The sequence below is a fragment of the Marmota flaviventris genome, chromosome 8 (assembly GCF_047511675.1).
Source record: "Marmota flaviventris isolate mMarFla1 chromosome 8, mMarFla1.hap1, whole genome shotgun sequence".
Lineage (NCBI taxonomy): Eukaryota > Metazoa > Chordata > Mammalia > Rodentia > Sciuridae > Marmota > Marmota flaviventris.
In genome coordinates, this window is record NC_092505.1 from 109,470,804 (window position 1) to 109,542,892 (window position 72,089).

Consider the following 72,089-nt stretch of genomic DNA (forward strand, 5'->3'; position numbering starts at 1 on the left):
GGAAAGTATGAATTGGGTCTTGGGGTGGGGGCCGTTGCGCCTGGGGCTCCAAGAGCACACAGCCCTGGAATCCGCAATCAGAGAGGATACAGAGGGGCACAGCCTGCACCACACCCCAGTGGCCGGTCATTAACTGGTGAGAGTCCTCTGTGATGTGGGTTGAGTCTACACTATGCACTGTGAACACTTTAAAGGACTCTGTTTTACATCTTCAAATGAATAGCCTGCATTTGGTTATTTTCCATGCACAATGTCTTTGTTGGTCTATGGTTGAAGCATGTCATTTTTGAGGCTATTTTTCTGGTTTCTGGCTTGAATTTCATATTGAGAAAGACCATTCCAAACCACAAATCATTACAGTAATGAGCTGTACTTCCTTCTACTGATTTGTTATCAAATACTTGACACTCCCAGATTTTGCTTTTGTGTGTGGTGACGGAGAGGGATCAATTGTTTCAAACTGATTTTACTTTTATTAATACTATTTATTAAATAATATCTTATCAAAAATTTAAATTCCTCCCTTATCCATTGGCTAAACTGACATGAACAGTTGAGTCTTTCAATGACCTCATTAACCGAATTACTTAATATCTTTGTCAGACATAATACTTTAATACATAGTAGGGAAAAATCTTGCTATCACATTGCTCTTTATTTTCAGAATTCTTTTCACTGGTTTTACGTATTATTCTTCCAGATAGGCTTCAAAATCATGTTTAAAAAAATTGTCCGACTGTATTGCCATTGTAAATAACAAAACAATGTAGAATCAAATGTGATATCTCCCTACTACTTCTCTTATTTTCACTCTTCCCCACAGTGGTAATGATGGCTAACATATTTGCATGTGTATTTTCAGAACATTTTCTATTCGTCCACTTAAGCGTGTTGTGAGGAAGATATTGGTGGTTGAAAGCCACCCGGGGAATAATTCACCCCTCTTTCTGGTTGACAGAAAACCAATTTGGACATCTTTAAAAGCAGCATGGTATGAATCGTTGTCTTGTGATAAAATGGCAGCTGGATTGCTTCAAGCCAACCATCGTGGGTTGGCAAGGGCAGAGAGTGCTCACAGGAGGTGAGCAGAATGTGAGGAGGGAAAGAGTGCACAGTCTTGGCTACAACATCAAACCAAAGAACCAGCTCTGGAAATCTCTGCTCCTGAACCAAAGTGAGCTCATACATTGTTATTGTTGAAGCTACTTTCAATTAGCTCTTCTAATATAGTCTACACAAACAGAGACAAGTTCTCAGATCACAGACGAATACATGTGGAAATAAATAAAGACAAGAGGTGGGAAAACCACTTGAAAACATTAAAAAAATTTAAAAACTCTCCCTTAATGAATCAGAGATTCAAAGGATAATTAAAATATCATGCAATGTGTTTAGTAAAGAACAATGGTGAAAGTATTTCCGTCGGCCTTTGAGATAAGACTAATAGTTAACACCAAAAAAAAAAAAAAAAAGAAAAGAAAAGAATAGAAATAATGAAAACAATGTAAGTATTCAAGAACTTTGAAAAATTCAAGAACACACACACAAAAAAAAAATCCTAAGGACAACAGGACAGAGTCAATGATGATGAACTGGCAAAAATGTCGATAAATAAATAATTACATTAAAATGTTAAAGTAGAGGAAATACTTTTTAGCCCGAACAAAAAGCCATGCAAAATGTCTATAACTATCTTTTCTCCTGTCCTTGATTATAGAACTTACTTTAAGCTTAATTCTACTTTTGTGAGTTTTCTCTCTAGACAAAGTACATCTTTAATTTTTACACAAAAGTGTGCATGGATAATCCCTGTGTGTGGGTCTGTGTTGGTTAATGTTGAGCATCAACTTGAGATGTTCAGATAGCTGGTAAAATGTTATTTCTGAACATATACGATAGCCTGTCTTCGGAAGAGATTAGCATTTAGATCAGTAGATCTGCCCTCACCAATGAAGAGGGCATCATCCAGTCTGCAGAAGGTTCTAGAAGAACAAAGTTGGGTGAATTTCTTCTCTTTCTCCTGGAGCTTTTCCTTCCTTTGAACAGCTGAGCTCCTGATTCTTAGGCCTTTGGACTCGGACTAGATTACTCCACTGACTTTCCTGGGTCTCCAGCTTGAAGTCAGATGGTGGTACTTCTTGGATTCAAAAATCACACACACACACACACACACACACACACACACACACCAAAAAAAAGAAAAGAAATAATGAAAACAATGTAAGTATTCAAGAACTTTGAAAAATTCAAGAACACACACACATACATGTATGTATATATACATACATACACACACACACACACACACACATATATATATATATATATATATATATATATATATATATATATATGAGAGAGAGAGAGGGAGAGAAGATATACATATGTGCACCCGTACAATTGCCTATTTCTAAACATACATAGGTACTGGTTCTGTTTCTCTGGAATCTCTATTAGGGAGTCCTTGCCAATTTGAAAATGTGTGAATATAATTTCTAGATGAAATCCCCCTTTACAACAAAGTTAAAAATGCATCATTGGGTGCTGGGGTTGTGGCTCGGTGGTAGAGTGCTTGCCTAGCATGTATGTGGCAATGGGTTCCATCCTAGGCACCCCATAAAAATAAACAAATAAAATAAAGACTTTGTGTCCATCTACAACTAAAAATAAAACAAATGCATCACTATCTTCAGTGACCTAATATTTTAGCTTAATTTTTTTCTTTTTTTTTGGCTAAAAGTTCTGGGTTTTTTCTGTCTGTCCAACAACCCTTCCTCAGGGTTGTTTCTCTGCCTAGGTGAATGGACATACAATACAATGAGAAGCCTTGGACTTCACTTTTCCTTCTTTCTTGTTTTGTGTTTGTTATTTTTTATTTATTTATTTGTTTGTTTATTTGTTGGGTATGTGTTTTGGTTATCCTTGTGATAGAATAAATTAGGAAGGATATAATTCCCTATTCACAGCGTTAAAGATCGTGTATTTCTTCTGGCACATGGGGGCCTGTTTAACCGGGAGGTTTGTGCTTCATGACTAAGTGGCACGGTTATCATGGCCTTCGACTTTACACCAGATTGTGTGGTATATTCGTCCAATTTCACTTCCTCTTTAGCTGAAAGTCACGGCTGCAGCATTTTCAACTCTAGCCATGTCTTAAAACCACTTGTCCAGATGCTGGAGCTTGGCAGAATTAAACTTCAGCGACTGGGAGTGGGTTTCAGGTGAGTGGGTGAGGCCTTTGAGCCAGAAGGCCAGAAAAGCTTTCTTTATTATCTGTTCACCTGCCTGGAGGTGGTGATCAGCCTGAAGGTGGCTGGGCTGCAGGGAGGCTGAGAATGTGGCACAGCACTTCTCTTTGCCCATGGAGACCCATGCCAAGGCCACTTCCCCTGATCAGTTACAGAGAACCCCCATGCTGTGTGGTCACCCATCTATCCCATGGAGAGTTAAGGTAGCACCAGGGCTTTCTGCTTTGCTGCACATGACATCATTGACTGAATTCCCATAATCCTTTGAGAAAAGCAGATGAAAATTACCAATTACCTCCTCAGCCTCTGCTCCTTATCTTTTAACTTTGAATTGATTTCTAGGTTTTCCTGGGAGGATACATCTTCTCTCCTAAGTTCTATCATTCATCAAAAATCTCCTTTCACTTGCCCACATAACTAGCTTGAGAGTTGGCCCTGCAGGCCCAGCTTTCTCCCTGCCCTTGCTTCTCTCCTCTGATCTTGTGGGAGCCAAGCTCAGGCCTCTCGTTCAGAGGTGTTGGGAGCAATGCCCTGCTCCTTCAGTCCTGCTAGAGGTCAGTGAGGAGCAAGAGCCCCAAGGAAGTAGCAAGAGTCCAGAGGGAAACCTAGAGAGCCCTGATGGCACCAGGCCCTTACTTCCTGCGTCTGAGCTTTTGAGTAAACATGAGCTGACACGTTCCCTTTATTAGTTACATTCTGAACTGGGTTTTGAGTGTCTCCAGTGAAATTGACATCCTAGAAGAAGAAATCGTGTGAGGCTGTGCTGCCTTGCCCGGGCGGCACTATTAGCCGCACATTGCTGTTTTAATTGATTAATTTAAATATTTTTATTTTTAATTTTTAAATGCATTTTAAATGATACACATAAAAGCATAAAAAATTATACACATTAATGGGATACCGCATGATGATTCAATGCATGTATATATCTTGAAAAGTTTATATCTTTTCAGACCTGTCTCTGCAAACATTTATATTTTCTTATGGTAAAAACTTTCAAAATCCCTCCTTCCAGCTCTTTGAAATGCATGGTACAATATTGCTAGTTATAGTCACCCTGCTGTGCAACTGCAGACCAGAACTTCTTGCTCCTAGCTAACTGTAACTCTACCTTTTCCCATCCCCCTTTTTCCCCCTACTCTCCTCATTATAGTGCTATTTAAATTAAAATTGATTAAAGGAACTAAAACTTCAGTTCCTCAGTTGCACCAGGCAGATGTCAAGTGCTCAATAACCATATGTAAATAGTGGCTAAATTTTGGACAACACAAATATAGAATATGTCCACCATCACACAAAGTTCTACTGGGGAGGGATCTTCAGTAATTTGTCCTTATTCCCACAGCTGTTAAGTGGCAAAACTAGTAGGTGGACTCATGTTTTAGCTGCCTAGAGTAATGTTCTTTATATCATACTCCCTTACATCCCCAGAGCCAGGGTACTGACAGTAGACAATGCAGTGAGGCCCCTTGTTGAGCATTTGCATAGATGAATCCTCAGTAAAACACAAGGCTTGTCTTGCCTTGTTCATACCAGGTAAAACCTTATCCACACTGGCTAGTACTTTATCACCAATTTTGTATTTTCCCCCCAAAACTTACATCAATGGGTAAACCTTTTCCTAATACATTCATATTTATCACTTTAGTTCATCTAAAAATTCTTCAGGGGTTTCCTTTCCCTTGCAAATCTGCTGAATGACTGACTGTCTTTGCCTTTTTATTTTCAGGAATTTCCACATCAGGAAGCAGTCTCCAAGGTATCTGAGCTCTCCTCTTGACAGAGATTGTGACATGAACAGAAAAATACTACACACTCCTCCTTGCATTTCTGAAAGTGAATTTGACAAAGCTTATTAATATCAGTAGCCCTCTGGCCATTTTAAAATCCAAGTATTCTGTTCATCAGCACTAACTTATTTTTTCTCAATTTGCTTTTTAATAAATAACCTATTGAACATTTGAAGGGTTTGCAAGTTACCAAATTTAGAATTAATTGCACTACATTTCTGCTGGCAGATTATTTAAGCTACGTATTTCAATAGAATTCTGCCCTAATGGTCATTTTTGTGGTACTATTGGAAATAATACCGAACATAAATGAAATAAAGATTTGGATTCAAGCATGACTAAGTTCAGAGTCATGATAACTGATGGATACTGTGAAATTTTCATCTTTAAGTCTGTAAAACATCATCATATTTTTATTATAAAGGGTATATTCTAGTTATTTTTAAATAAATGCAAAATGAGGACACATATGTTGTAGCAAAACTGCTTCCCTGAATCATTTTATTATGCAAATTTTATACACGATTCTACTAATTTTTGCTCTGGGTGTTTTTAAAACTTTGAGGGAAGATATAAAATTTTGAATTACAGCAAAGTGCATTAGGTGTTGGTGTTCAGTCACAGGGAGTAATGTTCATCCGAGGGTGTGCATGCTCCGTTATTTTGCTATAGTTGTTAAGTTGCTTCACTGGAAATGGTGCTTCCATAACGGAGAGCTCAATTAAGGTTAATTAGCAGAAAGAACTTGACACCCATGATTAATAACCCAGCTGCCAGACTCAGGCACCCAGGTTCTTGAACCATGCATCCAGCAGCAGGTGTGGTCTTGCCAGAGTAATTGAAGTAGCAAAGTGTTTCTTCTACATGCTTCATCATCAGGAATAATCCCTAAGAGAGCCTTAGTTATATTTAGGAGGACTTAGTCATTTATTTTTGAATAATAATGATCACCTCCCAGCACATTTACTGTGGTGAATGATCACAAAGATGTTTTTCTAGAATATTGTGTAAGAGCTTATGTATGCAAATATAAACATGCATATATATCTGTTTATAAACAAATACATTTATGTACATATGTGTGCATGTGTACAAACACATGTGTGTGTGTGTATGTGTGTAAGTCCCCTCCTACTAAACACCTGCATCTATGTGTCCATGCAAGTCCCTTCTTTTCTTACATTTTCAAGTTGCTTGAGTGCAGTCCTTAACTCATGAAGTCTACCTTTCTTTCTTGAAGACAGAACATAATAGGAGACTGGGTTAGAGCAAAACGCAGCTGAGAACACAGTTCTTTAGCCACACAACTGTGGAAACAAACGGGATCCATTCTGGGCGATGGGAATCACCCTGAGCATGCTTTCCTGGCATGGACGTCCAGGTGGCCTTCCTCTTATCTAAGCACATTTCAGAGGTTTCACTTCTCTCGAGGGGCATTTTTCATCTGCTCTGGATCAAAGCAGATGCCTGAGCTGCTATTACAAATATTCAAGCCAACACTCTGTGGACTGAGAGTCAGGATAGTAAGAAAGAACACAGATTAGAAATCCGATGATCTGGGTCCTAGATCTGAAAATCTGAAAACCGTGGGCAGATCTCCTTTGTATATGTGCAAGGCAACTTGTCATTTTCTACTGTGTGCCGTGACTTAGAACTGTGCCTGGCACATTGCAGGTGCTCAACAAGTAGCTACTAAATGAATGACATAGGGGTATCGGCTGTGCCATCTTCTGGGTCTAATTCTGGTTTACACAGCAGTCCTACTGTGTGCTATGACTGTGTTAATCATACTCTCCGGGGCAGTGAAGTAGCTTTTCTTTTTAATCTTTCTTTTCTTCACTATATAATAAAGAATAATTAAGCCTACACTCTGGATATTAAAAGGAAATACATGTGAAAATGCTTGTAAAGTTAAAACCATCCTTCTAGCATTCATTATTAATAAGCCATCCACTGGGATCCAGCTTGCTTCAGGATCCTCCATTTTGTAGCATTTGGGGACATGGGTGAAAGATGTTCTGCTAAAGAAAGATTGTAACCAGAGATAATAGTGTGGGGAAACAGATGCTCAGAGGGATAAAAATGCAAATACAATGGTGATAGATTTATTTCCTTGTGATCCAATGTAAGTATTTATTCACTAAGAAAAATCTGTGCAAAACCTTCTAGCTCCAACATTTAAATGTCTGCAGCAAAACCAAATGTTGGGCTGATACCAGAAAACATCCGGAGCACTTCAAAGAGTCTAAGAGGCACTTTTCTTACTCCTTTTCCCAGCACGTATCCTCCACCAACAAAGACTAAGGAACAAATAACAACAACCAGAGAAGCCAGCTCTGTGACTTGCCCACCACCATCTCCCAGGAGCTAACAACCTCTCTACTGGTAGCCCATTCTGTTCCAGTCCAGATTCCACATTTGAACCTGTGGACTTGAGCGTCACCTCTCCAGTGAAACCTTTCCTCCATCCCTCATATTAGAGGCCATTGCTGTTCCCCAGTGACTACAGCAGTGGGTGACTCACCCAGTGTTTTTAGAGGGAGCAAAGCTATGTGTGTTTAATACACACCATGGTTTCCTGTGCTGCTGTAGTGCTCACTTTTTATCCCATTGTCCTCTCTGCTTTATATCTAGCTACGTTGTATGCCTCACAGGTGAAGCCATTTCTGGTAGGCTTAGGTTGTCCTTCTCAGGCCATGAAAGGCTGTTACACTGTAGGCAATTGATAAATGAATGTTGATTGCTTTTGAGAATATTGGTGGTAAAAGGCATACAGCACTGATCACTGTGTTTCAACATTTTGAACTGAATGCCTTCAGGAAGGGCAGGCAGTCTCCATTTCTCCAGGGTCTCCGTCTCCATTTCTCTGGGGTCTAATGCTGCCACTTGGTCTGGGAGGCAGCTGCACAGTCATCCTTGATTGACAGCCTCAGGGTGTGTGTTTCCAGGGTCTCAGTGAGTTGCTGGAATGGTCTGAGCTACCTCAACAACACTACCAGCCTTGAGTCCATGAACAATTTTTATTTCATTTATTTTTCTGAGCTCTTTTCATCTCAGTATGTTGGCCTCTCAAGTGGCTTTTAACCCAGTGAATCTTTTTATACTCCAATCTGCTGCTTGCATCCATATTTAGTTGGAATAAAGTCAAAGTCAACTACTTTACGAGTACAAATAATATAAAGCTCTTTGAGAATACAGTCTACATGTATGTAATTTATGACCTAATATTGTTTAGATATAATATATTTAGATTTAATTATATTAAGATCTAATATAGTTTGTATGTTAACCTTCCAAAGACACTATCATGAAGATACAGAATGAATCTGAAACTGTGAAATGTTTAGGTGTCAGTAAAAATAGTCCTAGTAATAAGCTAATGACAATAACAGAAAACATTTGAATTAAGCCTTAAAAATTACAGCCACCAGGAGATCTTTAAGTCCACCCCGGAAAGCATTCCTGGGTCGTGCCTGGAAATAGAATGAAAAGCTCAATGACGTCTCATCACTTGGCCCTTTCATCTTTGTTGGATGCTTAATAATCCAAATAATTCATGCTCGCAGGGTGGAGACACTGTAGTCAAAAGCACTTAGCAAGAGAGCCTAGGGCAGAGAGCGATAGAGAGAAGGGGCACACAGTCTCCTTCATTAAAGAGTTGGGAAAACTGTCTATGGACTTCGGTGTCCATGCTGAACCTAGTAGAACCTTCGAAGAATCTGTTTTCTAGTTCAAGCATCAATCTTGTTTAAACAGACTGTTTGTATCCTTATCCAATTGTCTCTCAAAGACACAGTCACTCTCTCTACACAACCTCCTCATCACAGCTGGTGCAGGGTGCTTAGCAGGGATTTGTTGAGAGAATGCACATTTAGTGCTGGTATGATCTTCAATGTCTTGCTCCTATTTTTAATAATCCTGTGTAATGTTTGGTGATTGAATTGTAGACAGAATATTATAAAATATATACTTGAATATAGTATTTAGTTTTGAAGTGTAGAAGTGTGTACTCACATACTGTCTCCACCCGGAAGACATTGGTCTGAGTTGTGAGCTCACCTGAGTCCCTCCTGGATGGCTCACACAGGTGACCTGGAACTAGCCTGAGGGTTGTAGGAAGAAGCCCTTGCTAAGCTGAAGGTGAAATTGGGCATTTGACATATTTAGCATGATTGCATGCCAAGTGCACCTCCATCTTTGAGCTACAAGAATGCTCTTTTGACTCGTTTTCTTTAAACTATGAGGATCAGAATCATGAGTAATGGACACTTCACACAATCTACAAAGTCACTAGTGTAGCACTAAGTAATGCAGTGCTTAAAATGTGTGTGTGTGTGTGTGTGTGTGTGTGTGAGAGAGAGAGAGAGAGAGAGAGAGAGAGAGAGAGAGAGAGAGAGAGAGATTTGGATATAGAAGTATACATACATACTAGGGAATATGATTTCCTAAAACTGTCTTAAAAGAAGGTATCTTTTACAAGTTGCTATAGACTTTTTCCCTTGTTTTTGTTGTTCTTGCCATGGACATTTTAGCTTACAGGGAAAAAAAATTCTACAATGAACCAAAATCCAAACAAACAGAAGGTGACTGTGAGACACAGATGTTTCTCCACTCGGCACATCCTAACCTCTGCCATCTCTGCCACTTCCAGAGAGAAAGCGCAGTGCTCCACAGAGCCAGCTTAAAACTCAGGAACAAACGATAGGCTTATTTGATGGGTATTTCAGTACCATCTTCACCCATTTAGAGTTCAGTCTTTGCTGTAGTCGTGTATGCTTGTACATCAAAGCCTTTACAAGCCTTTACAAACTCTAGCTTGGATTGAACTGGAATCTTCTCTTGAGCCCCGTTTCTGCATACTGCTAGAGAAAAATTAAAGAAGTCACCCCCCACATTTTCTGTCTCACTCTCCTCATGGTTTGGACATGAGGTCTTTCCCAGAGCTCCTGTAAATGTGCAGTAGTCAGAGGTGACATGATTGGATTAGTTCTTCTAGTCTGAATGGACAGACTGGTTGGTCCCCGTAGGCAAGTGGAATATACCTGGAGGAGATGGGTGTGCCTGGGGCTGCCCTGGTAGGGTGCCTCTTCCTTGTACCCCCACCCTGCTTTCTGGCGGCCATGAAGGGGGCAGGGCTTCTCCACCACACCCCCTCCCCAAGGTGGGCTGCCTCACCTGAGGCTTGGAGCAGTGACTCAGCCAACTGTGGACTGAACCTTTGGAACTGTGAGCCAACAAGACACTTCACCTCCTCTTACTTGTTCTTGTCAGTACTTTGGTGAGGCAAAGCTGAGTAACCTCGTTTGTTTCCACCTAAACATCCTCATTTCTTTCAGGCGTTCACAGGGTGAAGGGCTTCAGCGTCCATCCTGCCATTCACATTTGCATGTGCTGGGCTGAGATTTCTTCCCCCTGGGTTGGGGTAGGCAGTGAGCAGAGTGCATGGGAGGGGAAGTTCTGTGACATTAGGGTGTAGCAAGACCCACTCCTCCCTCGTACTTCCCTCAGTACAAACCAGAGCTCCACTGGCTCCTGTGGAACTGCTCAGCCACCTCCTGTGTGCCTGTGCACATCATGCTTAAATGACATCTGCTTTCTGTTCTTTTGGGAGTGAAGTTTGGTTTCAAATAGAAATCTTTGTATTATCCTCTACATTTCAAGGTATTAAATCTTGCCTATTGTTTTATACCATTGAAAATCATTGGTTTCCGATTCTGTCAATGAATGGATGAGAAACCCACTTCCATTTTCTGTGATTTGCTAGTCAGCCTACGCCAGAGCCCAGTGGACTATTTCTAGAGACTTCCTTCAGAATTCACGTTGACTAATTAGGCAAAATCTTAAATGTGAGGTTCTTTAATCAGTTATGAATGCACCTAAGTCTGCTACTGTCAATCCTCTGTCATGTTCAGATGGATAAATGACAAATGTTTTCAAGTTGAAATCAAGGCACCCTTCTGCTCTCAGTTTCTCTTACTCTGATGATAATATTAGCAACAAAAACAAAAGCAAAAGATGACACTCAGCTATGTTAGCTCCCTGCTGCCTTCTACTGAGCTCATTTTCCTTGTATAATGAGCAAAAAAAAAAAAAATGAAATATTTTTTGAAAAAATTGTAGAAATTTGCTCAGGATTAATGTTGACTACACTTTGCTATTTTTCACATAATTCTTTAATATATTATTTTTGTCACTTAATACCTGCAAAGCTTGGAATTAATTCTAATGTCTTTTTTTTGCCCTGAAGAACTCAAAACTCAAATGTACTATTTCACCTGTTCTCATTTTCCTTTAGGGTGATATTTTATATTCATGAAATACAAGCTACTAGTTATCACAAATTTCATTATACTCTAGAGTTATAAAAGTTCACTAAATTATCTTAAGTACCCAGGAAAAATGTAAAGAATGGTGTTCAGTACAATATCAGAAACAATGATTAATATCAGCAATGTCAGAAGTGTCAACAGCAATATCAAAAGAGTGCTTTCGACCAAAATATATGTTTTTTAATCTCAAGACAGGTAAGATTTAGTTTTAAAAGCCCTGTGCTAATCCTTCCCATAGAATTTGCATGTGGCACTTATTGACACATAAATTTGTCCAGAAAAGCTCAATTGTCCAAGAAAATTATTTCATTCTACAGTCCACAAGCTGATCCCTGATTATCTTTTCACAGTAGAAACATTATTGCCTGCTTCAGGAGACCTCACTTGAACTTGGGGACAGGTATGTCCAGGCTTTCTCTCCTTGTGGCTCTTGTGTTTTCTTGAGGGACCATTTGTTGATTTTTGATAACATCCTGACTTCTGGGGTCAACTCTCTCTGATAACCATTTTAATAGAAGCATTAACACAGTTTTTTTTTTCTCCTTAATGTAATTGAACTTGGATTTGTATATTTATTTTCTAAAACCTAACTGCTGGCTATGAGCTCTTAAGCAGTTTTGATTACATTGTTGTCAAGGAAGAGAGCTTTCAATTAGATCGGAAGGCTTGATGCCACAAAGAGAATGGAGTAAAGGGCTTGAGACAATAGCCACCTCCTTAAATAGATGTGCATTAGATCAGACATACCAAATCCCTTAGGAGGGAATGACTCTCCAAATCCCAGGTGCTTATTGAGAATGTAGATTGGAATACTTTAGGGCCTAAATGAGGGCTAGGCACTCTGATTCACACACCATCACATGAAACACATTTTTAAATGAATCATCTGGAAAATATATTTGAGGAACAATTATTTACACACCCACCCACAATTTATTATTTTAAAGTGTGGACTATGGTGTGTTGGAGTTCCTTGTCACAGAAGCTTAGAGCAGGGTGAAACCGGCAGCCGTTGGAAAGCACCAATGGTGAGCTGCACCCCTGGCATCTAGGGCAGAGCTCTCCCTATGGAGAAGGCCCATAACACAGAGGGTTTAAAGCAGTCCGAGGCAACCTACCCCTTCCTTACACCACAAGTAATTATCAGGCACTTGGGGAGGTCAGGAAGTGATAGGCCTGAGTGTCAGGAAGCAAGAAACCCCTAGTTCTTTTCCTCAAGGGTGCCAAAATCAAAGTGGGATATAACACCTTTGATTCTCTGTGGACAGTCTCAAGTATCAGGAAGTCAGACTCGTGGTCTGAGCTTCATCTTTTTCAGGAACAGCACCCCAAGACATCGCCTCTAGGGGAATTCTGAGAAGCCACGCCCTGAGTTCCCTGTCTTCCGAGCTGGAGTATCTCAAGTCAGAGTCCAGGAGGCTTTGCAGGGTGTGTGGATGTATTTGGATTCTTTTTCTGTTTTTTATTCTGCTTGTAATGAAGGATGGCCTTGCTTAGCATTTCAGAAATGAGACACTGTTCATCACACTTCTCCTGTTGCTCTGGCCAATTACAATTTTGAGCCCAAAATTGTAGGTGTCTTTCATTGAGAAGTGTCCTAGGGAATGTTGCATTGGGTGGGAAAGCAGACCCAGAGGGAGCATGGCTTTGCCTCTATTCTGTCCCTTACAGACAGTGTGGGCTTTTAAAGAGCACTTCTGTCCCCTGACCCCCAGTACTTTCCTTTATAAGATGAGGAGTGTAGACAGGATGCTCCCAAAGGTGCTCCCCCACAAACATTGGAATGTTTGAAGCTAATTCAGCAAGCTGCTTCCTCTTCATACCACTCTGCTGGGCAACAGTAGAGAACCACATTGCTTTTCAAGTTAACAGGAACTGAATCTAAATAAGCATGGTCAGGTTTTGCTGGGGTGGGCACCCCGTGTACTCTTTCCACTGACAACAGGGTCTTGCACCTGCCATCTCCCCAGTGGCCCAAGCCAATTTGTGCCTTGGTGTCACATCTCTTCTATTTTTTTCTTAAATAAAAATTGTCTGACCCATTTGTTCACTTACCATATTAACTTTTTTCTATCCCCAAATAATAAAATCATCAATAAAAAGGTCCATTCTCATTGACTATAAAGAGAGTAAAAAGAATCAACATAGGCTGAGAAAGTGTGTCCAGAAGATTCAAATGTGACGTTATTGTAAGTAATGCACACTTTGGCATGAGCATATAAAACTCCATTCTCTTCTTTCTCCTCTGCCCTGTTTATTTCGAAAAGAACATTTTGTTAAGTTTAAATACTCTGACCCAACACATTTGTTAAAAACTTTCATTTATCTCAGGCAAGATTGGACATGTTCAGGGTAGAGTGGCCATAGACAGAAGACTTGGATTTATATGCACCTAAGTGTCAGACATTATTCTGAGTTCTTGGGACACAACCACAAAGCAAACCCCTACCCTTGTGGGGCTTACCTTCTGGTAGGAGACCAAAATAAATAGAATGATAATAAAAATTAGTGTTATGTTGGAATGTGGTATGTGCTTGAGGGAAGAGTAAAAGCAACATGTTGATATTGGGGGTGAGAGCAGATTGCAGTTTTAAATATAGTGGTCATGATAGGTTTAAGAAGTTATTATTTTTGCAAAAATTTGAGGGAGATAAGGAGATGAGTCATGTGAATCTTGAGGGCATGAGGGTGTCCGGAAGAGAAAAGAGCTAGTGCAGTGTGTACATCACGGCAAGGTCTGTGGGTTGGGGCGTAGCAAGGAACCTGGGTAGCTGGAGCAGAAAAGTGATGGGTATGAAGAAGGAGAGAACGTCACTGGGAGGTTTTAATGGGAGCCATTGCTCAGTTTTGACCAGAGGTGCAACATGATCAGACTAATGGATCAAGCAGATTCCTTTGGTTGCTGCACTCAGCATAGAATGAAGGATTGGAGGGAAGCGGGGTCCACTTTGGAGGCAAGATGTGGTGGAATGGGGCGATGGTGAGAAGTCTTCAGGGACATGACCTTGTCTTTCTTGCCCAGCTTCTATGTCAATTGCACATCTAGAAAATATGCAGACCACGTCTGTCTGACTGGGTTGCAGCCCTGATGTCCCCGCTTAGAGCAGAGACACAGTTAGCATTCGACTAGTACTGTGTTGAATACAGAATGAGTTACTAGAAACCAAGTTCACTTTTACTTATCTAGTGATCACGTGAGGCTCAACGCATCCTGGTGGGGTTACTGTCCACTTCACTGAGGGGGCCACTGAGGCGCAGGGTGGTTGCAGAGCTGAAGGGGAACCCCAGCTGTCTGGTGGCAAGGGCTCTGCTCTTGCCACATGCAACACTGCCTCCGAGAACTTTCCACCACAACCTACCACCACCCGTGCATGCAAAGCCGGGGCGGGGGCGGGGGGGCTGTTCTCCTTGGCATCTCTTCATTAAACGTTGCGTGATGGGTTAGGCACAGGAGACACTAGGACAAAATGTACTTAGTGAAAGGAAATCACCCACAGTCAGAAAATCTAAAATGGGCCATAAAAAGAAGCAAATTGTTAGTGATAGCAATCGAAATTGTACCTTTTTATTTTTACTCAGTTCTGGAATAGGTTGGGGTAGAAAATGTACCATGAGCAATTTGCTGTCTGAAGCACTGAAGTGGCTTTTCTGGCGAACTAAGATAATGCATCTCCTCAGTGGAATATTCTATCTGAATGCACAGAATTGTTATATTTAAACTTAGGAATGCTACATTTTCCCAGCTCGGCTGGAGGTGCATATTTTGAGACATATGACTGAAGAATCCAATTATACACCTCCAGGAGAGGCCACAATGAGCCGCCAAAAAGGGCTTTATTTAGAAATACAGCATGGGCATTTTACCTCCAAAGGGAAAAAAAATTAGAGCCACAGCACTGAGGATTAGTGAGGCCCACACAGAATTTAGTGAATCATTTGTTTGGGAAAATAAGAGGAAGCACATGAAAGAGGTGTGTGAGAAGTCAGCCCTGTCGCTCCTGGAGTAGTTAATATTGTAGTAAAATTGAAATACAAAGAGGACGTGGACATAGTTAAGATGAGTGTTCTATCAGTGCAAAGTAAGGATCCAAGTGTCTGAGCACTGTCACAGTCTCCCCCAGGTCAGCTGAATACTAAGAAATCCCTGGAACCAGACTCCTTTGTCTAGAAATCAAATAAAAAACAGGGCACAAAAGAGGCATATAGAGGTCCGGCTAAGGTTTGAGAATTTCATTTTCTTGATATTCAAAACACACAACTTTTCACAAACATTCTGTGATATGATGATTAGAAATGTGCCTCGTATCACCAATAGATGAGGTCCTCATGTGTGTCTCAAGAGGACACCTTTTTGCCCATTGTTCTTACAACCCAGATCTGCCTCTAAATCGTATGACTGGCTCCCTTAGAACACTGCCATGCATAGTCCCCACATCTTCCCAAATGGCTCATTAAAGAAAGAAAGATAGTCAACTATCACATTTTTTGCACATTTTTAAAAACAAAGCAAACCTCTTTCCAGAAGCCCATTAGCAATGTGACCTTTAAACACTCAGAATGGCTGAGCACTTGAGAAGACTCACCTCGGAAACACAGAAGCCATGGAAAGTCATCTTCACCAACAGCCTGATTGAAGACATCAATCAACAGAAGACATCTTCAGAAGCTGTTAAGAGTGACTTCCAGACTTGGTGATAGCACTTTCACAAATATTCCTGGACTATCTGATTTATACCAAGAAATACTCAAAGCCACATGTGGAAGAACCCAAAGACAAATACACTCCTCCATCTTAAGGAGCCCACCAGTACATACCACCCACAGGCACGTTCCAGGACCTGGTTGTTGTCCTGAGCAAGATAAAGCAGCTGGCCTCAGGCTCTTATTTATCATAACAGAGCTGGCAATTAACATGGGCTGGGAACATGCTCTTCCAGGTGATGGAAACACAACAATGAAAAGCAGAGCCCCCACGGAGGAGTGTGGCAGGTGGAGGGGGCTCCTGCCCATCAGGCTGACAGGTAGGACGTGGCCATCTTTGTGACATTTCCACTAAGATCTGAATGGCTTTCATGAATGATCATGGAAAACACCCAGAAAAGAGAGTTCTAGATCCAAGGTGGGAATCTGCTTAGGATGAGCCCATTGAAAGGACAGATAGGACCAGAACAGAGTGATCGGGGGGGGGGGGGGGGGGGGGGGGGGGGGGGGGGGAGATCTGTGGGGTGAAGTCTCCAGGAGCCGGATCATGCAGCATCATGACGAGGACTCTGATTCGGCATGCACAGGTGAACAGTGGAGTGGGGGAGGGCAGGTGGAGTGGGGGAGGGCAGGTCGAGTGGTGGAATGCAGATGCTGCCCTCACCTAACTTTCACTTTCTGGGACCACTCACCTGGGGATGGGTGATTAAGGTAGAGTCAGTGCTTGCCCAGGGATTGCGGTAAGGAGAACACTGGGATCTGGGGTAACACCTAGGATGCTTTCTGAGCAATGCCTTGACTCTGGGCATCTTGTACTGAGAAGAGGAACACACCAAGAGTTGCTGCCTCAGTAAGGGGATCAGGACTTCAGCTTGAATGTGCTAAGTTGGAGATGCCTGTTAGACTTTAAAACAGAAAAGAATTAGAGAACCGTAAGTCCAAGAATGTATTTATTTTACTTGTTTATTGCAGTACTGAGGATCAAACCCAAGGTGTCACACATGCTGGGCAAGTGCTGTACCACTGAGCTACATCCCCAGTCTTCTATTTTTTTATTTTTACTCAGTTTTGGAATAAGATGGGGTAAAAAAATGTACCATGAGCAATTTGCTGTCTGAGTGGTCTTTAAAGCCTTAATCCAGAAGGAAACTTCTCTAGGATATGAGTGCAGACAGACAAGGCTTGGAAACTCCAGCCATCACGTTTAGATAATGAGAAAGGTGCGTGAGGTATCTCATTGGGATGAAGTGGGAGGGAAGCTAGGAGAACATCTATCAATGCTGAAGGCTGTCTAATTATCTGTTGCTCCATAGCAATTAACAGCCTTTTATGTCTGTGATTCTATGATTCCTTGATTCACAGGATAGAGCAAGAACTGTTTGTTATGTCTGGGACCTCAGCTGAGGAGGCACAAATAAATGGAAATAGCTGGCACATATCTAGAGTCTTGGTGTCCTCTACCTAGTTTCTCGAAGTGCTGGCCTAGACTCTGTTATGGTGCCGTTAGGGTCATCAAACATCTTATAGGGTGGCTTAGGATTCCAAGAGACCAAATCGGAATTGCCTTTCCCTTAGATGTTGAGTTCAAGTGGGTACAGAATCCCCTCTGCCATAACCTGTCAGTCAAATCAATATTCATATTCAGTCTTATCTCATTAATGGGAAATAGACACCCCCCATCCATCTTTAATTTTTTCCCTTAGCCATTCCACAGTGTTTTAAAATTAGCCTGTTCACAATCTGAACACTACTTCAATGGAAGTTCATAGAAAGTGGTTGGTGGGGGGAGAAGGAGCCATCTGGAGGGCTAGGAGAGGGCTTGTCCTCTTTTGAGCTTGGAAGACCAGATGGGGTTTGCTAGCTGGAGGACAGGGACAGTCCCACAGAAGAGCAGCTAGTGCTAAGAAAGCCCCCGTGCTTGGGTGCCACCATACTGGAGAGAAGAACCTTCTGCAGTGGACACGGGGCATCATATGTATTAACAATTCCTCCTGCCACTGTGGAGATGAAAGGGTATGCAGAGGATGAAGGGTGAAAAATCCCACAGGACCACATGACAATCATTCTGGGCAAAGAATTCCCAAAGTAAACTGTGGTTTATGGGGGTCCATGGGAGAGGAAAGATTCGCGAGGACTTTGCTGATACAAGATATCAGCTGGGGGTCTGAAAAAGTCAAGAATAACTTTTAGTGGCCCAGCTTCACGGATGGGAAGGTCCAGGTGATCTGTAGTCACACCAGCATAAGCAGTCAGCGAGCTGGGTATGGAGGTAGCTGGATTACGGTCTGTTCATTTGCTTATGCAGTTAATTATTGAGTGCCTGCTTGAGGTCTGGCTTTGAACCAGATCTTAAGGAAATAGAAATGAGTGGTGCAGTCCTTCCGCAGAGGGGCTCACAGTCTTGTCGGTTTGGTTTTGCCCTGTTGGGTTTGGAGCAGCCTGTGGACTGCCTCAGGGTCTCTAAGCATGCTCAGAGAAGTCCTGCAGGAGCGCAGCTGCAGGCATGTGGTCCGCAGAAGCTGATTGGGATCCAGATGTTCTACATTTCCCTTGACATTCAGCTGCTTCTCCTCTTTACTCACGAGCTCTTTCATCCAAGAGAAAACAGTGTTGGCTTTGCAAGTTGAAAGAAAGGTGGATTCCCCCTTCAGCCAGCTTCTCTGCCTACTGAGCCTTTACACTGGCACTTTCATGGCCTCTTGCCACTGTGTCTCTGTAGAAAGAACTTCCTATTAAACGCTGTTTCTCCAAACAATCTCTACCTTTTACATTTCCAGCCAAACTGGTTATACTATTCCTGCTATTTCTCACAAACTTTTAAAGTTCTTAACCATTCTGAAGTTTTATTAAGCTACTCTGGTCTTCAGATTTATTCAGTTTAGGAAGTCAGAGGGCCATTTTGGTATGGATACTGAAGTTGATGGCCATGTCAGAAAAGTAGAGCTAAATCCAACTTCCTGCTTTGTCTATTTTAGGGTTTCTAAGAACAGGCAGGATGGATTTGATTCTCTTTGTGGTACATGACCTTGGGCAAATTCATTAGTGTCTCTGAATCTCAGTTTCTTCCAATTTAAACTGGAGCTAATAAAGGGGGTGGTATTTAGCTACAATGTACAAGAAGCCAGGCATATAAGGGGTTCAGTACCAGGGACGGTCCTGGGCTCAGCAGTTTATAATCTGTTTCATTTGTATGGACTGACTTACGCTGGCCTCCCCCAGTTCATGAGCTGAAGTCTTAATTCTCGATGTGATTGCATTTTTAGATAGGAGTTTAAGAGCTTCCTCAGATGGGACAAATTTCTCTGTCCTTTTGTCTCAACTCAAATGAAATACATTTGTAGCTTTTCGTTAATTCTTACTTCCCTAGGTTTGTTTACCTGTTCAAATAATTCACGCTTTGTGTCTTTGCTCAAAATATTTTGAAAACTTGCTGTAAGAAGCCCATGGAAAAGCTTTGTGAGTGAGGACAAAAATCTAGGGCATTCCCATGTGCCATAGAGCACCTAAATGCAGGTATGCTAGGGAACAGTGAGAATATGCACCATGCCTTCAGCTTCACCCTGCACCAGGCACCTGTGCTGAGGAGTTTGCCTGCTTTCCACAGTTCAGATGGAACTGTGGATCACCACTCCATTCTATAGATGAAAGAGATTAGGCAACCTGTCTCAGGTCACAGGTGGGGACCTAAACCTATGCATATACGACTTGAGAGCTCAGGCACTAGGTTATTTTTCTAACTTCCAAGGCAAATTGGAAAGTTCTCTGCCTCTCTCTCTCTTTCTCATTACTCTCTAAAAATCACTTTTTATTAAATCTTTCATACACACAGAAAAACTGTAAAACAATATTATGAAAAGAAGATCTACCATCTCGATTTAAGGTGTTAATATTTTGCAACTCTTTCAGATTTTTTTGCCCTTTCTCTTTAGGAAATAAATGATATAGATAAATGAACAATGTTTTTAGACTTAACCATGCTATTACAAGTACACCTACTTCACTCATTTTAACTATCACCAAGTATTTGATTCCATAAACAGAGAATAGGTAATCATTTACTCACTCTTCTAAAGGAAAACATTAAGATATTTCCATTTTTCATATTACCAAATGTTAGCAAAAGTATCTAAAGATAATGACTGTGTTTGTGTGTGTGTGTGTGTGTGTGCGCGCGCACGCGCGCTCGTGTGTATTGGTAGAGGTTTCCGATTATCTAACTCAAATGCCAATTTTGAGCTGAGCACACTACCACTCTTCTACAAGACTGCATTTCCCAGGCAATTTTGCAGCTAGGTGGGACCACATGATCTCCACCTGATTGCTGAGATGTCAGCAAAGCTCTGTGTGGCTCTCAGGAAAGGTTCCTCAAGCGGGGAAGAAGTGAGCTCATTTTGCCAAGGGTGAGCTATGAGGCCACATGAAGAAGAATTGGTTTAACATCGAGCAGTGAGCATAGGGACTGGATCACACTGCAGCTGCCACACCAGTCCTGAAGGCCTGCTCCCACACGTTCACTCTCCCTCCTGCTGACAGAGAGGCTTCTGTCTTATTTAAGGTAGTGTCAGGTGTTCTATCTGCATGGAGGAGACCAACCATAATGGATACACCTTCTAACTGTTGTATTCCTTATCTGTTTCCATGTGTTACTGCATTGCCTTTGACCCCCAAGACAACACTGATCAGCAGTGTTCACAGCAGCCTTTCTCTTGCTCTTAACCATAATAGATACGAATCAACCATCTCTGTCATGTTTAATATTTGTTACAGAGGTTTTGTGAATATCTCTTGCTAAGAGAGAAGTCATCATTAGACTTGACTTTAGCTAAATCAGAGCACGCATTAAGGCTGATCACACACACACACTTGGGCCATTGGTCTTTAAAAATATTTGTCTTGCTGGGTGTAGTGGTGCATGCCTGCAATCCCAGTGGTTTGGGAGGCTGAGGAAGGAGAATTCTGAGTTCAAAGCCAGCCTCAGTGCTAAAAGTGAGGTGCTAAGCAACTCAGTGAGACCATGTCTCTAAATAAAATACAGAATAGGGCTGGGGGATATGGCTCAGTGGCGAAGTGCTCCTGAGTTTAATCCCCAGTGCAAAAAAAAAAAAAATTCTCTTAATCTTTAATATGCAACAGGAAATTTTAAAACACAAATGTAATGCATATGTAACAAGACAAATACTGCTATATTAGTAAAATTACCATGATAGATTATTTTTAGTATTCCTGTCCAATCAACATTTTTACATTTTTCTTGGAATTACTACACAGAAAAAACAAGGCTTTTAAAAATCCCCTTCTTATGAATGAAAAAAATTTAAGGATCAGTTTTCAATTTTTAATGACATATGTACTTTGCTTTAAGAAAATAAAGGCTGGACATATGAACACCAAAAAAATAAAAATAAATTTCAAATCATAGAGGGCATCTGAAGAAGGTTCTGCCTTTATTTAAGAAGAAAAGGAATATTCTTTCCAGACTGTTCAGGGGAAAAAAATGAAGAATGAGAGAGATCAGATTATTGAATCCTCAAAAGATGGTTCAATAGCAAAATATTTTATTTGATCTTTCCAAAATGTTCGCTTGTTACATTTCCTGCCAACTAGGAGCTATCTTTGATTCCTTTTTGGAAGTCAAATATCTGTTAAGTGTTCTGTGTGAATCCGAACATTGACCTTTCATGTGGTGTGCAAATACGTTGCCGTCTCTCCTGCATCCTGTGCCTGCCACAGGTCTTTTCTGCAGAATTTTAAACACACATCTGAAGTTGGTAGCCATATGGTCTGCCACTCCACCTGCCACTGTCATCTGATGGGCAGGATTCAGAGGAGCTATCCACACAAGATTGTTAAATTTATATGATCCATGCTCTGAATAGAACCTAAAACCTTGGTGTTTTATTACACAAAGAATTTGCAAAGATGGTCCTGTCAAAATACTCAGGTTTATAGAAATGGACCAGCATACAACATGCTTTTGCCCTTGACTACAATACCACTGCAAGCATAATGGCTCAGTCAGCCTCATCTTTCAGTCTTGGTTCATGTCCTTCTTCTCTTGATTCAGTACCTCTCTAGGAAGTAGAGGGAAAATGGGTGAACAGAGACTCCAATCATGATTCCTTAATTATTGAGCTATCTGAATTCCAGAGATTATTTGGTAAAGTAGCCCCCCCCCCAAAGATAGTATATCTATCTGAACCCTCTCCCAATACTAATGATTATCTTCACCATACAACTGTTTACACAAAGCACATATTTCAGAAGTGACCTCCAGGGTGTGCTTGTTGTTATTTCACAGTGGAAATAAATAAGATCATTCTACTTTGACCATTGGAAAGATTTCAGAGCATATAGGGAAAGTCAGACATGAGCTGCATGTCAGCTCCTGTCCTTGGGAACTGATTTAAAGGACTCAGCCTTTTATTTCTTCAGAAAGTTTGGATGAAAACAGGAAATTTGATTTTTCTCACAATTAATGATGTACATATGTGTATGTGTGTGTACATCTTATGTATATCTGCCATCCACATGGCAAGTGTCTTGCTCCTATTCAGATGCATGCAGTGGCAGTTGCATTTGTCCCCCCACCTGCTCCTCAGTTGCTATAAATAGCCCACTTGATTGGAGGGAGCCAGCATGTTGTGATTTTTCATGTAAAGCCTATTTTTAAATTCAATTTAATTTGAATTTTTCAGTGTGTTGGTTTGCAGCATTCCGAATCACAAGGAATAGTGTATAAGCTTTCATGTTTTCTTGAATCATTTATTGACTTCTGAAACCCTCTGGGTCCTTGGGGAGGTTCTTTCATTCAATCCCATTAGTATACAACCAGAGATATGAAAAATTGTGCTCTATATGTGTAATTAGAATTGTAATGCATTCTGCTGTCATGTATAAATAAATAAATAAAAAGAATTAGAGGTTCTGGGACATCAGGGGAGGACAGTGTTGGAAGGAAGAGTTAGAGAAGAGTTTGGTCTTTTTTTTTTTTTAATAAAATTGCCATAAATAAAAAGACATAGCCAGAGATTTTACCCATGGACACCCTGGTTCTACCAGACAATGAGCATATCAACACTTAGGCCGTGTTAGTGTTTGCCTGTCCTCACTGGTTGCCAGGACCATGTCTGAGCTGCTCCTGACTACAGGGGGAAGAACTCTGCTACTCTTCCTCTCACTTGGGTTACCAGTGACCTCTGAGGCTCTCAGGCAGTCAGAGGGGACCCTTGAGCCATCTCTCCTCTGAGCTTCCTGCCTGGCTGTGCTTGAGGAGTCCTGTGGGTCTTGCCCTCGTGCTGGGGCCCAACCCAGCCGAGCTTCTACCCTCTCTGCATCCAGTCCTGCAGTTTGCCCAGAGACGGGGACAGGGACAGGACACTTTCCATCAACATTGCTGCCCTTGTTCCACCCCAATCTCTTCTCCAACGTCTTTGGCAAGTTTATTTGGTCTCAATGAAAGTGGACTTGGCTTGATTAGGATTTTTCTAGGTGGTATCCTCTTATCCTATCTTTTGAGTTCTAGTTTGAAAAGCCAGGAATTTTCCTCACCTGCTGTGGATTCTCCTTTGTTGTTTCCCCAGACTCAGAGGACAGTGAATACCAAGTATTGTTACTTCTTCCTGCTTGAGGGAGGAAAGACTTAAAATCATAGAAAAAATACCAGTGGTTACTATGTCAAAACATTGCTGTGCTACATGCAGTTTCCTTTGGATTGTTTTTGTTATAGTTTTGATCTCACTTAATCATTGCTACAGTAAAAATAATTCTGGTTAATTAAGGCTAATACCATTAGTATTAGCAAAGCATTAAAAAACAAATTTTAGAACATTCAGCATTTCTCACAATCCCATTGTCAGGAATCACATGCACCTGGAATAGGCTTCCTATGTGCTTGAGTTGCTTTATTCTGTGTTGTATTTTTTGCTTAATAAATGAGAATCATTTGTAATTAGCATACAATAAACAGGCTGTGCAGATGCCTAACATTATGTATACATTTAATTTACATTTTATTACTCATTGGCTATAGTAAGTTGAATCTATCCCTGTAATTTATTGTTATTTTTTCAATGTGTGCCCTTTTTAAATTAATGAGAACTTATTTAACTATATTGTAGAATAAAAATTTGAAACAGAATAGTTGCAATTACTGATTTTATTGATGGGTCATAGGTTTATTTTGAAGCTTTAGATTTCTCAGGAACTATACTGGAAAATTTAAAAGTTAAAGTTTTAGAAACTATGCAAAAAGAGAGCTTAAGAGGTGGTAAGTTTTTTCAGATAGTTTCTGACATCAGTTATCCCAAATGTTTGGTGTAATTTTATTCCTGTCAGTTCCAGCAGAGGTTACAAAAAATAAGTGCTGAGAGCCATGGCCGAGTCTGTATGGCCCCTGGCATTTTGCCAACAGTATTGATTGACAGGTGAGGCATTACTATCCGCCTCGGCTGCTACTTTTGAGTTCTCCAGCTACTTTGGAGTTCTCGTGGGGATTCCAGGGGATTCCCCAGGAGTTCCCATTGGTTGGAGAAGTGCAGGAGGTGGGATTTCCGGAGGAGATATTTCCGGTGGCTAGTTCCTGGATGAGCCGCATGGAGTTCAGGAGGAGTTGCTGGTGGAGTTCAAAAATAAAGTTTGTTCCTGATTCAGTGGCTCGTGATTTGTGCCCAGCCAGACTGTGGCATTTGGCGGCCCGTGCGGGGAGTGCCTGAAGCTTGGGGGTAAGTGAAATTGCTCGCCCCTAAGGAAAGGCAAGAGAATGGGTGACCATTTTAAAAAACAATGTGTTCTTGTTTTGATTTGTTTTGTTTTTGTTTCAAGCTGCCTATCCCTAGAAATTTCTCAGGCAAACTGGGAAAAATGGTTGGATCAAGGTTTGAAGTTGTTCACCCCTGAGGAAGAGATAGAAATAGACCACAAATGCACATGTCAAGAAAATAGGAAAATTGATACAATGATTTTTTGTTCCGTTTTTGTTTCATTCTGTTTCGGTTTTGTTTTGTGTTATCTTATTGGGTTGCGTTATCTTTATAATAGATTAGAAATTAGTAAAAAACAAACTGAAAGAGTGTTAAGTAAATTGTTAGAGGTTCAGACCACGGAGAAAGACATTTTAGATCAAGCAAAAGAGAAGGTCTCTCGAGCTAGTCAGACAGAGGAAGAAAATTTAAAGGAAGAAAGCTTAGAGGAGAAACAGCTATTAGGGAAAAAGCCACAACAGGAGGCTGCTACTAACACCGTTCTATCACCAGAGGGCGTAATTCAACCAACAGCTCCACCTATGGAGACAGCTGAGTGGCCCTCAAACCCCGTAGTTGATAGATGGGATCCTGAGACAGGACCTCAAAGATTAGCATGCCCTGTACTTGAGCAGGCAGGAGGGCAGCGAATTCACCGTGCTTTAGATTTCAAAACAGTGAAGCAGTTAAAGGAGGCTGTAACAACCTATGTTCCTCAAGCACCCTTCACTGTAAGCATGGTCGAATCCATTACCAACTTGGACATGACTCCAGCAGATTGGGCTAGTATGTGTAAATCTGTGCTAAATGGAGGACAATATTTGTTATGGAAGGTTGCCAATGAGGAATTTTGCATGGAGACGGCTAGGCGAAATGCAGCAGCCAGTTACCCTCAAAGAAATCTAGATATGTTGTTAGGAAAAGGACCTTATGAGGGTCAACGACAACAAATTGAATATGATCCTGCTATATATGCACAAATTGCTGCAGATGCAATTAGGGCATGGAAGACTTTACAAGGACATGGAGATTTACAAGGTCAATTATCTAAGGTAATACAGAGAGCTAATGAACCTTACGCTGAATTTGTAGATAGGCTTATTCAAACAGCTACCAGAGTTTTGGGGGATACAGAACAAGTAATGCCATTAATTAAACAACTGGCTTATGACCAAACAAATTGTTGGTGCAGAGAGGTCATTAGACCATGGAAACATGGAGATTTAAACACACATATTAAATTATGTAGAGACATTAATGAACAAGGGCAAGTCTTGGCAGCTGCAGTTCAACAGGCTTTAGATGCCAGGCCAAAAGCATGCTACAATTGTGAACAAACAGGACATTTTAAAAGGAATTTCCCCATAGGAGGAGGGTTTAACAAAGCTAGGTATCAAAGGAGTAGAATACCGGGTATTTTCCCACGATGACATAGAGGGAGACATTGGGGTGATGAATGCCATTCTCAAACCACCATAGAGGGTACTCCGTTATCAAAAAATGGACAAGGACCAGGTGTTTACCCATGATATCGTGGAGAAAGGCATCGGGCTCCATTGCCAAAAAACGGACAGGGGGCCCAATGCTCCGGGGCCCACAACCACAAATATACGGGGCACTGGAGGAACCCAGAAAAACCATAGAGGAACCCAGCAACACCATCAGGGTAGTGCCCAGGACCCATTAATCATCAGATCTCTCATCAGACGAACCAGAGGGAGCGCAGGTTTGGACATCTGCGCCTCCGCCAGAGCAGTACTAACTCCAGAGATGGGAGTTCAAATCATTCCCACAGGAGTAAAAGGACCTCTTCCCCAAGGAAGAGTAGGCTTATTGTTAGGATGCAGTTCTTCTACTCTAAAAGGTCTTATGATAAGTCCCGGGGTAATTGATCCCGATTATGAAGGTGAAATAAAAATTATAGCTAGTTCTCCAACGGATATATCAGTAATTTCACCAGGAGATAGAATAGCGCACTTATTAATAATACCCAGCCTACATGATAAATTTTCCAGTAGTAGTATAGAAAGAGGTTCCAGGGGATTAGGCTCCACAGGTGTAGATTGGGCTATGCTGTCTTTAAATTTAGATTCTCGCCCCATGCTAAAACTAAATATTCAAGGACATGAATTTAATGGGCTACTGGATACAGATACAGACCTTAGCATCATATCTCGTCAAGAATGGCCAAAACATTGGCCGTTACAACAAGCCACTCAAACACTTCAAGGCCTAGGAGTGGCGACTAATCCCCATAGAAGGGCAATGGTATTAGATTGGAAGGATCCTGAGGGATGTGAAGGAACTATACAGCCATATGTATTGGATCATCTTCCTATAAATTTATGGAGACGAGATGTCCTAGATCAATTAGGTTTGACATTAACAAATAACATCAATCCAAATGCGCCCACTATTAGGGCTAGACAAGGTTTCAGGAAAGAAAAAAGATTAGGAGAACAAGGTATAGTAGCACCAATTCAAATAGATCAAGGAATAAATAGACATGGACTGGGTTTTCAGAATGGGTCACTGAGGCAATCAAAATTACTTGGAAATCAGATAGACCAGTATGGGTTCCTCAGTGGCCCCTGACTAAAGAAAAGATACAAGCAGCCCATGACCTGGTCAAACAACAATTAGCGGACGGACATATACAACCTTCCGTATCTCCCTATAATACTCCCATTTTTGTCATTAAAATGAAATCTGGTATATGGAGATTATTGCAAGATTTAAGAGACATTAATAATGAGATGGTTATTATGGGACCTGCTCAATCAGGGATTCCTCAATTGTCTGCTTTGCCAAAAACCTGGCATGTTTTAGCTATAGATATTGAAGATTGTTTTTTTTCAATTCTAATTCATCCTGAGGATAATCCACGTTTTGCATTTACTATCCCTGCACTGAATCATGAAGGTCCTGATCAGAGATATGAGTGGAAAGTACTCCCTCAAGGGATGGCTAACAGCCCAACGATGTGTCAACTTTATGTTAACAAAGCAATCCAGCCACTTAGAAATCAATATCCTGAACTACAAATATTTCACTATATGGATGATGTATTGTTAGCACACAAAGATAAAAACACATTGCTAGAATGTTATGCCACACTTACAAATTTATTAAAAAATTATAATCTAGAGATAGCAATAGATAAAGTACAATTAAATTTTCCAATTAATTATTTAGGAGTTCTATTATCCTCAACCATGGTCCATCCACCAAAAATTCAAATACAAGTAGATCAACTCAAATCACTTAACGACTTTCAAAAGTTATTAGGAGACATAAATTGGATAAGGCCTTATCTAGGCATACCAACAGTAGAGTTGGGACCTTTATTTGATATCCTAAAAGGTCCATCAGATCCAAATTCACCCTGCATGTTAACGCCTTTAGCAAGAAAGGCATTAAAAATTATTGAAACATATATGGAAAATATTCATTTGGATAGAATTGATATAAGTCTGTCTTTATTATTTATTGTAATACCAACAGAAAGTATTCCTACAGGTTTGGCAATAAGGTCCATTATTGTGGATACATTTATCTTATTCTCCTAACACTATTCTTTCTAGGTATCCTGAGGCTGTAGGACAATTAATACTCAAAGGAATAAAAGCAGCAAAGGGAGTGTTTGGAATTTCTCCCAATAAAATTATTAATCATATACTATGGATCAAATTGATGAGTTTGCTAATGAGTTAAATACTTGGGCAATAATCATGTGTAAATCTAATGTTTCATTTATAATCACTTACCATCTAATCCTTTGTTGTCTTTTTGGTCATTGCATCCTGTAATTATTCCAAAAATGACAAGAAAAACCCCTATCATGAATGCTCCAAATGTATTCACTGATGGGTCAAATAATGGTACAGCACTAGTTACCACTGATCAAACTTTTACATTTTTAGTACCCAAACAATCAGCTCAAAAGGTAGAGCTTAATGCAGTTTTACAAGCTTTTGTGATGTTTAAAGATTCTGTATTTAATTTATTTTCTGATAGTCAGTATATAGTTAATGCTATAGTATCCCTTGAAGATGCTGGTAGGATTTCTCCTTCCTCTACTGTTTTCTCTTTTTTTCCACTATACAAAGTCTAATCTGGGACAGAAAAGATCCATTCTTTTTAGGACATATCAGAGCACATACAGGATTGCCTGGAGCCCTTAGTTTGGGCAATGATTTAGCAGATAAAACTACACATGACATACATATTTTCTCTACACTAGAAGAAGCAAAAAATTTTCATAAAATGTTCCATGTCAATGCTAATACTTTACAAAAGCATTTTAAAATAACTAAGGAACAAGCTAGACAAATAATAAAACAATGTCAAAATTGTGTGACCTTTTTACCACAAGTTAATCTTGGAGTCAATCCTAGAGGATTGATACCTAACCATATTTGGCAGATGGATATCACACACTTGCCACAATTTGGAAAATTAAAATATTTGCATGTTACAGTTGATACTTCTTCCGGATTTTTGATGGGCTCCCTTCATGCTGGAGAAAAAACTAAAGATATTATAGCTCATTGCTTACAAAATTTTGCCACTGTGGGCATTCCAAAACAGTTAAAAACAGATAATGGTCCTGGTTATACTTCTACCTCTTTTAAACAATTTTGCTCATCATTTGGCATTACTCATATAACAGGAATACCATACAATCCTCAGGGACAAGGCATAGTTGAAAGAGCTCATCAAACTATTAAAATGTACTTATTAAAGCAAAAAGAGGGAATTGGAAAGGGGTATATATCCCCCAAAGATAAACTTAAAATAACCCTTTTTACTCTAAAGTTTTTAAATTTGGATTCATCAGGGCTTAGTGCTGCGGAAAGGCATATGTGTCCAAAAAATGTACATAAGCCTAAGGTACTTTGGAAGGATATTCTAACAGGACAATGGAAAGGTCCTGACCCAGTGATTGTCTGGAGTCGGGGTTCTGTTTGTGTGTTTCCACAGGAAGAACAACAGCCGATTTGGATTCCAGAGAGACTAACCAAAGCGATTTCTACAGACCAAAAAGAAGATGATTTGATTCAAATCCATAACAGCTGATATCCAGAGCTCCAGCTTGGCTATTCTTACATCTGCGACAGTGATTAACCAGGATGCTTTTTTCAATATCTATTTTATTATTGCCTTTTCCCACATCATAAAGTTCTATTTTATTTTTTGAGCTCATACAGACCTAGGTTAATGTTTTTCTGATCAGTTTTGACTGTGGAGTTTTAAACATTGCAATGGAGATTTCACCTGTGCAAAGCTACAAGGCCTTCACTATTGTCTTATGTGTTGTACGTTTGTGTGCACACTTGTGTTTGGTGTTGTATGTCTGTGTGTGCATATGTCCATATATCATATATGAGGAGCGCTCATGAAAAAATGGATCCGAATTTTTTTTATTCACGTGATTTTAATGGTTTAATTTAAATTGGGTAAACAGCTGTTGAGGATTGTTTTAATATGTGAACAAATAAGGAGGTTAACAGATCTGTTTGTTTACTTTCACCTTTCCTTTTCATTATATTTAATAATTCTGTTCAGGATAATGTAAATTGTTCAGAAAATTGTTTTCTTAGTAACTGTTGCAATATTACATAATTTTTTTTTTAGCATCATTGCCAGAATTCCTATCTTCATCCCAGTGCCAGTGAAGACCAAGATAAAAACCAAACTATAGCTTCTTTGATAATTATCACAACAAACTGTATAAACTGATGCATCAATGAATAATAACTCAACAAGTGATTCTCAATCAAGAAGTTGATTTACTATGGGAGGAAATGGACATATTGATGGATTCCTCTGCTTTGAACTGCTTGCAGAATTTGCCTGGACTATGTATCACTTGTATGCATTGTGAACTATCTGTTGGTGCAATGAATTGTGGTAGTGCTGGAGTATCGTTGCTGATTGTGTCACCGGTGGTACAATTTTTCAAAGGAGCCCTCAATTGGCTTAGTGTCGTGGCATTTTGCATCCTCCTCCCTTCTACTAGTGATGGTCTAAAATTTTGGGGCCAACAGAGGTGAGACAAAGAACCTTACCCCCCCACTGGCACCAAGGCCAAATTTGGGGGCCAACAGAGGTGAGGCAAAGAACCTCACCCCCCCACTGGTGCAAAGGCCTATCCACAAGTATGGCTGTATGCTGGACCGGTAGTCAATGACGGGTATGATCCAATTGCAGTGGTACCAACCTAAGACAGGAGGCTGACGCCTAGAGGTCAGCTCATCCGATGACATGTAAGGACCATATGTTGTATGGGACAACCTAACAGGCATGGTCCCTAAGCCACATTGCTTGTTGTTTAATTAAACAGAAGGGGGGAGATGCTGAGAGCCATGGCCGAGTCTGTATGGCCCCTGGCATTTTGCCAACAGTATTGATTGACAGGTGAGGCATTACTATCTGCCTGGGCTGCTACTTTTGAGTTCTCCAGCTACTTTGGAGTTCTCGTGGGGATTCCCCGGGAGTTCCCATTGGTTGGAGAAGTGCAGGAGGAGGGATTTCCGGAGGAGATATTTCTGGTGGCTGGTTCCTGGACGAGCCACGTGGCGTTTGGGAGGAGTTGCTGGTGGAGTTCAAAAATAAAGTTTGTTCCTGCTTCAGTGGCTCGTGATTTGTGCCCAGCCAGACTGTGGCAAATAAGCACTTTCTTTGGACGATTATTGTGAGGATTAATTACGAAGGCACAGAACCTTGCATATAATAAATTCTCAATAAATACAAAATAAGGATGTTCCTGGTGGCACCCCGGGGGGAAACTATATCAGAAATTGTAAAACATTCGCTGGTCCTTTGTGGAAAGTGAGACTCTGGTGCGTGGCCATGTGCTTGGAGGGCAGCAGGGAGCACCCACGGAGCACAGTGTGAGGGAAGTGGACGTGGTTCATAGAGCACCAGGGCAGCAGGGCAGGTGGTGGAGCTGCCCAGGATGGGGAGGTGTAGAGGCCTGTGACCCTGAGCCAAGGCCCTCAGAGGCCAGTGAAGACCAGCTGTGCAGAGCCTGGTGCACCTTCCAACAGCGGAGACGCATGGCAGGCAGGGTGCAGGTCCAGGGGAGTAGGCAGGGCGGCAAAGCCCCAGCAGCAGACAGCCAGTGCCTGTGGACATTGTCCAGCCCAGAGTTTCCTCTGCAGAGCCAGGAGTGGGTCAAGAGCAGGACCCAGGTACTGTGGAGGGAACATTTAGCTGCTGGAATTCACCTGGGATTAGTTATCAAAATTAAATAAGATGTGGTACTGCAAAAAATTAATGCTCATTGTGTAATTATGATTATTCTTTTTTGGTGACTTTTTATTAGTTCTTTTTAGTTATGCCTGACAATAGGATTCATTTTGACGTCATTATAAAAACCGGGACTATAATGTGTTCTAATTCAGTCCTCAGGACTTCCCTATCTCCTCCCCTCCTCCTTCCTCTGTTCCCTTCTCTCTACTGATCTTTCTGCTATTTACTTAGAGCTTTTTAAATTAGTGTCTCCTGGATGGTCATGATGGTAGGTTCATATGTACATAGGAAAGTGAGGTCAGATTCGTTCCACTGTCTTTTCCTGACCTGTCCCTCTTCTGGGGTCTTCATTCCCCTTTCTCTACTTCATTGCTGTTTATTCTATTATTTTATTTTTATCTGCCCCCCTTTGTCTTGGGTAAGCTTCAGGCATATCAGAGAAAACATACTCGACATTGCTTTCCAGAGCAGTTTCACCAATTTGCATCTTTTCCCCCACATCCTTACTGACATTTATTGTTGCTTGGATTCCTGATAATTGCCACTCTGACTGGAGTGAGATGAAATCTCAATGTAGTATTAATTTGCATTTCTCTAATTGCTGGAGAAGTTGGAACATTTTTTTTTATATTTTTGTTGACCATTTGTTCTTCTTGATTTGAAAAATGCCTGTTCAGTTCTTTTGCCCATGTATTGATTGGGTTATTAGTTTTTTTAATCAGTATTAAGTTTTTTGAGTTCTTTGTATATCCTGGATATTAATGCCCTATGTGAGGAGCAGGCAGCATAGATTTTCTCCCATTCTGTAGCTTCTGTCTTCATGCTCTTGATTATTTCCTTTGCTGGGGAGAAGCTTTTGAATTTGATGCCATACCACTTACTGATTTTTTTATTTTACTTCTTGTGCTTTAGGTGTCTGGTTAAGGAAATCAACATGTTAAAGTGTTGAGCCTACATTCTCTGTTAGCAGTTACAGGGTCTGTGGTCTAATTCCCAGGTCTTTGATATACTTTGAGTTGAGTTTTGTGCAGGGTGAGAGATAGCGTTTAAATTTCATTCTACTAATGGATTTCCAGGTTTCCCGGCACAATTTGTTATAAAGGCTATCTTTTCTCCCACATATATTTTTGGCACCTTTGTCTAGTATCAGATAACCATATTTATGTGGGTTCATCTATGTGTCTTCTATTCTGTGCCATTGGCCTATGTATCTATTTTGGTGTCTGTACCATGCTGTTTGTGTTTCTATACCTCTGTAGTATACTTTGAAGTCATGTATTGTGATGCCTCCTGCTTCGCTTTTCTTGTTAAGGATTGCTTTGGCTATTCTGATCTCTTACTTTTCCAAATGAATTTTGCAGGTGCTTTTTCTAGTCCTGTGAAGAATATCATTGGAATTCTTATGGGAATTGCATTGAATCTGTATAGCACTTTTGGTAGTTTGGCCATTTTGACAATATTAATTCTGCCTACCCAAAATGGAAAAAGGTCTTTCCATCTACTAAGGTCTTCTTCAATTTCTTTTAGTGTTTTATAGTTTTCATTGTAGAGGTCCTTTGTCCCTTTTGTTAGATTGATTTCCAATTATTTAATTTTATTTTTTGAGGCTATTGAGAATTGGATAATTTTCCTAATTTCTTTTTTAACTGATTAGATTATAGGAGCATAATTGATTTGTCAGTGTTGATTTTGTATCCTGTTGCTTTGCTGAATTCATTTATGAGCTCTAGAAGTCTTCTGGTGGGGATTTTTGGTTCTTCTAAATATAGAATCATATTGTTCAGCAAACAGAGATAATTTGAGCTCTTCTTTTCCTATCCCTTTAATTTACTTCTCTTGCCTAATTGCTCTGGCTAGAGTTTCAAGGAAGTGATGAAAGTAAACACCCTTTCTTGTTCCTGTTTTAGAGCAAATGCTTTCAATTTTTCTCCATTCAGCATAATGATGACCTTGGATTTGTCATGTCTAGCCTTTACAAAGTTGAGGTAAATTTCTTCTATCCCTAATTTTTAATTTTTTTAGATATTGATGAACATTTATTTTAGTTTTTGTAGTGTTTTAAGTACATGTCAAATGCTTTTTTTGTATCTATTGAGATAATCATGTGATTCTTGTCTTTAAGTCTGTTTGTGTAGTGAATTACATTTATTGATTTCCAATTGCTGAACCAATCTTATATCCTAGGGATAAAACATGGTGCACTGTATTTTGAATGTGTTTTTGTATGTTGTTTGGCAATGTTTTCTTAAGAATTTTTGCATCTATGTTCATCAGGATATTGGTCTGAAGCTTTCTTTCCTTGATGTGTCTTTGTCTGGTTTTGCTATCAGTGTGATCCTGGCTTTGAAGAATGAGCTTGGTAGTGTAACCTCCTTCTCTATTTCATAATAATTTGAGGAAGACTGGTATTAGTTCATCTTTAAAGTTCTGGTAGAGCTTGGCTGAGTATCCATTCAGTCCTGGGCTTTTCTTTGTTGGAAAATTTTGATAATTGCTTCATTTCTATTACTTGAAATTGATCTGTTTAAGTTTTCTGTATCTTCCTGGTTCAATTTGGGTAGGTCATATGTCTCTAGCTTATTAGAGTATAAAATTTCAAAATAGTTTCTAATGATTCTCTGGGTTTCAGTAGTGTCTCTGGTGATATGTCCTTTTTCATTTCAGATTTTGATAAATTGAGCTTTTTCCCTCTTTCTTCTGGTTAGTTTCACTAAGCATTTATCAATGTGTTTATCCTTTGAAAAAAACAATTCTTTGCTTTGTTGATCTTTTGTATTCTTTAAAATCTCAATTTCATTGATTTTTCAGCTCCGATTTTAATTATTTCCTATCTTCTACTGACTTTGATGTAGGCTTATTCTTCTTTTGCTAGGACCTTGAGATGTAGTGTTAGATTATTTATTTGGTATCTTTCTATTATTTTCTATAAGGACTCAATGCTATGAACTTTCTTTTTAGAACTGCCTTCAGACTCTTCCAGAGATTTTGATATGTTATATCTCTTATTCTCATTTACTTCTAAGAATTCTTTTTATTTCTCTCTTGATTTCTTCTGCTATCCATTCATCATTCAAGAGTGTTTTTTTAAATCTCCAGGTATTAAAGTGGTTCCTATTTTTTATTGTTGATTTCTAATTTAATTCCATTATGATCTGATAGAATACAAAGCATTTTCTTTCTCTCTCTCTCTCTCTCTCTCTCTTTGTATTCGCTAAGATTTGCTTTGTGACCTAAAATATGGTCTATTTTAGAAAATGTTCCATTTGCTACCGAGAAGAAAGTGAATTCAGTCATTTCTGGATGAAATGTTCCATAGATGTCTGTTAGGTACATATTATTAATTGTATTTTATGTTACTGTAGAATTTTTACTTAGTTCTTGTATGGATAATCTATCCATGGTGAGAAAGACATGTTAAAGTCACCCAGTATTATTGTATGAGTCACCCAATATTATTGAGTGTGGTCTATTTGATTCTTAATATTGATAAGAGTTTGTTTGATGTATGTAGATGCTGTCGTTTGGGGCTAAATATTTTTGATCATTATACCTTGTTGGTGTATGATTCCCTTAAACAGTATGAAATGACCTTTTTTGTCTTCTGATTTATCTTGGCTTAAAGTTCACTTTATCTGTTATGAGAATAGCAATCCCATTTTGTTCATGAGACCCATGTGAATGGCATGTTTTTCCCGTCCCTTCACCTTAAGTCTGCAGATGTCTTTGCCCATGAGTTGAGTCTCCACAGATGATATTGTGGGGCCATTTCCAATCAATCTTATTACTGAGTGATGATTTTATATTTTCTGCCATTTTTATTTATTTCTGATGTTTAGATTGGACTTAATTCTCCTTTAATTGACTATTCTAGTATAATTTCTCTTTATGCTGGTTTTTAATTTTATTTTTTATTTCTTCATGAAACATTTTATTGATTATATTTTGTATTGCAGACTTTCTAGTTATGAGGTTTTTTTTAAGTTTTTGTTTATCATGGAAGGTTTTTATTTCATCTTTACTTCTGTAACTTAATTTTGCTGGGTATAGTATTCTAGGTTGACTTCCATTTTCTTTTTGAGCTTGGTATATATTACTCTAAGCCCTCCTGGCTTTAGAGTCTGGGTACAGAAAATCAGTTGAAATCCAGATTGGCTTTCCTCTAAATATGACCAGCATTTTTCTCTTGCATCTTTTAAAATTCTATTCTTATTCTGTATGTCAGTATTTTCATAACAACATACCTTGGAATGAATCTATCCTGGTTGTTTGTGTATGTTTGAAGTCCCATATGCTTTTTGTATTTGAATTTCCATCTCATTGTTAAAGTTTAGATTTTTTTTCTGATATTATTTTATTGAAAAGATATTGTGATTTCCTTTAGTTTTTATTTCAGAATTTCCATCTATTTCAATGTATCTTAAATTTGGACTTTTAATGTTATCCCAGATTTCTTGAATGTTTTGGTCATGGTCTCTGAACATCTCTTCTTATGGTCCAACTTTATTTTCAAGATTTTATATTTTGTTCTTGAAAGTTTGAAAATCTATCTTTGAAGTGGTCAAAATCTATTGGTGATGCTTTCCATTGAATTTTTAATTTGGTTTATTCGTTCCTTCATTTCCATATGGTTCTATTTCGGAACCATCTCTGACTCTTTGTTGAAATGATCTAACTTCCTCTGTTTCCCTCTGATTGCACTCCTTACATCTTCCGTTAGTGCACAGCACAGTCTAACCATGAACTTGCTGAATTCCTTCTCTGACATTTCCTCCACTGTGTCAATGAAATCTATTGTTAAAGAACTGTAGTCTATTTGGGATGGTTTGTTCCCTTGCTTTTTTATATTTATTAATGTGGCTCTGACTTTTCCTTTTAAGTGAAGGACTACCTTGTGAGCTTTTTTCCTTAAGAACTCTCTCACTTCTGCTTTTCCTTCCCTGCCTCCTTTCTGTGAGGAGATCAGGACTCACTACCCAGCTCACTTCTGCCATCTTTGGATTAATCCCATGTGATTATTCTTAAGCAAACTCTTTTTTAATAGAAGTTCTGGTAAGGAACTTTAAGGAATGACTATATTTCATAGACCTGCGTGGTAATAGGAAAAGTAGGGGAAAAACTACATGTAATTCATAATGGAAATCCAGGAGAGGGAAGGAGGTTCAGAATGGAAATAATGAATTCCAACAGTAGTTGCATAAATACACTTAAATGTTTACATATAAAATGTTTTATACTTTAAAATTACTTGAGAACAATTTATCTTCATCATGGTTATGTTGATTCTTCCAGGTTATTTCATAAATGATCAAGTGCGGTGTTGTTCACTTACTATTTGGGGGTCATTAGTTACTATGTTTAAGGCCTAGATTGGTTTGGGGGGAACTGCTACGTTAAGGTCCTCGAGCAGTGTTTCCTTGGATCATTGGACAGTGATGGACTGAAGACCACCCTCCAAGCAGCAGTCTGGTGTCTTCCTCATTCTGCCGCCTTGTTTCTACAGGTCTCCCCTCTCCTCTTCACTTTGGGAGATGCTGCTTTTCCTCTGATATACTCCATGTTCACTATTTCCCTTCCCACCAAAGTACACTTAAGAGAAAAAGATGGTGTACATTGTAGAAATGTGATCTCTTTTTTTAATTACATTCATGAAACATAAAGGAAGAACTTAACTGGTTTCAACTCAAATGGTTTATTTTTCTCAGATTCTTATTAGTGTGTTGTAGACATGTGATTGATTTTTTTTGTAATTGATTAGTTGATGACTTTACTTTTACTTTTGGCTTTTCTAACGAGTGAGCTCCATGAAGGCTCCTTCTGCCTTGTTTAGTTTTCTATACTCATCAAGTGCCCAGATCTTGGTGGGCTTGTGAAATTCCCCACTTGGCCTCTGAATGAAAGGCATTGGCTCAGCATGGACCCAGCTGTGCACAAAGTTCTTGCCCTGTAGAGTTGACGTTCTAGAAAGGGATACAGGTGAGAAACAAATAGACTCATAGAAGATGTAGTTTCATGTCCTGCTGAGTTTCTAAGGACAAAATGTAGAGTGTGGATGGAGAGAATGGAGGGGAAGGGGCCTGCCCTTAAAGTGTGGTATCAGAAGAAAACAAGAGGGATTGAGAGTGGAATTCAAAAAGAAGTAGGTCCAGTGGGGCCTTAGGTGGCTTGGTGACGATTTTATTTTGGGTGCAATCAGTCACCTTGGAGCACTGATGTTGGAGAAATGATGTCATGTGATTTACATTAGAAAATACTTGATTTGGCCACTGCAGCAGAGCAGAGAAGACAGGTGGCGGGGCTGGGCCTCAGTGGCAGAGCATTTGTCTAGTTTGTGCCAGACCTTAGATTTGATTCCCAGCACTGCAAAAAAAAAAATTTTCAATAAAAGATTAAAAAGAAAAAGAGGACAAAGCTTTACAGCAATTAGAAGAAAAGAAAATGGAAAGTGGTCAACTAGAGCTGTTTAGAAACAGAGCTAGGAGTCCCTGGTGGTGCTTGGACACTCTGACCAAACTCAACCTGAGCTCCTGTGGTGGGGAAAGCACAGCTCTCCGCCCCCCACACAGAGGCAGCCTGCTGGGTACCAGATTCAAAGAGGCACTGTTAAAGCCATGTCTTAAGAAAAACAAACTTTTGATGAATTCTCTTAGAAAGCAACACAGACAATTACTCGTTTTACGCACCCAGATCTCAAAGCCCTGTTTCTTCAACTTCTCCTATTTCTAACCGACTCAACAGGGGCCCCACTACCTTCTGCAGGCCTCCATCAGCTGGACCAGCCTGGGCTTGTCTCTCTGGCTCCCTCTCCTCCTATCAGTGTGGATAGAACTCTGCCTCTAGACTCCCCCACCTGTGTCTATTTCTGGCTTCAAGAACCTCTGGGCCGCCTCGAAGGTGGCGGGAGGTACCACTATTGGTGTGTCTGTTTTCTGCCCCCTGCCCATCCCATCCTCAGCACAGTGAGGGCCAGGCCAGCAGCCCCCAGAGCAGCAGGCCTGCTCAGCCTTGCAGACCATGAACTGGACGGACCCGGAAACCTCTTGCCCTGCTCCCTTCTCATTGGACAAAAGCCAGACAGCACAAGGACAGAGATGGAGGTGGGTCCAACTTAAATTTAAACTGGAAATGTCAATAGGTCATTTTTAGGAATAATATCTGAAAGTCATCATGTCACTCTAAATGTTTACTTGTGTTTATGAATAATTGTCTTAAAAATCAAAGGAACATTCTTGTGGCATAAAATATGCCATGTATGGTATGTGGAGTCATGCAAAAGTTTTATTAAAATTTAAACCGATGGAGGAATCATTAATTAAAAACTAATTTCAAGGTATTAATTCTTGCTTACTTAATGATATTATTTGTAAGTTTTTATTTTTTTTAAGTAATGAGATTTTCTATTAATTTTCTTTAATTTATTTTTTATTCACTCAATTATACAAGATAGGATTATTAGACAAGGTGATTAGTATTTTTAAAATATAAATGCGACTCTTTGCTTATAAAATTGTGGACATCTGTGCTTTAGTAAAACATATATAATACTCACGAGCAATTCAGGTCTACAACTGAGTGCACAGGAAGACCACATCACAGAGGGAAAATAGCATTCACCAGTGTAAAGGCCACTCTCTCCCAGAAATGCCTTCAGACACACCTGGAAACCATGTTACCAATAGCTAGGTATCCCATGGCTCAGTCAAGTTGAAACACACCATCAGTTATCACAAGATTTGAGTTAAAATCAATCTGAAGTGAAGCAGATCTCCATAAACCATTAATTGGTACCAGGCTGAAGTACTTCATTCACTGGGATAATGCTATCAAAAGAAAATGAAAATTGAGGAATTCTGTTGGATACACCATACTTCCTACCTGATTGAGTGACTCTTCATCAACATCCAGTTAGAAAAAATTCTAACTTTACAGCAAGAACCACTTTGAACATGAATAAGAAGGGTAAAATGTTGGCATCTGCTGGTATTGAGAACTCTGGAGAGATCTATTAAGATTTCAAAAGTTTGTGTATAAGACAGCAAGAAGCCCAACTATCAAACAGCACAGCTTCCATAATTCACAAGGAAGGAGGCATCTTGACCTGCAGTCAATGTTTTACATTTTTGTAGCATGAGAGTTTTGTCTCACCTCGGTAATCTCATGTGTAATGTTTTGTATAAGAAATAATCTAGGAGTGCTCCTGATCTAGACCCTCAAGTGGGTGAGAAATGTAGTTGTTCTTAAGAAAGTTTTAACTTACAGCTATTCAAAATTATAAAGGCTTAAAAATATGTTTTTATGCTTCATCTAATTTAATGCTCATAATATTTAACATGATTTCTCATGGCAGCTAAAAGAAGTTTGCACAGGAACATACAGCTAGTAAATACTGAAGCAAGAACTATAAACTTAGCTGTTTTTTACTCTAAATGTATTGATCACACCCATCAGTTTAATGACAGATATTTTATTTTCAAGCCAGGAACAAACCTGTTATCTCAGAGATAGGCTGGGATGTGAGGCTGAGGGAGGGGGAATCTCAAGTCTGAAGCCAGCCTCAGCAACTTAGTCAAAATCTGTCTCAAAAATTTAAAAAAGGGCTGTGACAGTAGCTGCAGTAGTAGCGCACCCCTAGCTTCAGTCCCCATTACCAAACATTGAAATTAAGAAGAAAGGATGATTAACTTCAGGGTCACTTAGTAATCATCTTTCCTCTCAAAAAAAAAAAAAAAAAAAAAAAAACCAAAAAAACAAATCAAGAAAGCAAAAGCGAATCTTTCTGGTGTGTGTAACTGAGACGCAAATAAGAGTCATAGAGACTGCTACAAAAAGTAATGAAAGAATAATAAAAAACTATGAGAAGGATAATGGAAGAGACAAGGACTAATGGACAAAATAAAAGTTCAATGAATATGTTTTCATTCTGAACAGTTTGAAAGCAATTATTCAGCATTGCCAAAGCACTTACTGAATGGTTCTGGAAAACTCGCTGTTCTTTTCCACGGCCAAGCTGCTGAATGGAACATGGAAGTCAGATCTGCTCCTCGATTGTTCTTACACTGGACCTAACAAAGGGCACCTGTGATTGAAGAGATTTGTAAGCATCAGTAGCAATGTATTTGCAACTTAGTCTTCGGCTTTGGCTACCTCTCAGCAGCCTTGCCAGTGAACTGAAGGCCAGAATGTGGGGCAGACTCTTCCATCTCTGCAGCCAGGTGGGAGTTGTCAGGGCCTTAGTTCCGCTTATTAGACTTGCAAACAAGCCACCCTATGCGTTCCCTCACCTGGCAGCTTGGTGCTATTTATTCTGGTGGCTTAACCCACATGAATAAACAAACTGTCAGGGTTCAGAGAGACATTTTGTTTCATGTTTGCGGTGTCCCGAGGCCTTTGTATCATCTGTTCAAGTTCAGACTGTCAAGTTCACTTTTGCTTTCGTGGTTTTTAGTTTGCCCTCAATAAATGTGTTTTTTTTTCCTTTCATTTCTCATTGTGAATTACAGCATCAATTTTTAGGAATGCAATGTGTAGATAGCGTGTTAAGGATGGTGATGGAGTAGGCTGCCTTATTCCTACCACGAAGCTTAAGCAGCAGGACAGTTCCAGGCCACAGAAACCCCTTTTGCTCTCCCAGGGAGCCACTGTCCAGAAAAGTGTGTTAATGATTCCCTTCCTTTCTCTGTTGTGCTACTGATATCTCTGCATCTCTACGCAATGCACCGCTGGTATCTGGGAGTGCGCTTTACCTACAGAATGTCATACTCTGTGACTTTTTCCATAAAATTTTATGTCAAAGCCGTGCTTCCTGATTGTGGTCACTGTTGTAGAGAATCAGATCATATGTGCGATCACAATTACTTCATCTGCTCTAATGATGAATATTTGGGCTAATTTCTGGTGAAGGTTTTTTTTTTTTTTTTTTTTTTTCTGCCATGAACAAGCAGCTGCTAAAAACATTTCTGAATTTGTTTAAAAGTCTTTTAAAACAAAACGTTTTCAGGAAAATGGGCACAAAGTGATGTAGATGCTTTGGACCAAAATTAGGTCCATGACATTAAAAATAATGCATATATTATTTTACTCTTAAAAACAAGTTTACACAATGGGGCAGGGTGGGTCTTGGTAACCTACATGAATAAAATCTTATATTTAAACAACTGTGGGAATTTCTTTAGACATAAGCTAGGCAAACTACTGATATAAGGGAGTCCTTACATATGTCACTCTGAATAAAAATTTCTTTTTAAAAAATGAATAGTTGGGGCTGGGGATGTGGCTCAAGCGGTAGTGCGCTCGCCTGGCATGCAAAGGGAGTGTTCGATCCTCAGCACCACATACAAACAAAGATGTTGTGTCCGCCAAAAACTAAAAAATAAATATGAAAATTTTCTCTCTCTCTCTCTCTCTCTCAAAAAAATGAATAGTCAAGTTTATAAGCTATATCTTAAACTGTATCAAATGTACTAAAAGGAGAAAAATTGGTATTTTCTTGTCAAATGACTGCAATCTTCTTGTCACCCCTGTACCTCACCTTACCTCACTGAGGCAATGTCACAGCACCCCTGAGCCAGGCAGGGTTGCTGGATGCAGAGCTTCCGCAGCTGTGTGTCCACCATGGCTGCTGACTGATGATCCAAGGCACACCTCCAGGCTCACCCGCCTGGGCCTGCCGTGTGCAGGGACAGAAGATTGGGAGCATCCGTGACCATGTGAAATCTGAACACCCAAGAAAGGGTCCAGAATCACTGAGCCCAGTCCATGGCATTTTCTGATGGATCCTCCTACGTTCACCGCAATTTTCCAACTGCGCACTTCACGTCTAAGGGTGCACGCTCTCTAAGAAGCAGAAAAATCAGAGTTTGAATGCCTTCCTCTCTCTCACTTTTGCATCCTTTTGATATGGGGCACAGTGATCAAAGTTACTGCTTTCAAGATAATTTGCAGGAAAGACAATATTTTGATAAACATAAAATCTGTTTATAAGGACTGTGGCTGATAATTTTAAAAATGTGGATTTCCTTTTTCTAATGTGCAGTTTTAAACACAAAGAATTATTTTCACCAATAGATGCTATAAAGGTACTGATTGTTCTCAAGTACCAGTTAAGTGCAGGAGATGGGCATTTGCCCGTGGATGCTCTATGAATTCTCTTTGTACATCATGATTTATAAGAAAAGAATAGCTTGAAGTCACCTGCACTTCATTTTTTTAAGACTAAATCGAAACACTTTATTATATAATAAAACATTTAACATTTAAAAATTTTGGAACAGTTGCAGATATGCAGAAAATTTACATATGGAGTCCTAAGTTTCCCATAATTAATATCACATTTGTCATGATCAACAGATAACCCATATAATAGCAACTGAAGCCCATTCCTTACTCAAATTGCCTTATTTTTACCTACTCTCTTTTTTCTGTCCCAGAGTCCCCTCCGGGTCACCATATCCAGGTCATCACATGACATTTGCTTGTCATGTGTTAGAATTTCTCATATTCCTGGTTCGGAAGATCTTGAAAGCTTGAGGAGTGCTGTTCAGGGATTTTGCAGAAGGTCCTACAGTTGAGTTTGGCATTTTCCTTAGGGATCCACTAGGATCATAGGTCTTGAGGAAATCCCAGAGGGAAAGGGTCATTCCCACAATTTTACTCTAAGGGAACCTCCCTACATTTCCCAGGTAGAGAGTCAGGCCACACCTACTTGTGGGCAAAATAGCTACATAAATGATTTGGAACTCTTGGCACATGTTCAGTAAAATATACACACAATAGAAACTGACATAAGAATCTTGTTTTATAATTTATTTTTAAACAATTGTGGGAATTTCTTTAAACATAAGCTACGAAGGCTGGACACCTCATCTATTGAACAAATATCCTTTACACATCAACTACATGCCAAGCCCTGTTCTCTGTGGAGGAGATACAAGGGGACAAGGCTGCGGTGTGCCTGCCTGCAAGAGGGGGGTGGTATGAGCACAGGTCAGGGCAAACAAACAAAGCAGCTAGTAGATGACAAGTGTTGTGTGTATCCAACATGCATCTTAATAGGCATACTGTGACTATTATGATTAGCATCATGAGCCAAAACAACAGGATACCAGGACAGAGAACAGAAACACGCCCAGAGGAGGCCATGTTCAGACCAAGAAGCTCCTTCCTAACAGGACAATGTCCACAGTGTCCCCCTCTCTCCTTGCTCTGGTTCTTTGTAGGCCCACTAAAGATCCAAGGAGTGGTCTAATCACTTCTTTTATGCACCCTACTTGAATATCTGTTCACCAATGTGTCAACTATAACTTGCAGATAGATTTTATGAGCCAAATCCCTCTAGTTTAGAATTTCACATTATACAGCCCTCACGGCTTACTTTAATGGTGAAGCCAATATTTACCCTCCTGTGTCTCAATGTGACTAATGTTAACATGAATCTAATGCATAAGTTTGTGGTTTGCTTTATCTCTCCTGCTAGACCATGGTGCACAAGGAAGCGCTCCTCGTCCCAGTGCCTAGCACAGGGCTGAAGAATTAGAAGATTAGCAGGGTGATCTGATCATATAGCACTTACAGCTTTTCCAATAGGGCCTGACTTTGCAGTTGGTAAACTCCTACTCGACGTGCTACCTTCCCTTCTCCTTCACAACCACGAAGGCTGGACACCTCAAAAAGAAAACAAGAAGTTTCTCTGATCTTCCCATGCCAAAGAGTTGGTGACGGGTGAAGCTCTTTCTGAACTCAGGATATGGGCTTCATCTGCACTGTGCCTTCTCTATTCCCTTTACTCTTCTGGGGAAGGCTCCTGTTTTATTGAAAAGGAGAGAAGGCTCCAGGAGGATCTGAATAGAGGCTCCTTTGCAAACCTGTATCAGACGGGCAGATCCAGTCCCTGGATAGAGCTGTGCTGCTTTGGCCATGGCAGCACCCAGAGGCCATCAGGCAGAACTGTAAAGAGCAGCAGGTTACCTCATCAGAGGCCAAAGGGAGGCTGAATTTTGAAAAAAGATCATATGCCTTCATTTCTTTGCATTTTAGGTCACTATACTGATTGGGAGAGTGCTGTGTGTTTTCTGTTGGGTCAAAAATAAAAACAAAAGTCATTTTAAATATTTATCTGACTATGCTGCTTTCATACAGAGAATTGCTTTCTGTAGTGAATTACTTTTCATGTTTTAAATAAAGATGACATGAACATGCATGTTCCTGGAAATGCTCTGGTGATAGGCACACTTGCTGCACTACTCTGAAAGTGTAAGACCATTAACTCATTCAACCTACATGCCTAGCGTGGGTCTAGGCACTCGGGATACAAAAGTGAACCAGAATCCCTGCATGCATGGAACCTGCATTTTAATTAAGGAGAAGGAAGCCCTTATAGAGTAGAAGGTGGTACTTTATTCTGTGGGGGGGGGGGGGGAAAGCAAAGCAGTTTAAAGGAAATGAAGGGTATCCGAGTGTGGGAGGGAGTTTTATTACATTACTGTGTTAGGCAAAGTCTGACATTAGGCAGAGCCATGAAAGAAGAAACGGCCATGCAGCTATTGGAGAGAGAACACTCTAGAGAGAATGCACCAGTTGGATTCAGGAAGGACCAGGTAGCCAAGTGGAAGAAGGATGGGGGATAGTTGGTGCCAGTTTCCAGGTGTGAATGAGACAGGAAGCCCTGTATTGTTTCAAAGAGAATCATATACCTTGTTTAAAAGACTCTCCCTGGCTTCTATATACCACAGTTGGGCATAATCAGTGGCACAGAGGTATGGCTTAAGAGGCCACTGCAGTTAATCAAGCAAGAGATAATGGTACTGGGATGGGTCGGTAGCCGGGGAGATTCCAGGTGCATTCTGATGAATTACTGAGCAAGGTGTAAAAGAAGGGCTTGGCCACATATGATTCTGATATTTTAGCTCAAACAACTATATGAAGAGTGTTGCTATTTCATCAGGCTGGGAAATCTGCAGAAGAGGGATTGAATGAGTAAACAATAGTTTGGTTTTATATATGAACAATATGAAATGACTCTTAGAAATTCAATTGGAATTTTCCATTCAGGAGTCTAGAGCTCAAGGGCACATCTGTTGAAGAAGCCATCTTGGGATCGTGGAGTATAGATGGAATTAAAATCCATAAGACTGGGTGGGTTATGGATGAGGTCATGGCTCATGGCAAACGGGAGAGGACTGAGTGAGGGAACTGTTGGATTTGATTCCCACGTGGAATACCATAGGCTGGGAGACCAAGAACATGAACTTGTGGCCAGAATGTTTGCATGCAAATCAGTTTCTGCACGAATTGATTTTTTGACCTTGAGCATAGGTAAAAGTGAGAATTTTACAGTCTCCTATAGAACTGTTGAGAAGGGGGGAACAGAAGCAGCTCAGAAAGCACTTAGCATGTAATACCCAGTAAGTGTTAGTCATCATTATCTACATCGTCGCCTTCATCCTGGACGGGTGGCCGCTGCTGAGGGGAAATCAATGATGACACGTGTGATAATAGTGTTCAGAGGCTAATAGAAAGCGTTGTCAGGTATTGGAGTTTTATACTCATGGCAGTAGCAGGTTTCCTTTGCCTTTTCACATTGTCTATGATACAGACCTCAGTTACTTGCAGATACCAGCCACGTGGTCTGTGTTTCTCCCCATGTTAAATTCTTAATCTTTTACTTTAATCGTTATAGCAGAAAAGATCTGGGCTTTTAAATGGATTGTGCTACATGTACAAGTCCAAGGTTAGAGATGTGCCCCAGCCACTCACTGGTCAAAAGCCACCTGAGTTAATTGAACGGAGCAAATCAAGTGATTGAGCCTCAGATTAAGTTGAATAAGAGTCCAGGGAGCTAAAAGTGTACAGTCAAGTGATTGGGAAGCCAGAGATGCCTGTGGAAGACAGTGAAGATTGGGGTCTCCCTCTTAGCAGGGGGTGAGGGATGGTGCTAGGTGAGAGAGGTTCTCTGGAGGATGGTGAGCCAGAGGAGCACAGAAAGTGTCCAAGCCCAGGAAGAGCTGTTTGTTTCCAGTACAGAGATAGATAATACAGTTGCATTAATTAGTGACTTCAACCAAGGAAATAGTGGCATTATGATTCAAAAGCGGTTATTTTCCTTTATGCTGGTTCCATTAAAATTTATTATTGCTAATTATCATGCATCTCAAGTCTAAGTAAAAGCAGGCAATGAGCCTAAAAGAATTCAGCACCCTGGATTTCTGTTTTGGCAAAATTGTCTTAATAGTAAACAGAAATGAAGTTCTAAAAATCAGAAATGTAGTTGAAAGAATCAGGCTTCTTCTCCACTTAAATTGTGCAGAATTGTGTGTGTAGGACTATATATATTTTAAAACTTCAGGCTAATCTTAAAAGAATGAGAAGCATTTCTGAAATCATCATCAATGAATTCATTTAAGTCCCATTAAATAAGTTCTTATCCAGTAATAAGAAATCATGATTTTAGATTGTTGCTAGGCACCACCCTCCCACTGGGACTGTTTAGGAAAAATATGGAACTGTTTCGGGCAGTTATTTTAACCTGGAATCTAATGGAATGATGAGGGACCCAAAGAAGAGCTTCACAGGCCAACCACCTCCTTGAAATTAAAGGAACATTTGTGTATTTTTGTCCCTGAAGGTTTTTCTGGAGATAACATCAGAGAAACTGTAGGATTCTCAAACTGACTCGTAGTCTACCAAAAGTTTTAGCCTGTTCTTTGTAAACTAACTCATCAACTATTTAAAATAATAATGACATGTGCCGCAGTCTGGCTGGGCACAATCAGGAGCCACTTGTCAAAAGAAACTAACTTTATTTTTAGAACCACACACGAAACAAAACAGCCTCTCAGGAAAAACCCTCAGAGCCTCAACTGCCACCACCAGCTTCCCACAAGCCTCTCTCTCCAACCCCAGCTTCTCTCCACCTCCCACAATCCTCCTGCTCTTGAGGACGATTGGCTGGGTCACGTGGGCGGAGCCAAAAAAGTCCCCCAATGAGCAGCTCCGTGGTCTGAAAGGGCAGGGAAACAGCCCAATGAGCATCACCACAGAGGAGCCAATCAGCTAGATGTTGCTGGGGCCCTGTGAGCCAATCATCAGCCGGCAGCTGGAAGTTTGCTGGGGCCCCTTCGGCTGTGGCTCTCAACAGACATGTAAGTGAATAAAACTATTTAAAATAAAATAGAATCAGCTCTTGCCAATAAAAAATAATTTGAAATGAAACCCATGCAAACATTGATGGATTGAATTGGATGGATTAAATGAAGATTTGAAAATCAATCAGCCAGATGTTAAATCTATACAGATACCTTTGACCTTCTGTAATTTTTTTTTCAAAAATCGTTTATCTTAGATAAGCCCTGACTGTTGAACTTCCATAAATGGACAATTAGATGCTTAATTGGGGGTGTGTTTCCTCACCACTGTTTCCCCCTGCCCAAGGCATCTGGTTGGATCTGACATAACTGAGCCGAAACCTCAGGGCTCCTCCCAAGAGCTTAGAAGTCCTCACTAGGCTGAGGGGGGAAACAGAACTGTAATAACTCATCTCTTTTTGTGAGGAAACTGTTTGACTGATGTGGGTTGGGAAGAATGATGTGGGGAAAAGAAGGGCGGGTGGTTAAAGGAGAGGGAGAAAGAAGCAAAGACAAGATGAAGGGGAAAATTTAGAAAAAAAAAAATCTTTGCTCAAAAGAAACACATTAGCTTCTTTGGGACCTGGCAAGTTGACAGTGCTCTGTACTTAATCTGTGCACAATCTCTGAGGACATCCACAGAGACAGATAAGAAACATGCTTCCGTCAACAGGGACGGTCACTAGTTACTTGTATCCTAGACCCTTAGTGAGGTTCCCGTTGCTGAAGAGGACAGGAAAAAAATGGAAATCACATCCATATCCTTAAATATAACGTGACATATAATTTGGTGGGAAAATTAAACTAACAAATACTAATCAAATTGAGGAAATGATAAAGTGCTCCGCACATAAAAAATTCAACTAAGATTTTATTAAGAATTAAACCAATTAAAATGTGTAAGTTATGAAACTTTTTTTTAAAAAAAGAGAGAGAATTCTTTTTAATATTTATTTTTTAGTTTTCGGTGGACACAACATCTTTATTTTATTTTTATGTGGTGCTGAGGATCGAACCCAGCGCCCCGCGCATTCCAGGTGAGCGTGCTACCACTTGAGCCACATCCCCAGCCTAAATAGATGTTAACTTTTTGCATATATATATATATATATATATATATATATATATATATATATATAAATAAAGATTTCTTTAAAAGAAATTAATTAAATGCTTCAGTCCAGCCCCTCCTTGCACCCCTTTCCTCCCAAGGGAGCACCACCATGAAACTGGTGTGCTTTCCCATATACAATTATGCAGTTTTAGCGCATGTTTTATATTCCTAAAGTATACGTGTAGGGAGTTTCAAAATTTTGCAGAAATAGTATCATGAAGAACATAAAACATCCCAATTGCTTTTTTATTTTTCATTGTATCAGTGTTATATGATCATTTGAATATATTTCATTTTAAATGCTAGAGATCACTTGTTTGTCCACTTTTGGAAATTATTTTTTTAAAGAGAATCACACAGACTCCCCCACACACAGCTTATCTTCTCACTGTCCGTGGTGTCTTTCAGTGAACAACAGTTCTAGAAGTCTTTTCCATCATGGTTCCCATTTCTTGTGAGGCGCTCTGCGTAGTGGGAGCCCGAGAAGCAGGAATGGGCAAGGTGGAAGACAGCAGGGAGACTGGCTTACATACAAGAGAAAGACTTCAAGGAATCAACTCATCTGCCATTTTCTTATCACAGACATAGAAAATAGGAAGTGTTTAGGTATCTTGAGATCAATGGTAGGGTCTGTTCAATATTGACAGAGATGGCTTCTGAATCTAGGTAATACGCATACAACCCCTCCCAGGCTGAAGAGACCAATGTCATGCTGCCTCTGTAACCATTTGAAGCCCTAAGGTGCACCAAGGCACCCGAGATGGGAAGCTTTGACGCTGTGCCACTAGGGAAATGAGCAGTAAGCTGTCCTTGGCAGAACTCTGCCGAGTTTAGGTCATCTCAGGGACATCTTCTATAGCGTCACCATTGCAAGTTCTGACAAATCTTTAATTTTTTACATCTTAGACCCATCTTGTTTCCGAGCCCATTCCTCAATCTGATGTGGAGGCAGGCCCAATTTTCCCATTTAGACCACCGCTAGTTGATAGACTCTCCAATTGTTTCTTCAGGATCCATTTATAATCATCAGGTTACTATAGTAACTTTAAGCTAAAGTGTGAAAAGAACATAGATTAAATTTACATATCAATGCACGAATTATTTGTTTTCCGTCTTCATTATTTTGCCATCTTTTCTCATTATTGTGCTTGTTCAGTTCTTTCACAATGTTGTATCTGATCTGCAGCAAGCCAGAGACAGCATGTTTTCCTCAGGCTAATTATAAAATGACAGTTGATACTGATATGATTTTTTAAATTATCTTATTAAATAATTTGGAAATTCATCAATATATTTACTCTGTCATAATTTACCCTCAGAAGAACAAGAGGGGGAAAAAAAGAACATTATTAGATTATGTCTACACACACCCAAAAGAGGCATCACACCTACAGGAAGGGTTTAAAAGGATGAGGCCCACTAGGCAGCAATCACTGACACAGCCATCGGTTTATCAATGAAAAATAAACATCCACCATCCTCAGGTGTCCTTATGGGTATCAAGTCAATCAAAATGAAACAGAAGGAACAGTTTCTCTAGACTCATCAGAGTTTAACAACATGACAGGTGCACACTTCTAAAACAAAAGCCCACGCCAATGGAAAAACAATGCAGTCGCTAGATTTATATAACTGTTGCCACAGCCTATAAATACTGGCTCCCAGCATTTTTAATTGTAGAGTTTGATTAGCATTTAATTTTCTATTGATGATTCTGATACTTTACACAGGGATATTTGCCAGTTCACACCATCCTTCCACGCACATAACATACAGTTAAAATAGTACCTTGTAGGGGATCTATATGAAACTTTCTGATGATTCTCATGCAAGCTTGAGAATAATTGATCTGCTCTGCTGTAAACCTCTGGAATAGTTGATAGCTTGAATATTTACATACATTCTGTATGTACATGAAGGGCACGAGTACACTGCATTATTAAAACATTATTGCACAAGCAAAGAAATTGGGGTGAGGTGGTATTACTGCTTACAGTGAGTCACTGACCTTCCCCTGAAATACCACTCAGTGATAAATTATTTTTGGTACATATTAATTACCCAGAATGGTTGGCTCCACTGTGCTCATAGTGGTATATTCACGCACAATTTGATCATTTCACTCCTCAAAGCCTCACTTTGGTGCCTTTCTCTTGATCTCTTCCTCTACTTATTCCTTCTAATTTCATATGGTCCCCCTCCCAATTTTACTTATATCTATCATGTATAAGAAAAAAACCAATATGATACTTTTCTAAGTTTGAATTATTTTGCTCAAAATCTAAGGTCCCTAGTTCCATCTATTTTCCTGCTAATGGCATAATTCCATTCTTTTATTTTTTAAATATTTTTAGTTGTAGATGGATACAGTTCCTTTATTTTATTTATTTTTATGTGATGCTGAGGATCAAACCCAGTGCCTCACATTTGCTATGGAAGTGCTCTACCACTGAGCTACAACCCAGCCTTCATTCTTCTTTATAACCATATAAAACTCCAAGGTGTATATATATCATATTTTCCTTATCCAGTTCATTTTGAATTTGTTGATTGGATCCTTCATTTTTGCAATGTTGAGCTTTTTGAGTTCTTTACCTATTCTGGATGTTAGTCCTCTGTTGAAGGAACAGCTGGCAAATAATTTCTCCCATTCTGTAGGGTGTCACTTCTCTCTGCTAAGTGTTTCTTTTGCTGTGCAAAAGAAACTTTTAATTTGATGTCATCCCATTTATTGATTCTTGCTCTCATTTCCTGAGTGACAGGCATCCTATTCAGGAAGTCCTTCCCTGCACCTATTTGTCGAAGTGTTTTCTCTACTTTTTCTTCTAACAGTGGTGCAGTTTCTGATCTTAGAGTAAGGTCTTGGATTCACTTGGAACTGACCTTTGTTAAGGGTGATGGATAGGAATCTAGTTTCATTCTGCTACATATGAATATTCAGTTTTCCCAGCACCATTTGTTAAAAAAGGTTCTTTTTCTCCAAATTATGTTTTTGTTTCCTTTATCAAGGATCCGATGGCCATACTTGTGTGGGTTTATCTCTGTGTCTTCTGTTCTGTACCATTGGTCTGCGCGTCTGTCCACATGTCAGTACCATGCTGTTTTAGTTACTACAGCTCTGCACTGTAATGTGAAATTGGGTGTTATGATACCTCCTCTTTTTGTTCAGTATTATTTTGGCTATTCTGGGTATCTTCTCCTTCCATATGAATTTTAGGACTTTTTTTTCTAGTCTTGAGAAGAATGTCATTGGTATTTTGATGACAATTGTATTGAATCTGTAGATTGGTTTTGGTAGTATGGTCATTTTAAGTGTAGAAAACAACTCATTGTGCCTATGTATGGACATGGGAGGGCTTCCCTAATTTAGTGTCTTCTTTAGTTTCTTCCTTCAGTGTTCTGTAATTTTTATTATAAAAGCTTTTCATCTCCTTGGTTAGTTTTATTTTTAGTGGGGTTTTTTAAGCTATTGTGAATGGAATTGTTTTCCTGATTTCTTGTATAGCAGATTCATTATTGGTGTACCAAAGAGCTATTGATCTTTGCATGTTGATTTTGGATACTGCTACTTGACTGAATTTATCAGCTCTCCAGTCTTCTGGTGGACCTTTTAGGGTCTTCTAAGTGTAGGAACATAAATTATTTTAACTTAGTGATATCATAAATAGCGAAATCTAAGGATTCTGAACTGGTTGGCAAAAAGAGAGAGAGAGAGAGAGAGAGAGAGAGACACCTATGACACAACACATTTTTCAGCATTTACTTTCATAAAGTTCTAACCTAAGGTAGCGGTGATTTCCCTGTTGTTTTATAACCAAGTACACTGTAGACTGGAAGAACTATTGCCTAAGGCCTCAAGCTCATTACATACCTTAGCTTAATTAGAGATCTGTTGAGCACAAGCTAAAATTTAATTTAATACCTACAAAAACTTTAATTGCAAATGAATGCCTTGTGCCAAAATCCAGTATAAAGTCTGGAGATGTTATATCGTTACATTATGTATACACATGAATAGGTAACCACAAATCCCACCATATGCACAACTGTGAGGCACCATTTGGAAAATAGGGGAAAAAGATACATCAAGCAAAAAACATCAAATATACCTGATTTATAACTAAGAAGAGTAGATTATTTATATATTGATGACCATCAATACATTTTTAAAAAACAAAACCAAAAATCAATCGGTTTTGTAATTCCCCCAAACTAAAAAATAACCTGAGCTATAATTAAGCTGTTGCGATTTTCAAATTATAAATATTTTTCTATACGTTAAAAAAGATCACTAAAATCTCAAACATCTTAGTTTGCTTATTTTAAATATGTATTCCATGAATATATAGTAGAAAAAATGAAAATATAAAAATTTCCAAGTTATTTTTGAAGGTTTTATAACATAAAATTTTAATTTATACAATTCAATTGCGTAGATCACTTGGAATTTTATTTGTGTAGCTTGGAATACCATGAAATTAGTATTTTGCATTTTTTTGTTATTATGCATCTTTATTGTTATTGTTATGAATGTAGACAACAGAGGAAAGTCCATTTTGTGTTAATGTAATAAAACTATGTTTGGTTGCTTTCATTTACTCACAGAATATTCATTTTCTCTGGTTCTCCGAGTTGTAGCTCCCTTGTCTTGAACATTAATCACTGAATATCCCCATGCACATTGTCTAAGTCTGTGCATTCCAGTTCACTTTGTATCGAGTTTGCATTTATTATCTTAGTGTCCACAGAGGGGAAGAAACACACATTAAAAAGGTGTCATAAAAAAGAAATGCTAACATAAAATGTGGCTTCATCAATTCAAATATTTATGTGGCTCATTTAATTTTACTTTGTGTAGTTAAAATCAGATGTATCATTAAACTTTGTTTTCATTTTTCACAGTTCTGGTCACCCTCTGAAGCACGGAGGGAGGTATTTTGGCAGGAAAAGGTGTGAGTGTGCCCAAGTGCACTGCGATTGGAGGAATATTGCCCCGTTGCCCTCGTCAGCAGGTGGAGGCCAGATGCTTTGTGTGGATTAGGGGCAGGAGAGGGGAGTGCTAGCCTCCGAACCAGTTGTACCCGAGCCTCTAGGACTGTACTGTCCAGCTGTCGCCAATGACAGGGCGCAGGGACATTGCCTGTGACTTGGAATTGGGGTCACTGCTCCACCTGATTTCAGGTGTCACAGATGATCTGAGGGGAGGGCCAGTTCCTGTATTGGGAGACCAAGCTGTTTCCATATTTCTATGCTGTCAGGGCGTTCTGCGCACACAGTGATGGTAGCCTCGGTTAAAGGGTAAGTGAAGGTAAAATAAGCACTGGGTATTTAAGATCTTGAAGTGTCCTGGAGAGGTTTGCAGACTCTCTCTCTTAGGACCACTTGTTTACAATGCAAGGGGTGGTAATGACTCAGGGACCTTTTCTTCCCTTCTCAGGGATTTATCTGCATTAAAGAGGGACAGGAGAAGCATCTCTGCAGCACTTCCTGTATAAGCTTTAAGATTCCTAATTTTAGGTCCTTTTCTAGGGCAAACCCCTTTACCTGAAGGATGACACAGGACTTCTCCTTAGTGCCTAAGGAGAGGAAAATGGGACGGGGGACCAGCACCTGTGACTGCTGCTGAGAACTGCAGAACAGGGCACAGAAGGACCATGCAGACCACCCCACTAAGAGACCACCAAGCATGGCTGGTGGCATCGAGGGTCTGTGTCCCCAGGATGACTGCAGCCATGAATAACATGTCTCCCTGAGAAAACTCAGCACCTCCAGGAGAACTCACCTTGGTTTTAGTCACATCCAACAGAGGCCTGACCTCCCCTGCTTGTTTCATTGTGTAAGGGACTTGCAACTGTGACTGTTTCTCTTCCAACTCAGAAGTGTCTTTCCCAAGCACCTGAGAGCCATTCCTTTGAAATGTAATCTCAGGGAAGGACAGGGCCTCCTCTCCCAGTCCTGACCTTGGTAGCTTCCAGGGAGCAAGCACACCTGGCCTCACTGTACCCACACGCACAGCCCTGGGGAGATTTCACGGTGCTGCTCCGCTGAGCCCTGCTCCTGCTCGTCCCCAGTGCTCCCTTTAAAGCTCCTGGCCTCTGCACAAACTGGAAGGGTGCTTTCCTCCCCTGCTAGCAGTTACCAACTAAAGTCTCTTTTCACATGGCTGGCTGTATTTCTCTTTGGCTGCAGTTTAGTAAATAATCAGCCCAGAAATTTTGTGCTTACTGTTAGGACAAAATAAATACAAGCATAAAAAGTTACCAGTCTTTCTCTGCCCAAACAAAAGGACTACTCATCTTCTTTTAGAGTCCTATTCTAATGGACACACAGAGAATTTGGTTTCCACTCATTGAGTAAACATTATTTGTAATCAGGTATGGAACATCTTTGAAAAGTGGCCACCTACAAGGGAATAGAATAATTGTCAATATATCATAATAAGTTACAGAGAATTATGGAGCACATTTTCTGTCGTGTGATTCAGTTAGAAACCTGTGAAACATAGAAAATGAGACAATACAGGTATTTGGATGTTTTAAGAAAAAGTCATACTTCCATATGACTCAGGGCTCAAAGAAGAAGTCACAACGAATTTTAAGCAGTGTAAAATAATATAATAAGTAATATCCGAATCCATGGAATACAATGAAATAGATGTTTAGATAGAAATGTGTCACCTTAATGGCTTAGATTAGTGTATTAGTTTTGTGTCACTGTGACCAAAATACCTGACGAGAACAGCCTAGAAGATAAAAAGTTTATTGTGGCTCATGGTTTCAGTGTGTGGTCAGCTGACTCCCGTGCTGGGCCGGAGGGAAGGGAGAACATCATGGTGGAAGGGCATGGTGGAGGAAAGCTGCTCAGCTCCTGGCAGCCAGGAAACAGAGGGAAACAAAGGAAGAGGCAGGGCGGGGGGGAGATAAATCCTTCCAGAGCCCAGACCTGGTCGTACCGTACCTCCCATTTAGCTATCACTGGACCTGCTCACAGCCTGACACCCCACCTCTGAACCTGGCTGCCTTGGGACCATGTCCCATGTCTCAACAGTTTTTAAGGGAACTTTCCAGATCCAAACCATGACATTAGCAAAGTCAAAAAGATAAAATTTAATGAGTTAATGTTCCAACTTTAACAGATGAGAAAAAGAACAAAATAATCCCCCAAGAAAGTATGAAAAAAAAAGAAGTATCAGAGTAAAAGTGATTGAAATAGAAAATTAAAGTAAAACAGAGGGTAAAAAAATTTAAAAGTTGGCAGTTTGAAATGGAAACAATTGGTAAATTGATAATCATTATCAACTGGACATATTGCCTAAGAGAAAAAAAGCTGTTCATATTATGAACATAAAGAACATAAATTTTGATGTAGTACATCCAGTTTGAATACTTCTCATGAAGATCATTAAATTGCTGACTCATTTAGTATTTAAAATCTTCGTAGGAAGAAATTATCTGGCCTAGACCAGTTTCACAAATGACTTATACCAAATATTAAAAAAAACAGATAATATTAATATTATATAAAATTTTTCGAGAAATAGAGATTAACCTCCAAACTCCTTTTATAAGATGTGCATAGTTTTTAAATGCTTTAATTAATTCATTATAGCTATACATAATCGTGGGCTTCATCTTGACATAACCACATGTACGTGGAACAGAATTTGCTCCATTCCAGGCCCCAGCACCTCATTCCTCTCTCCCTGCATCTTCCCTCCGATAATCCATGGGCCTTCCCCTCATCTGTTTATTGTTTGTATAAATTGACACTTTATAGATATCCCAGGAAGGTGGAATTCACCATAGCACCTTCACACATGCACATAGCTGAATTTGGTCAACCTCATTGTGCTGTGTCTCCCTTTTCCTGTCCCTCCCACTCCCCTCAACCTCCCCCCTCCAGTCCACTGATCTCCCTCCTATTTTCAGGGTGTCCCCCAACTTGTCCTCCTTTATATCCAAAGTGAACATATTCTTTTTTTTTATTGGTTGTTCAAAACATTACAAAGCTCATGACATATCATCTTTCATACATTTGATTCAAGTGGGTTATGAACTCCCATTTTTACCCCAAATACAAATTGCAGAATCACATCGGTTACACATTCACATTTTTACATAATGCCATATTAGTGACTGTTGTATTCTGCTACCTTTCCTATCCCCTACTATCCTCCCTCCTGAACATATTCTTGATACCAAATCACATAGGACAAAAAGGGGGAGATTTACAGTAAGCTATATTGTGAGTTCTGATGTAGCTCACCAGCTTCCCTAAGGTGTCAGCATCTTTTAATATCTGAGTGGTTCACAATTAATAAACTTTTCAATGAATCAAAACCAATATATTAATATTTTATACTATAGGCATAACATATGTCTGCTATTTTATATGTTTTAAGATCATCTCTCAGTGACAGGTCAACATTGTGACTCTAATGCAATTGTTTCTAGGTAGTTTCTAGGTAGTTTGAACTTCAGAATCTAATTTGAAATAAGTATATGAAACATTGGAACATATCAAAGAATTCGGAATAATCATATTTGTTAGATGTATAAGAAATACTTAAGTACTAAGCAGTACTTGTTGTTGAATGGTACACACACACATACACATGTACTTGGGATATTTTTAAGAATTTGCTTAAGTTTATAAAAGAAGACGTGCACTAATGAAAAAGTTTAGGTTAACATGCATAGGACATACATACATAGCTAGAGAATGGAAAATTGAGTATTTAATAAGTTGAAAATAAATATAAAGATATGAAATCTACTTTTGAGGCCTCACAAATTTACCTTGACTATGGACAGGAACAGAGATGACTTTCATCGAGCGTGCCTGGCCATGATGCTGCCAATTCCTCACCACACTGTGGATCTTGATTTTTCTGGCACCAAGAGATGGGCTGATGCTTAGCTCTGGTGATTGTTCACTGTTTGGGATAACACTTAGGAGGAAGATTCCATAATACTGAGAAGCCAATTCTCCACCAATGGATCTGGAAAGTATATACAATAAAAATGCCAGTGTTATTTCATGATAACCCAACAAGGTAACTTAAAAAATTGTATGAAAGAATAATCAAGACTCTCTTGTAAAAGAATGAGAAATTTATACTACCAGATACTAAAAAAATTTACACAAGCTGTAAAATTGATGACAATGTAATATCGGTACAATGACAGAGAGAGACCCCTTTTGAATAGAATAGTCAGGAATAGGAAGAATAAAATAGCAAGAGTTTCATGCATCCTGAGTTTAACATGTGAGAGAAGATCAGTGGAAAAACACAAGACTGTTGAATAAATTATGTGAAACCAATTAGCTATCAAAATGGAAAAATAAAGTAAATTTCTACTTATAAACATATGCAAAAAAATTAGTTCCAAGTGGATTAAGGAACTAAACATGAGACTTAAAACTTTATAACTTAAAAAGAGAGGATAAGTTAATTCTTTAGGATAGGGAATAGGCTCTAACAAAAAACAAAATGAACAACAACATCATCATCAACAACAAAAGCCATTAATCATAACCTATAAAATAAAGCCTTGCTAAAATTGATGTTATTAAAATTAATAACATTGTCAATCAAAAGACTGGTGAAGAAAGTGACCAGGTATGTTAAAAACTAGGAGAAGGTATTTTCAAAACACAATCATATTGAAAAGATTAGTATATAAAGAAATCATACAAAAGGAAAAATTATGAACAAACTAGTAGAAAAATAGGTTGAAGACAAGCAAAGCCCCTGGCTGTAAAGCGGTGAAGCCAGAGACAGGCCTTTCTGTTCCCGCAATCACATCCCTAAATCTGTCTTCTAAAGAAACCCTTGTGCATGTCTCCAGGGGACTTCAAAATTGTCTCCATGAGCATTGTTTAAATGGAAAAAATAATAGAATAAAACAAAATTGAACAAAATATCTGCCAATAGGAAAGCAGATAAATTGTGCTTTAGTCACATAATAGAAAATTATACAATGGGGAATATAAATAAAGTAGTTACATGGGTCAACGTGGATGAATTTCACAAATGCAATGTTAAGCAATAAAAGTAAATAACTGTAGAACACATAGAGCATTGTTCCATTAATAAGAAATAAAAATATTCAAAATAAAATAAGTTTTAGGGAAATATACATATGAACGATAAAATATTAAATTCCAAATTCAGGATAATGGTTAATTTGGGAGGAAACAGGTAAGGCGACACATTCAAGAGTGAAAGTAAAGAAGAATGTGATATTGGCGATGTTCTATTTCATAACCTGGAGGTGTATTGAGAAAGAGGCTTAACAGGTACTTGTTGAATGCGTAAGCAAGTTATTGAAGGTTCTGCAATGCCAAAGCATTATCAGAATATAAAACTGTGTTCAAGATCATTGCTTTACCTAAGAGAAGGGGGAGAAACTCTTCTATTTCCAGTGTACAGGTGAGCAGCACTGGCGGTTAAACAGACTTCCAAAAACTATCTGGAATCGTCTCCATCATAAAGCAATTTCTTTCTTTGGAAAAATCAGTTAAACTGCAAACAACTACTTAAAAAATCCTTTGTTTGAATCATCTTGCCAATAATGTTTCTAAAGAACGGTGCTTAAGACACATGAGAGTTAGAGCCATGTGGGACCAGTTAGGACATGTCATGGGCAGGCTGGACAAGAGTTCAGACCAAGCATATACTTTCATGGGAGATTTAAGTGGCATGGTATATTAAAGTTGGTTAAAAAAATGAATGAAGAAGATTCTAGCCCTGAAAGAGGAAAAGCAAATGAGTTTTTGATATAATATATGACTTGAAAAAAGTTTGGAAAATTTGACTGTACATATAAACAGTAAAATGCTTGCCCTTCTTCAGCTCTGATACTAATGTGGACTACCTCTGGTGTTACCTGGCCTAAAACCATCCTCACTACTATTCCTTACAGGGGCCACCTGCTATCCTTGAATGCCCTTCTTCACTAAAAAGAACAAGAGCTTTGGAGAAAAGCTGATTTTGTGCAATAAAAATCAAAAGAGTTTCAGAACATTTTGCTGCCATACAGCAATAACAAGATCAGCTACCCAGATTCTCATTAGCTACATTGTGATAATCCAACATTGATTTTGTGCAATCATGGCAAATTCTAGGAGATGTGCCAAAGAAAAGGCAAAAATGAGTTTCTAAACATGAGAAAGCAACACCTAGGCTGCAGACTCCCCTAAGGCAAAATCTCAGAAAAGACATAGGAGCAGTATTGCAATGTGATTTGGTGATACAGAATCTCAACTCAAATTATGTAATAAAAAATCTATCAAAGGTATGATGGTTGAAAGAATAGTCAAAAGCGGTGAATAACCTGAGAAAATAACACAGGAAAAGTCAGCAGGGAGGGAGTTTTAAGATGCTTATTTATTAAAAAAAAAAAAGAAAGAGAGGTATAATTCAATAAATGCTAACCAAACTCAAATAGTCCTGAAAGATTCCTCCTGCATCCATGTCTCAGTCATTCATTTCTAAAGGATAAATGACGCTTTCCTAGCTCTGAGTATTGACCAAGTGATCCTGCATCTGCCGAGGCAGTAATTCTGCCTTCTCATTCCCAACTTGTTGGTAAGTTGCTATCTCCATAAATAATATTGCTACCTTCAAAAAGCTTGAAAATTAATGATGATGAAAAATGGGATAGGTGAAAGAATGAATGTGAGGGTGGTGAAGTTCATGTAGTAATCATTTAAAATTTTAAGAATGTTTTGTTTATGGTTTTATATTAACATGTTACATTCACTTGGGGGAATATGATATACTGAATTTCCAAGTTTGTTATATTTTCAAGGGTTGTTTCCGTGCTTAAAAAGATATAAGCATATAGATTTACAAATCTGCCTTGTTAATAGTCGAAAGAGCCTCAGGGGGAAAAAAAAAAGCAGATAAATCTGGCCTGTAGTTTGAAAAGTCTAAAGAAATTAATCTTATTTGTAAATGTGTTAAATACATAGGGAAATTAAATCTGTCCAGGTTATTAATTAATCAGGCATTTACTGAAGCAAAAGTGATTTTTTAAAAATTTAAACACAAAATGACTAGATTCATAAGAAACAAAATAGAGGCTTAGTGATTTAAGCTTTAAAGCTTAAGAAAAATTAGGCACCTCTTTAAAATATACAACTGAAGCTGAATTCCAATCAAAGCACAAGTAACCATATTCATTTCTGTATGCTAAAACACTGCTCAGGCATTAAAATATCACAGCCTATTAACAATTTGAGGGATGCCATGCAGTTCAAGGTAGTGAACTCTATGCACACAACTTTACAAGACTTGGAGAATCCGAATAGAATTTCCACTCTGCTACTTAATGGCTGTGTAACTGCATTTGAGTTCTCCTTCTTAACATGGGAGTAGAAAGAGTCAAATGTCCAATGAGAGGTGATTTAGTAAAGACTTTCTATAGGTAGGCGAGTAGCAGGATTTACATGGCAAGAGAGAAGAAAGTAAGGAATCCCAATTGGAGGCCAAGGCAAGAAAACAGGAAATGCAGGGATTTCTAAGAAGAAAGTTTTACCAAACGTTTGTGTTGAGGAAATAACTTATGAACAAATGGATTAGGGTTAGATTTTATGAAACTTGAAAAACAAAGGATTTTGAGTTTAAATTATATGTTAGCCAGAAAATAGCTCAGATATCACAGTTATGAGGCCTAAAAAGATGCACAATACAATATTGAACATTGAAACTAGGTATTGATGGGATAATTCTCCAAATGATCCTTATTAGCGGTCTAAACTACAAGGAATCCAAAATTGTTTCCTGATAGCATTTTCTACAAGGAAGATAAATTTTATTCAGTGAAAATGTATTTACAATGCATAATATTGTAACTTCCATGAATTTGATGTTCAAGATGACAGATTTATTTTGTTTACATGTTTTAGAAATTTAAGGCTTTTATCACATGACTATTAAGCTAACGAAAAAACTTTAGTTTCTTACGAGGAAGTGGTAATGCAGTCCTGAAGGGAAAAATGTCATTAGTCTCAGTTATAAATTGAGAAAATGGCACTGAAATATATTGATTTTTTTCTTTTGTTCTAGGAAATTTCATCTCTTCAAATGATGATACAATCATAAATGGACTTGGTATGGGACATTAAAAACTAATTTTGTTCTGTGAAAAGTAGAGTTAATTTATTATCCTAATATTGTTAGAAATAAAAAGAAGCTTTTAAAGGAAAAAAGTCAAGTTGATTACTGAGAAAAAGACTGATATATTTTTGAGAGATTAATTGTTTACACAAAAATGATTTTCTTGGAATAATGCATAGCTTTGGAGTGGCCAATGTTCATGTAAGTTTTCTGAATATAATTCCTTTATGTGAAATTGTAAAAATTGGTAGATTTATGGGAAAACTTTTTTTACTGCCATGTTTTTGGATCACTGATAAAAAATTAGACCAATGGTTCTCAAAACGAGGTTTCCATAACCAAAAACAGAACCAGGTGCTACATCACATGGGAAGTTAAAAAATGCAGTTTCTCAGGCCCACCTGGGACCTGTGAACCAGAAGCTTTAGAGATGGGTCCCAGCATCCAGGGCTTTGAGAAGTCCTCCAGCCAATATGGACATGCAGTGATTGAGAACACCAATTTAGAGATTGCCCCTAGATTAGAGACTGTTAGTGAACTTTACTACTATCTCCTGTAGTTACAATTAGAAATGTAAATGTCCTGTTTTAAATATTATATTGCCTTTAACCCAATCAGCATTTTATAATTCCTTGAAGTTTTGACTCTTGCTATTCAACCATGTGTCAAAGAACTGGAGTAAATAGTTGCCAACCTGAAAATGGTTTTTAAATGATTCTTCATCAGCCCAGGGCAGGTAAGGCAGGAGTAATGATGAATTTATGAATGAGTCACATATTTTCAAGCATTAGGAAGAGGGGATCTAGTACACTCTGCCAGTGGATCCTTGCCTATGGGATCTCCCCTTTGCCTCCTTCTTAGAAGATTGGATGTGCATCTGCCAAATGGTGGTATGAAGCCTGGCTTTCTCATAAAACCCATAGAAGGTAAAAGCTACTGCCTTTGATGATTTTGGTACAAGTCTCTTTTCACACATTATTTTTCTAGTCACACCTCACACGTGTGCATGGCCCACATGTGCACAATCACGCACACAAATCCATCACTCAAACAGGTGCAGCCTGGGACCATGAGTGCCAGTGTTGGTAGCTGGAATTATTTTTTTCCCCAGTAGAAACAATTTGATACACTATACTATGGTGGTTACATGGAATACTATAATTCAGGTGCAATGTGGGCTAATTAATCTGCCAACTCTAGAAACTGCGTAAAGTAATATTTTTTGTGTCAGAAGAAAGATAAAGGGTAAATAGCTAACCTTGCCAACAAGTAATTTCTTAGTCAAGGGGCTCCATATCCTAAGTTGGCACTGCCCAATAGAAACATGAAGTGAGCTACATAAGCAATTTCAAAGTTTAGCAGCTTATGTGAGAAAACAAAAAGACACCGATGATATCAATGATAGTAATGTTATTTAATCCAAAACATCCAAAATATTACCAAGTCAAAATGAATCAATATCAAAATTGTTAATGAGATTTTTATATTATTATTATTATTTTTTAATTTGCATTAAGTTACTGAAATGTGGTGTGGAGTTTATACTTAGAGCACTTTGTCATTCAGACTAGCCCACCCCTGCAGTGTATGACTACCGGATTGGACAGTTCTGGCCTCAGAAGTAAGTTGATCTTCCTGAGGCAGGAAAAAAGGTACATATCAAATTAACATCTTCACTCTGCAAATCACATTCTCTCCTCTAAAAGCAATACTTTTCTCTCTAGCCTCTTTTGTATCAAAATATAGGAGAACTTTAGATGATTTATATTATTTTTATTATTATTATTGTTATTGTTATTATTATTAGCTTTGGGATATTAGTATTAAGTTAGTAAAAGATGAGTTCTTTTTTCCCCTATAATTATTAAATTCTAAGTTCATATACCAAAATTTGTTTTAGAATATATTCTTGACTGAATAAAGGCTAAAAAGCCTAAATGTGATTTTTAGCCTTTCCTTATTTTCAGAACCATTTGAAGCATGTCATATTTATGGGGGTATTTCTAAGTCACACTAATACAGACGTGGAAATGTTCTCTGCCTCAGCCATGAGGTAGTCGTGGCTGCACACAGGGGGCTCCCTTCAGAGGAGGGATAATCAAAAGGACTTGTGCTGGTTGACTTGGGAGTACAGCTTGAAAGCTGCTGTCTGTAGTCAGGAATATTTCCAACAGGCCTGGCCACATTTCTGTTTTTCTAGGTAACGTTTCTTCTGGTCTCCGATACTGGATGTCCTCATCATCAGCATGAAAGAGATTTTAAATCACCTTTAGCTGGAATGATGTCCCCTTTATCTCTTTCTCCCCCAAAATCAGATTTGGGCACTATCTCCTGACACCCTTCACTGTCTTCTACACCAAAAAGCACGTAGTCCCCTTTGTAAGCATAGAACACTTAAGCCATTATTTATTTATTTGTATTGTGAAAGGTGGCTTTAAACACGTTAGGGCTCAATATTAAAAAAAATCATTTCTCCTTTTTCAAAGTGACAGTACATTTTGATTTTTAAGATCATATTTGATTTTTTTTTTTTTTGCTCTCAGAGTTTCCCAATTATTAACAGGTCTCCTATGTCATGAATTCACAACACCAACAACAAATCAGTTTGCGAGGAATTAGTCAGATTTTACTCAACAAAGTGTTATCTACATTCCCTCAAATCACATACTGGACGAGAGAGATTCTGAGCAAAAACCCTTGTTAATAAAGCATAATTCTGTTCCTTAACTATTTTTTTTATCTCTTCTTGTTTTTTCAGCCACAGATTTCCCCTCCATTACCCTCTAACGTTCTTGAGCGAGTGTGAGAGACAGCTATTTGTTTGGTTGGGTAACAGTCTCCAAACTCATTAGAAATGAGTAACTATAGCAACCTCTATGTCACATCCCACTCACTTCTGCAAAAGAAATAATGACAAAACATGTTGAGTTAAAAGCAAGAGAACAGAAGCAAAACCAGGCATGCTACTTGGGCGTTCCAAATTTTGAGCTGGCAGACGAAGCCGGATGATCCCTTCAGCGCATTCTCTTGAACTCATTGTCCTGTTTTCTTTTGATTTGGGTATATTGTAGATTTTCATCCTCTCTTTTTCTTTGTTTCTATAGAAATCGTACAGACCTTTCTGCCATAGACCTTGCTGAACACCGTCTCCTACAAACACAGTTTTTTTTTTTCATCACAGGTCAATGTCTTTCTGTTATGAACCAACCTGCTCCATCTCTTTTGCCTTTACCCAATAGAAGGGAAGAGACCTCTAAGCCTCTAGTCTCATCCATTTCTCATCATTTCAAGCAACAAAGGATCCGGGTGGTAGATGACTTTTATATGTATTTTTTTGAGATTAAATTGATATTTTTCTATTTTGTTCAAGGACTTAGAATTTTATTCTTGTCCAAGATCTTGATGAATTTGGATCATAGAGTGTTGTACTCCAATAGTACTCCATAAATCCTTGAGCTGATCCTCCAACATATCCTAGCACTCTTTACACGTGTACCCACTAAGATCAGCTGTGACTTCCCTGGACCTAGCAGCCCTACTGTGAAGTACCAGTAGGAAAGAGCTTCCAGGTATGTATGTTTCCACGATGCCAATTAGTCCAGATTCTGCAAAGTTGGACATCTGTGCCCTGAAACCCTGTTAGGTTCTGGGAAAATTGCCTTTATCACTCACACTACTGTGGCAACAGCCTTTCCTTTGAGACAGAGAAGAGTAAAAGCATCCAACTCCTGTGTCCTGTGTCCTCCACCCACCGACCATTCTCTTGTCACACTCCAGGCCATCCATGCTCAAGCCCATGAAGGGGTGGACAGGGAATTTTTGTCTTAATAGAGAATCACAGGTATTTTTTCCAAGTTTAGTTATAAAAAGCCACTCATGAGGTTGACTTGAGGATCAGAATTGCCATCTCCTAAACCACACAAGGTCTCCTTGGCTGCTCGGTACAGACACTAACGCAGGGTGTTGCTATTGGGGACACCGCTTGCCTCCTGGATGATAGAAGGGGCTCTCTAGAGAGACTTTCTTCCCCTTTAATCCTGCTTTACCCTAGAGTGCACTGCCCTCTTGTACCTGATATGCTATCATTAGATAGTCTTTCTGTAAGTTCAGGCTTTTCATCTTGAGAAGTTCTCCATCAAAATGCAAATCGGCCTCAGAGGGCTAGGACACATCAGGCTAAGAGGCTATTTATTAGGCAGAATCCTGGGAAGCTGGATTGCTGGGCTCAGGATTCCATTACCTTCTGAGAGTGTTTTGATGCTGATTTGAAAGTCTCCTGGCTTGGAGGCAAGCAGAGAATGACAGAGTGCTCTCTAGGGCCAGAGCGAAGAGGAAAGGAACAGGACCCGGAGCAACACGGAGAAGCAGATCGAAAGCTTCAGTAATTGTGCTCTGACTCAGAGAGCATTAATGAGTCATCTGTCATCTGAAAATGCTCTTCTCAGTCATGGTTGGAGAGAAGTGCAGTCTCATAGAAAAACAGAGCACTCGCATTCAGAAGGCCTAAACCAAACCCACTCCACCTCCAGAGCAGGGAGTTGCAATGTGCAGCTTGAGTCTGGGGGTTTGAAAGTCAGCCTCATATTCACCAGCTATGTGACTCTGGGCAGAGCTACATGTCTTTGGAGTTCACCAACCACAAGACAGAGGTGAAAGAGGGAGGACTGAGTCAGACGATGGAATCAGGTATAGTAAGTGCTAGAAAAATGCTGCTATGCAATTGTTATTACTCCTGCCATTGCTACCACCTGACATGCATGTGAGACTCTAGGCATTATAGTTGAACTTACTGATTTAATCTCCCCTCCCTCCGACCTATGGGTCCTTTCAAATCTATCCTAACTGCTGAGAAAACTGAAGCACATACATATTAAACTACTTGCCAACATTTTACACTTGGGTAAATGGTAGAGTTAGGATTTAAACCTAGAGTCTCTGATCCCAGAACCAGCATCCCTAACTACCACGTGCTGCTGCTAAAAGTCTTCTTAATTATTGTTTATGTAGTTATGATTATTATACAAAGGCTACACTCTGGAGAAATTTGTTTTAGAGACTATCTTGATTAACATCTCAATGTCTCTGTTTCTTCTTAATCTTCCTAAAGACAATAACAATATGTCTGATGGGCTTGTTGTGAAGCTTTAATTAAAAACTGTGGTTTTGCATTGACAATACTTCTCAAAATTTAAAGTGCATATGAATCACTTCCACGTTTGTTAAAATGCAGTTCATAATTCAGTAAGTCCAGGGTAGAACTTTTCAAACAAAAATCTCTACATTTCTAACAAGTTCCTAGGTGTTGCTGATTTTATTGGTTCAGGAACTACACTGAGTGTTCTAGGGAATTTCTAGAAAAATTTGTACTTTTAGTTCAAATACTTTTAGGCTACTTTTATGTGACAAATTTTTCTGTGTTGTGGAAAGTTGACCTTGATAAATGTCATTAGTGTTTTAGGGCAGAGTTCTGCACATACTGAGCTACTCCATTCCCCAAAGATATTTTGTATATTTTAAAATAAAAGAGCTTTGAGATATTCTATAAACATTTTTTTAATCTTTTTATTTGAGAAATTAAGCACTCCTTTGCAATTTTTCTGTTAGAGTTAAGGGAAGACATTTCTAAATGATTCACAAATGATAAATTTATAATTGAATATATTTTTTATTGGTTGCCCAGGACATAAGAGACAAAGTTTTTGTCACCATTTCTCATTTTCCCTTGAAGTGGTGGCCAGGTGCATTAAGCGGAAATAAACTTGCCCCCCAACTTTTTGCACATAAGTAATGAAGTTAGACCCAATGTAGCTTCCATACTTAGTGAACTAAACCCTAGCTTGGTGTGTAAACAGATTGTAACTTAACCTAGAGTGGACTTCTTGTAACCAATCACAGCCTGCCAGCTCATCAGACTATGGCCATATGAAGCAAATTGACCTACTACAGTCAATCGGGCAGGTTCTGTATGTCACTTCTTCTTTTCTGGTGGTAAATTTAATCTATACATGGAGTGGTCAGAGGGAGGTATTCTGAATCATTTTTAGTCTCAAATGCTGTGTTCCAGAGCCCTTTTTTTGTTTAATTTGATTTTGCCAAATTTAGTTGGTCTGAGTTTCTTTTAACGGATGTCATAAAAGAGGTTGTACCTATGGCTGGAATCCTCTTGCTTTGCTCTTTTATCCTCTTTCCCAGTAAGGGCCAGGAAGAGGAGTTTTTCACCGTTCACATTTTTTGAAACAAAAGTAACAGATCCCAGAAGAAGGCTGATGATAATGTTTCATTATTAATCAGTAATATATTGGAGAAACTATAAACTCAGTCTGAAAACCAAGACAATTTCAAGCTGCCTGCATGTTCCTTGGAATTCTAAATCTTTCATTTTCTATCTTTTTAAATAATTGTAAAAACAGAGCAAACAAAAAGTTGATTAATTCATGGTCTCACCAGGAGAGGACAGTTTTTCTTGAGTGTTGGCTAATAATTCTTCCAAATCAATTTATAAAAATTCTTAGGAACCACAAAATTCCAGACAATTTGTAGATAGGATAACTGTCAACACTGCCATGATATTGCTGCAAGCATCAATAAAATAATTAAAAAAATAAATCTCAACAGAGCCTACAATATTTGGAGAACTGTTTTCTGCTACAAGCTTTTGAAAGGTGACTGAGATGGTGCAGTTATGAATAGTTGGTCCCTTCCTTTTGGTTCATCCTGGACAGTTGTCATAGAAAAGAATATTTGTGTATGGCTAGTCCCCTTGATAGTCACAGTCTCTGTAGTGACCACCTGATTGCTTACACATGCATTTGTCCATTCTTCCCTGGGTGTCCAAGAAGTGTCAGAGAGGGTGATCGAGGCCATGGATGTGTGGAGGGTGTCACCAGCCTACTCTCTGTGCCTTGTTCCTCTTACTTATGCAAATGAATGAGAACAGAATTGATTTGAGAATTCCACAAATGTTACTTGTTTTCAAAAAAGGAAACTTGGGAGTGATAATGGCAAATGTCACATTGTCAATTTTTTTAACTATGTAAAAGTTCACCATTATTTAGAAGAAAAAAATGTTTTCACTTGATTTACAATTAGTTTTCTTTAACAAATTAATGCAATATTAAAACAGTAATCCCATGACAATAAATAATATAGAAAAGTATCTAAGTAGACTGATATTCATGCTCACGGATGATTTCACAGATAAAGACACAGAATGTTAATGTTCAACTATGACATTTTGGAGAATAACTTCCACATGGTGTGTGAGGCATGTCTTATCTTTAGCTTAACGTGTGATAGAGAAAGAGGGGCAGAAATGTCTCTCAAATGTGAAAATCAGAATCCTTTCCTTTGCAATATTTCACCATGCTGTGAAAATAAAACACCTTTTTTGTTGCAATATATCAAATACAGTATAATTTAAAAAGTAAGATATTGAGAATAGATAAAAAGACTCACATGAAATAACTTTTATATAAATAACTTTTATATGAACATCACTCATGTTTTAAAGATACATAAGTTTAAAATAGGCAGAAGGCTTACATTTACTTAGTGATAACTTCTATAATCAAAGAGTATCGTATTTGCAAACTGTTTGGGGGGTTGTTATAGAAATAGTGGAAAATTGAAATGCTTGATGAATTCAGAACACAGCTTTTTAAATTGTTATGTAAATTCTCATGTTTTTGTTGGTATTTCTTTATGCATAATCACCCTTATAAAACTACTGCATTAAAGTAGTGACCCACACAACCAAGAATAGAGTCCAATTTGTCAAAAAGATGTTCCAGTGGCTTACAAAATACACAGTGCATGGAAAAGCCACGGCTGACCGTGAAACGCCCTGCTGAACATTTCACTGCCCTTCTAAACTCAGGGGTTGCTCTGCAACGGTCTTTCCAATGCAGATACCTAGTTTAGAGTTTCCAGCCTTCCACCACCAGGGCCGTCACACATGTTTGAGAAGCAAGTTAGCCAGATTTAGCAAATAATATAAAGACACTCTGTTCAATTTGAATTTCAGATAAAGTTTCAGCATAAACATATCCCATGTAACCACACAATAAAAGTCTATTCCAAGTGACACTTATCCTACGACAATATTCCTTGCTTCTCTGAAATTTGTACCTGTTAATCAATTATGTTGTTTTTATTTTTACCATTGTCATATTTGCTCTTAAAAAGAAGGAAGCTGAGACTTGGAGACCTCACATCAGCTTTAGTTGGAAGAAGTCACCCTAGGGTTTAAATCGTTCAGGGCCTGTTTCCAGAATCCAAGGTGTAAGACACTTGGCTCTACTATCCTCGCTGTGAGTTTAGTCTTGGAACATTTCACCAGGAAGGAAGCCCTGAGGTGGACTTCAGTTGCCTTCTGCGCTAACTTCTATCAACATAACTGTCGTCGACGGGAGCAGAGTGAAGCTCAAAAGCAAGAATGCTGCACAGCTGTATGGGCAGAAGTGTTTGACATGAGAGTTGAGAGGCATTGGAAATGACAGGTGTTCCCAAACATCAGCAGATCTTTTAGGTGGCAACTGGGGAAAAACCTTGACAAGGACTGCAGAGGCAGTACTAGGGCAAATCACTAACCTGGCAGATCAGCAACCTCCAGTCCTCTGGCTCACAGCAGAGGTCAAACATGAGACCCTCACCTTCATTTCCATGATTCCTGATGTGTGTGCTGAATAGACTCACCAACAGAATGGCCACCTGAAGTCCATTAATTTTCTTTGAGAAGGCATGTAAGTGCAGAATTCAGTGCTTAACATCATCTATTACACCCTTCATTGATTAAACTTACATAAATCACTAAGCCTGTGATGAATGTATTGGCAAACCCTTTTAAAATCATTAATTATGAACTAATCTGCATTTCCCTTATAGATAGTTCAATTTTAAGTATATTATTTTTGAGAAATATATATTATTAATCCAATGTCTGAATAATAATAAGCCTTCATAAATAATAACTCAGGCATCAGCTCTTAGTAACTAATATATTAAACAATGAACCTGTCACAGCCTTCAGATCCACAGAATAGCAGAGGTGAGAAAATGAAAATAGATAGAAAATCATTTTGATGACTTCAAATTTTCACTCAGTTTCACCATTTAGCCAATGAAATAGAAAAAACAAAATAGAATGACAGTTTTATCAATGACTTCTTAACACGCCAAGGACATACTTTCTTACTTTCGAAATTATCACAATTAAGATGAAATTAAAAATGATTGAAAATCAATGTATAAGTGTTAGTTATTTACCATAATGAATTTGTTGTTTTTTTCAGGAGTATGTGCCTCAAAGTTTGTTGCAGATCATTCACATGGTATCTTATTGCTGCCAACAGCAGATGATTTTGGACAAGATGTCAATGAAATTTGATGGAAACCCCCTGCCCCCACCCCTGCTGTCTGCAACAGTGCAAACATGCCCACGTGAATCCCAGATGGAACAATAATCATATGCATTTCTTGTCTACTGAAGAAACCAGAGGTGATGGTTGCAGACTTTAGGGACTTCATTTTTTCCAAATAATTCTGAAAAGTGCAGGAAAATAGAAATGCATATATGTTCAGAAAAACAAAGCACAGAACTGTGCACTCACTCAGAATATTCTCCTTAAGAATTAAGAAGTATGCTCTTAGCCTCAGAGTGGATTCTTTATGTG